This window comes from Papaver somniferum, chromosome 10, assembly GCF_003573695.1.
Source record: "Papaver somniferum cultivar HN1 chromosome 10, ASM357369v1, whole genome shotgun sequence".
NCBI classification, from domain to species: Eukaryota; Viridiplantae; Streptophyta; class Magnoliopsida; order Ranunculales; family Papaveraceae; genus Papaver; species Papaver somniferum.
The window spans coordinates 114,190,381-114,262,469 of record NC_039367.1 but is presented as its reverse complement, the minus strand read 5'-3'; the positions used below and the strand labels follow the sequence as shown (position 1 = coordinate 114,262,469).

At 36.0% G+C, this 72,089-nt stretch overlaps 3 protein-coding genes across 6 annotated transcripts; 2 read left to right on the top strand and 1 right to left on the bottom strand.

The window, feature by feature from the left end:
• The first annotated feature begins 45,105 nt into the window (after nt 1-45,105).
• LOC113317894 (AP-5 complex subunit mu-like) lies at nt 45,106-49,377 on the top strand. Of its 3 annotated transcripts, XM_026566012.1 has the most exons (9): nt 45,129-45,200; nt 45,361-45,470; nt 45,601-45,741; nt 46,103-46,417; nt 46,525-46,814; nt 46,910-47,808; nt 48,482-48,538; nt 48,843-48,890; nt 49,038-49,377. In XM_026566012.1, exons 2-9 carry the CDS (start codon nt 45,406-45,408, stop codon nt 49,131-49,133), a joined length of 1,911 nt encoding a protein of 636 aa, XP_026421797.1. In that variant the 5' UTR covers nt 45,129-45,200; nt 45,361-45,405; the 3' UTR covers nt 49,134-49,377. The 3 variants fall into 3 exon arrangements, with proteins under 3 accessions (XP_026421798.1, XP_026421797.1, XP_026421796.1); XM_026566013.1 differs by lacking the exon at nt 45,361-45,470 and having other exon boundaries at nt 45,106-45,310; XM_026566011.1 differs by having other exon boundaries at nt 45,154-45,470.
• Nucleotides 49,378-49,680: 303 nt separating this feature from the next.
• LOC113315065 (glutathione synthetase, chloroplastic-like) lies at nt 49,681-55,142 on the top strand. Of its 2 annotated transcripts, XM_026563378.1 has the most exons (12): nt 49,681-50,063; nt 50,172-50,341; nt 50,704-50,779; nt 50,900-51,030; nt 51,250-51,369; nt 51,461-51,541; nt 51,819-51,899; nt 52,003-52,072; nt 52,187-52,308; nt 52,606-52,745; nt 52,832-53,024; nt 54,769-55,142. In XM_026563378.1, the coding sequence occupies exons 1-12, from the start codon at nt 49,698-49,700 to the stop codon at nt 54,890-54,892; spliced, it is 1,674 nt and encodes a 557-aa protein (XP_026419163.1). In that variant the 5' UTR covers nt 49,681-49,697; the 3' UTR covers nt 54,893-55,142. The 2 variants fall into 2 exon arrangements, with proteins under 2 accessions (XP_026419163.1, XP_026419164.1); XM_026563379.1 differs by lacking the exons at nt 50,704-50,779; nt 50,900-51,030.
• Nucleotides 55,143-55,275: 133 nt separating this feature from the next.
• On the bottom strand, nt 55,276-57,206 carry LOC113315066 (probable galacturonosyltransferase-like 4). Its single transcript, XM_026563380.1, has one exon. The coding sequence runs from the start codon at nt 56,968-56,970 to the stop codon at nt 55,915-55,917; it is 1,056 nt and encodes a 351-aa protein (XP_026419165.1). The 5' UTR covers nt 56,971-57,206; the 3' UTR covers nt 55,276-55,914.
• Between the last annotated feature and the right edge of the window lie 14,883 nt (nt 57,207-72,089).

Genomic DNA, 72,089 nt, shown 5'->3' with positions numbered 1-72,089 from the left:
TAAAGGACCCATTCAAGGAGGACCATCTCAACCCACTCAAAGCTATCCAAACAATCAAGGCTATCAATACCCTAAAAATCCTCAACAGCAGTCGTACCCTCAATACACTGCTGACAAGAAATTGTCTAGCATTGAAGAGAGTATCAATCAATTGACCCAACATCTGATGAAGAATGAGAAAGCAACTGATCAACGAGTCTCCGCTCTAGAACTCCAGATGGGTCAAATTTGCGATGCACTGAATACAAGAGAAAAGGGTAAACTTCCTAGCCAGCCCCAACAAAATCCAAAGAGGATATTTCAAGCAGGAACATCATCTTGCAATGAAACCTCACCCGATCAAGCCCATTCCATCACCACTCTCCGAAGTGGTAAGATTGTTGAGAACAATGTAGGCATACCACAATCAAATGAGTCTGAGCCAAGCATATCATTGCCACCACCAAAGAACACCTCCAACTTAGAAAAGGAACCTGAGTACATTAGCAAAGCCGACAATCCCAATGTTGTGAATACCCCTCTAACTCCTAATGTTGATGTTGCTCCATATCCTCAGAGGTTAGTTCGCCAACAGATAAGCACCCACTACAATGAGATGTTAGAACTGTTCAAAAGAGTCAACATCAACATTCCTTTTCTTGAGGCAATTAAGCAAATCCCTGCATATGCCAAATTCCTCAAAGACTTGTGCACTCAAAAGCGCAAGATTAATGTGCACAAACGTGCTTTCTTAGCTGAACAGGTGAGTTCCATCATTCTGAACAAAACTCCACCTAAGTTTAGGGACCCAGGTTGTCCAACAATTTCTTGCACTATAGGAAACCACATGGTCAATAAAGCTTTATTAGATCTAGGTGCAAGTGTGAACCTCCTGCCATATTCTGTTTATGCGCAGTTAGGTCTTGGAGAATTGAAGCCAACACCCATAACTCTCCAATTGGCGGACCGATCCGTCAAAGTCCCTCGAGGTGTAATTGAGGATGTTTTAATTAAGGTTGATAAGTTCTACTTTCCTGTAGACTTTATTGTCTTAGACACTCAACCTGTACAAAACCCGGATAGTCACATTCCTGTCATTTTAGGACGTCCTTTCTTGGCGACGTCTAATGCGATCATCAATTGTCGTAATGGAGTGTTGAAGCTGTCTTTTGGAAACATGACTGTAGAGCTGAATGTGTTTAATGTTAGTCAACATCATGTGAATCTTGATGATGAGGATGTACATGAGGTCAATATGATTGAGAGTTTGATACAAGATTCATTGACTGGTATTATGTCAAAAGATCCCTTGCAAGCATGTTTGGAAGATGTTAACTTGGAGTTGTATGATGATGAATACATTGGTGAAGTCCAATCTTTGCTCGAATCTGTACCTCAAATGGACATCACTAAATGGCAGACTACAGTGGAACAACTCCCACTTTCTGAGAAGTCTGTTATATCTTCGGATGAGTCTCCTAAGGCCAAACAGGAATTGAAACCATTACCTGATACTTTGAAGTATGCATTTCTAGGTCCTTCTGATACTTTACCTGTTATCATTTCTTCACGATTAAACATAGAACAGGAAAACAAGCTTTTAGGAGTACTTGAGGAGCAGAAAGAAGCCTTAGGATGGACCATCTCAGATCTCAAAGGGATAAGTCCCACCATTTGCATGCATCACATTAATCTTGAAGAGAATGCCAAACCATCTAGGGAAATGCAAAGAAGACTTAATCCTAACATGAGAGACGTTGTTAAGAGTGAGATCTTGAAGCTACTTGATGCGGGTATCATATATCCGATTTCAGATAGTAAATGGGTTAGTCCCATTCAAGTTGTGCCTAAGAAGTCAGGCATTACTGTAGTTCGGAACGAAAGAATGAGTTAGTCCCTTCACGTACAACCACAGGATGGCGAGTATGTATCGACTACAGGAAGTTGAACACAGTAACAAGAAGATCACTTCCCCCTTCCCTTCATAGACCAAATGCTAGAACGTGTGTCTGGACACAGTCACTACTGTTTTCTAGATGGCTTTTCCGGTTATAACCAAATTCACATTGCCGGAAGATCAGGAAAAAACTACATTCACGTGTCCATTTGGGACATTTGCTTTTAGACGTATGCCCTTCGGGCTGTGTAATGCCTGCTACTTTCCAGCGTTGCATGATGAGCATTTTTTCAGACATGATAGATAGTTTTCTCGAGATCTTTATGGATGATTTCTCTGTGTTTGGTTCCTCTTTTTGAATGTTTGGACCATCTGGTCCTTGTGTTGTCTAGATGTAAGCAAAAGAATCTGATTTTAAACTGGGAAAAATCACTTCATGGTAAACTCCGGCATAGTTCTAGGACACATCGTTTCGGAAAAAGGAATTGAAGTAGATAAAGCTAAAGTCGACCTCATTCAACATTTACCACAACCCCACTCTGTGAAGGGTATTCGATCATTTTTAGGTCACGCTGGGTTCTACCGGCGATTCATCAAAAACTTTAGCCAAATCTCAAGACCTTTGTGTAATCTACTTGTCAAAGATGTTGTCTTTAACTTCGATACTGCTTGTGTGAAGGCATGGGAAGAACTCAAGACTCTCCTCACCTCAGCTCCTATTGTCCAACCACCCAACTGGGAACTACCGTTCGAACTCATGTGTGATGCCTCTGATTATGCCGTTGGCGCTGTTTTAGGACAGCGTGTTGATAGACTACCATATGTGATATACTATGCTAGTAAAACTCTTAATGATGCTCAACTCAACTATTCGACTACCGAGAAGGAGTTACTTGCCGTGGTATTTGCATTAGACAAGTTTAGATCTTATTTGATAGGATCTAAGATCATCATATACACTGACCATGCGGCTTTGAAGTATCTTCTTTCTAAGAAGGATGCTAAAGCTCGCCTTATTCGATGGATACTCTTATTACAGGAATTCGACATCGAAATCCGTGATAAGAAAGGTTGTGAGAATGTGGTTGCTGATCACTTGTCCCGATTAACTAGTGAGTCTATTGATGAATCTGAGCTGATTAGAGAATCATTCCCTGATGAACAATTGATGTCTGTGTCAAACCTTCCTTGGTTTGCCGACATTGTTAACTACCTTGCTACAGGTAGAATGCCCTCACATTGGTCGAGACAAGACCTCCAAGTTCTTGGCTGAAGTTAAACATTTCCTTTGGGATGACCCATATTTGTTTAAGTACTGCCGAGACCAAATCATTAGGAGATGTGTGCCCGACATGGAACAGAAAGATGTGATATCTTTCTGTCATGACCAAGCATGGGGGGCATTTCAGTGCCAAGAAGACCGCTGCAAAGATCCTGCAGTGTGGGTTTTACTGGCCATCGCTGTTTAGAGACTGCCATGAGTATTGTATTGCTTGTGAGCGCTGTCAGAAACTAGGAAGTATCTCGAGGAGAAACATGATGCCGTTGAATCCGATTTTGATCGTTGAGCTATTTGATGTGTGGGGGATTGACTTTATGGGTCCATTTCCTATTTCTGAAGGCAAATTATACATCCTAGTTGTTGTTGATTACGTTTCGAAGTGGGTTGAAGCTGTTGCAACCAAGACAAATGACCACAAGGTGGTACTCTCATTTCTGAAGGAGAACATATTTTCACGTTTTGGTACCCCTAGAGCTATAATCAGTGACGGTGGTTCACATTTCTGTAACAAGTACTTTGAGTCTTTAGTACGCAAGTATGGCATAACCCACAAGGTTGCAACTCCGTACCACCCTCAGACAAGCGGACAAGTAGAAGTTTCTAATAGGGAAATTAAGCACATTCTGGAGAAAGACGGTCAACCCGTCAAGGAAAGATTGGTCATTGAGATTGAATGATGCTTTGTGGGCCTATAGAACAGCTTATAAGACACCAATTGGCATGTCCCCTTATCGTCTAGTGTATGGAAAGCCATGTCATCTTCCTGTGGAATTAGAACATCGAGCTTACTGGGCTATCAAGAAACTTAACTTTTCTCTCGACAAGGCGGGTGCACAACGAAAACTTCAACTCAATGAGTTAGAAGAATTGAGGAACGAGGCTTATGACAGTGCCAAGCTATATAAGCAAAAGATGAAGTTGTTTCATGATAAGCGTATTCTGCGCAAGTCATTCACACCGGGTCAGAAAGTTTTGTTATACGACTCTCGGCTGCATCTTTTTCCAGGAAAATTGCGGTCCCGATGGACCGGCCCATTCCTAGTACGCACGGTATTCCCTCATGGAGCTGTGGAACTTGAAGATGTCTCCAACAAGAACATGTTCAAAGTGAATGGGCAGCGATTGAAACCGTTCCTTGAACCACTTCCGCCTGACATTGAGGCAACCGATCTGGAGGATCCCGTCTATGCGGCGCCTGATTGGTCCACCCTTGTACATAAACCAGGTTGAACGTTCCATTTTATTTTATGTTTTTCCTTTTCTGTACAGTTCTTTCTTTTGCACTTTTTAAACATTGAGGACACTGTTTAATTTAGGTTTAGGGGTGTAATCAGTATATACCCTTATAACATGCTATAATTGAAAACAAAACTCCTCCCTCTTTTTGAAAAAAAAAAAAATCAAAAATAATAAAAAAAAAAAAAAAAAAAAAATAAACATAAAAATGGAGCTCATTTACCTTGAAATGTTGACTCTTGTGCAAATATGTAATTATTAGGAGTCTTAGTCTAGATATTTAGGCACCCTGATTCTAGCACAATTCACATAGTGATAAGAAATTTGCACGCGCACGATCTACCAATACATGTAGCCTCGATCTTCAAGGTGTTTGATAGGAAGTTACGATTGCCAATCACTTTAGAATACTGAACGAAACTTGACTAGCTTGTTCTTTGGTTGGTTGGGATAGAAGGTGGAGGTTACATTAAGAAAGACAACCATCGAATTTAACTGGGTGCATCAAAAAGGGCTACCTCTTGCAAAGTGTCATGTAATTTTTGTTTCCTTTTGTATTGTATCAAAAGTGTTTCCTTCTTCAAAAAAAAAAAAAAAAAAAAAAAAAAAAAAAAAAAACGATGTATATTCAAAAAAAAAAAAAGAAAAAAATATCAGAAAAATACAAAAAATCAAGTATTTATCAATTCCATCATCTCTTGTTCCAAAAAAAAAGAGAATAGTCAATGTAAATAAGAGTCATGTAAATAGTCATCTTTTGTTGTTTCGTTGTAATAAGCAAGGAGGGTGTATGCCATTGATGTACAACGCGAGAAATTGTGAAATACCTCCAACTCATTCACAATTCTCGTAAAGTCCGGACAGCTAGCTAGATTTCGACCTCAGTTCTTAGCCTGAGAAACTATCTCTTGGTGATTAGTAGTCATGACTTCAGATCTTTCTTTACACATGTGTAGATACACTTTACACTCTTATCACATGTCCTTATTTGTTATCAGTGCTAGGATTGTGCCTTCGATAGCTAGATTGACATCTCCATTTTGCTGTGAGCTTAACTGTTTTGCACATGTCACGTTTGATGGAATCTGAGCTTATATTTTGTCCTTAGGTTTTGTAGGCACACCTCTGGTAAACCTTCACGAGACTTCAACTCGTCCACTAGGGACACTTAGTGGTTTAAAAGGCTTAGTGCATACGCTAAATGCATTCGAGAGACCAGCGACAGTGGTATAGGTAGGATTTCCTTAGTTTCTGTTTTACTTGAGGACAAGTAAAATTCAGGTTTAGGGGTATTTGATAGGCGCCAAATATTGCATTATTTATCATCGTTTTATTGGCACTTATCCCATTTTGCATACCATAATTCCCCCTTTTGTAATGAATTTTGTATTTTACTCTCCTCAAGGATAATTACTTAATGTTGTTTAATTTTGTATTTTTAGGTACCAAATAAAGACTAGATGAGTTGCGGAGCCAAAAGAGCAAAGACACGGGAGAAAGCCGGTGGAATCTCTAACGGAAAAGAAGTGAAGAATGTGTTATGGAAGACTCAAGGATAAAAATGGGCTTAAAAAGGAAGAAATTGTTCTTAAAGAAGAAGTGGGCTCAAGATTACCTAATCCCAAATCCAATTCCTAAGCCCAAATCCAATTCCTAAACCCAAATCCATATCCTAAACCCAAAATTCAATACCCAAACCCGTTTTCCTTCTTAACCGTAAGATTGGATCCATTCCATCATCCAACGGTCGCTGCGTCATCATGCATCAGATTTCGATGCACCTTACCAACACTACAGCACCTAACTCCATCTTGAGCCGTTAGTTTCGTTGTATTTTTGCATCCAACGGTCGCTCCTCGCTCCCTTCCATCTCGCCATTAGATCGATCTATCATTTCCGCATCATACGGCTCAGCTTCGCGAAACATCGAGATTTGATGAGCCCGCTCAACACCCAAACAACCAAATACCTATACCCGCAAAACAAACACGCCCTTCATCCCAAACCCATCGATTCCATCTTCTCCAGTCCTCTACAGCAACCATCACCACCACCATGTCCGCTCAACCACCTCCATCACTGTACCCCATCAATCAGCCTCCCCCTCCATCACTAAAGGACACCACCATGATACTCTCTAGCTCCTTCTCTCTCAACCCTTTTTTCTTTTCAAAAACAGTGAACCTAGAAACTAGGTTTGAGAGAAACAGAGTTAGTGAAATCAAACCACCAATTACGGAAGAGGAGAAGCGATAGAAGAATGGGTCGAGACCATTGATTGATTTCAGAGATTAGGTAAAGGTCAATTTTAGATTTTTTTTGTAAACCCTAATTTTACTGATTTGGGGATTTTGGATTTTTTTTATGTTGTAACTATAAAAGGGTGTTAGGGGTTGAAAAATTGGACATCTCTGGGCTAGCCAGTGAAGAAATGTTTTAGTTTTCATTTTATTTCATATAGCAGTTACATTTTCAGTTCATGTGGAATGTGTGTTATACATAAAAATTGACTGTGAAGTGTGCTGTTATCATGTGGAGCATGTGTGTATGTGTTAATATCATGATTATAAGCATGTTCATGTTCTAATTCTTTTGCTAGGGCTTAGAGGAAGCTCCTGATCATATGCTAGGATAGTAAATGTATATGTATTGTCTTGAAATGCTTTAACTGCCTTAGGATTAATGAAATGCCATTTGAGTTACTTCACTTGTGATCAGCTGTGCTGTTAGAAGACAGCTGATGCTAGGAGTGCAGCTAGGTCAGTTGTAAGAATTTAGTCCATTAGAGAGATTGCCTTAAGTTCAGTTAGCTAGTTGAGCTAAATACTTGTGATCAGTTGTGCTGTTGAAAGACAGCTGATGCTAGGGGTCATTTAGCTAGGTTAGTTACTCTATTCTTCATTGTAATCTTTCATGAAAAAAACAAGACATACATTGCATCACAATTTCCTTAGCCTAGGGTCAGGTAGTGGAATCAAAAGCCTTAGTACCCTCCCTTGAACTCAGAAAACCTTAGAAACTCCCCAAAGAGAACTTTAGCAAATCCTCCAAGTCCCTGTGGACAAACCCCTATTTACTCTTTCTTGCTTCAACTTCCCTGTATACTTGCAGGCTAGTTTGTAGGTTACTTTTCCCTTCACACCACTCGTACAAAATTTACATGTTATGAGTGCTACTTAATCTTTAAGGCTAACATGGCTAACATGGATGTTTACAATCCGGAAATGAATGTCAGTGATCCTCCAGAAGATGGACCTGGCGAATAGTATATGCGGTTGTTGTTTAAGATTTTGTAGGTACATCTTCTGTAAACCCTCACGAGACTATAACTCGTCCACTAGGGTCACCTAGGGGTTTAAAGGCTTGTTGCACATGCTAAGTGCAACCATGATTACTTGATAAGCACGAAAGTGCTACATTTTATACCCATATTTATATTAGCTAGGACTCAATATTTTGACTAATGACACTATTTTAGTGCTTTTGCAGAAAGTACAAGTGAATTCGATCATCCAGCGAATAAACATCAAAATGTGAGACTTAATGGTGAAGCGAGTCGATGTCAGCACACTAATGCCACCTAAGATTGGTCAAGAGTGACTTTATTATTGTTAGCATAAGAATGGAAGAATATCACCTCCATGACCACGTGCAAATGAAGAAAAAGGAAAGATTAATATATCTTGTCCTTACATAAGTTCTCTTGCTATATTTATATAAAGAATCTGAAGGAATATTTGAAGCCAACTGACGTCATTTTGCAAATACAGTTAAGGTGGGACCCAACACATGCAAGAAAATATCATGCATTCTAAATGAAATTCATATACTATGGAAAGTGGAGATTCGGTGATACTTTACAATGTCTCGTCATATTATGACACGCGGCACAACATCATTGGGTGAATTTATATTTTCATGACATGTGGCAGACTTATATTGGGAGGTGATGTGGCGACGAAGAGGAAAAACGTGAATTCATTTGTGAGCTATATTTATGTGTTGTTTCAAAATATACTAGGGGGCGCCCGGCCACAGAGCTGGAAGAGAAACAAGAGAGGGATTTTGGAGTTTTGTTTTCGATTCTTCGTTTATCTTTAGCTAAAGTTTGATTTTAATATGTTTATGGTTTTTGAGAAAGCCATGGCTAGCTAGAGTTATGTTAAGGTTTCGGTAGAAACCAACTTAATTGTGTAAACTCTACATTTATATGCTCAATAATGATTTAAATGACTAGTAGTTTTTCTTCAAAAAAAAAAATAATAATAATAAAAAAAAAAAAATATATCATTATGATTTTAAGGGTTATGACCAGCTGTGTAGCGGGTCTAACTCTCTCTTATGATATGACCAGCTGTGTAGCGGGTCAATTCTTTGATTATCTTTTTTTTTTATTTTTTAAGACCCGCTACACAGCTGATCATCTTTTTTTTTTTAGACCCGCTACACAGCTGGTCCTAATATGCAATTTTTTTTTTTTAAAAGCCTAACGAAAATGCCATTACTACAACAAGTAACTTAGGTTCTTATTCAATAATTGTAATGTACTTTATAACAGCTACTTTACAACGACTATATCCCAACGGCTACTTTATAACGACTATTTTAGATGGATATTAAAAATTGTGTTATCTTTCTCCAAACAACAAACACCTATTTTCATACACTTTGCAAAACTTCTCACCTCTTTCAATACCTCTCATACCTCTTTATACGAACACAACCATGGGATCATTTGATCCAATTGAAGATTTGGCAATCATCAAAGCATGGTACACCGAAAGTCGGGTAGTAGATCTCTCCCATGTAATGGCAGAGCCCGAAACCTTTTGGGCGAAGATATATAACCAATATAGACAAGATTATGAGAATCCAAAGAGAAGAAGTCTTCAACAAATTCATGATAGGTACCAAATTATCCAAAAAGGCATTTACGATTTTATAGCTATTCAACAACGGATCTTGAACGCCCGCCATAATAACCTTTCCCCTCAACAATTTGTAAGTACTTTAGAGTTGTTTTCGTAGAAAGCTAAATTGATTGATTTTAAATTATAGCAATAAGTATTTTGCGTTGTGTTATTGTAGCACGGAGTCGTTAAAGTGCGTTATTTAGAGGAAAAGGGGGAAGCATTCACATTTGATGAAAGCTACAATTCCATGGTATCCAAAATCCCAGAGTATCAATCGTCGGACAATTCATCTGGTTCATCCAGTGAAGATTGAAAGTTTAATAAATGTTTGTGTAGATTTTGTTGGTAAATATCTGTGTAAGCCTTCACGAGACTATAACTCGTCCACTAGGGTCACCTAGGGGTTTAAAGGCTTGTTGCACGTGCTAAGTGCAACCATGATTACTACGACAAATGATTTGGATTTTTATTCAATAGTTCTAATCTTATTTTATATTTTGTGGAATTTCAGTTTTATTTATGTTAAACTTTAATTAAATAAAAGATAAAACATCAGATCATATTTAGAGTGCAAGAACACTTAAAGATAAAAGATTACATTAATATAAGATAAAACATTCAAATATAATCATTCTTCAGGATTGTTATTCCGAAGACTTGATTAACATCTGATGCAGAAACACATAAAGACAGAAGATTACATAAATATAGGATAAAACATTTAAATATAATCATTCTGCATGATTGTTATTCGGAAGACTTGATTAACCTCTGATGCAGAAACACATAAAGACAAAAGATTACATAAATATAAAATAAAACATTCAAATATAATCATTCTTCAGGATTATTATTCCGAATACTTAATTAACATCTGATGAAGAAACACATAAAGACAGAAAATTACATAAATATAAGATAAAACATTCACATTTAATCATTCTTCAGGATTGTTATTCCGAAGACTTGATCAACATATGATACAGGAACATCTCTGCGATAAAGCTATATTTCGTCGGGATTGTAGGTATTATAACTTGCTTTCAATAGCTGATAACATTCATCATGAGGAAAATTGTCGCATGCCTGGTTAAGATAGTCCAAACGAGCAGCACTTTTCTGAAATTTTAAAAAAGAAACTTAATTTAAAATAGTTATAATTTTAGGAATAAAATTTTTTTTTTATAAAATTCTTACCCTTTGTTCATATGACATTCCAGGATTACATATGTTAACTTCATCCTGAATCGTGACAAAAGTGATGACCTCCTTGTTGATCTTGCTCCACCTAGTTCTAAGACCTCCTTTATCTCTCGCATTTGGATTTCCGGATATGTTATCAAAAAATTCAAATAAATTCTTCCAGAATCGGTTGCTAGTGTTCTGAGCCGTGTTCAGAATATTGTTTTTTGATTCAATCCATGCTTGTGTAAGAGCAACATCTCCTTATTTGATGAATCTCATTTTTATAAACCAAAATAGAAATGAATGTTTGGATAGCTTCATTTGGAAAGTGATTTTCTATATATAGAGATATGATGAGAGCATATATAATTCAAAAAAAAAAACTTACCGTTATACAGTAGAAATTACCAATACATATAAAATATAAAGATAGTCATTAAAAAGTAAAAAAAAACTAGCCGTTTTCATTTAAAAAAGTCGCTAAAAGGATTTGAAAAATTCTTCGTTCAATTATTTCGGTTATACGTCTCCGGCATTTGCAACCATGGATCTTGTTCAATACCCTAATCATGGAACGTCGTTGTACTTTGATTGATTTGTTCAGACGCATTATAAGGATGGTAGGCAGCATCTTCTTGACTGTTTGGCACAAAAGAAGAAGACGACGGTCCCGAATCATGAGACTGCCCAGGGGTGGATGACTCACATGTATATGGTGCTAGATAGTCTCTGACATACCTCTCCCGGAAACCAGAACCGTAAAGGATTTTGGATTCTAGTTCCTTTTTATTGTCGAAATGGAAATGTTGTAGAGCCATATTTTGTTGTTGCGATACGGCTACTTTATAACGGTTGTTTTAGACGGATATTATGAACTGTGTTATCTTTCTCCAAACAACAAACACCTATTTTCATACACTTTGCAAAACTTTTCACCTCTTTCAATACCTATCATACCTCTTTATACGAACACAAATATGGGATCATTTGATCCAATTGAAGATTTGGCAATCATCAAAGCATGGTACACCGAAAGTCGGGTAGTAGATCTCTCCCATGTAATGGCAGAGCCCGAAACCTTTTGGGAGAAGATATATAACCAATATAGACAAGATTATGAGAATCCAAAGAGAAGAAGTCTTCAACAAATTCATGATAGGTACCAAATTATCCAAAAAGGCATTTGCGATTTTATAGCTATTCAACAACGGATCTTGAACGCCCGCCATAATAACCTTTCCCATCAACAATTTGTATGTACTTTAGAGTTGTTTTCGTAGAAGGCTAAATTGGTTGATTTTAAATTATAGCAATAAGTATTTTGTGTTGTGTTATTGTAGCACGAAGTCGTTAAAGCGCGTTATTTTGAGGAAAAGGGGGAAGCATTCACATTTGATGAAAGCTACAGTTTCATGGTATCGAAACTCCCAGAGTATCAATCGCCGGACAATTCCTCTGGTTCATCTAGTGAAGATTGAAAGTTTAATAAATGTTTGTGTAGATTTTGTGGGTAAATCTCTTTTGAAGCCTTCACGAGACTATAACTCGTCCACTAGGGTCACCTAGGGGTTTAAAGGCTTGTTGCACGTGCTAAGTGCAACCATGATTAATACGACAAGTGATTTAGATTTTTATTCAATAGTTCTAATCTTATTGTATATTTTGTGGAATTTCAATTTTATTTATGTTAAACTTTAATTAAATAAAAGATAGAACATCAGATCATATTTATATTGCAAGAACACTTAAAGATAAAAGATTACATTAATATAAAATAAAACATTCAAATATAATAATTCTTCAGGATTGTTATTCCGAAGACTTGATTAACATCTGATGCAGAAACACATAAAGACAGAAGATTACATAAATATAAGATAAAACATTCGAATATAATCTTTCTGCATGATTGTTATTCCGAAGACTTGATTAACATCTGATGTAGAAACACAGAAAGACAGAAGCTTACATAAATATAAGATAAAACATTCAAATATAATCATTCTTCAGGATTGTTATTCCGAAGACTTGATTAACATCTGATGCAGAAACACGCAAAGACAGAAAATTACATAAATATAAGATAAAACATTCACATTTAATCATTCTTCAGGATTGTTATTCCGAAGACTTGATCAACATATGATGCAGGAACATCTCGGCGATAAAGTTATATTTCGTCGGGATTGTAGGTATTATAACTTGCTTTCAATAGCTGATAACATTCATCATGAGGAAAATTGTCGCATGTCTGGCTAAGATAGTCTAAACGAGCAACACTTTCTGAAATTTTAAAAAAGAAACTTAATTTAAAATAGCTATAATTTTAGGAATAAAAAAAAAATCTTATAAAATTCTTACCCTTTGTTCATATGACATTCTAGGATTACGTATGTTAACTTCATTCTGAATCGTGACAAAAGGGATGACCTCCTTGTTGATCTTGCTCCACCTAGTTCTAAGACCTCCTTTATCTCTCGCATTTGGATTTCCGGATATGTTATCAAAAAATTCAAATACATTCTTCCAGAATTGGTTGCTAGTGTTCTGAACTGTGTTCAGAATATTGTTTTTTTCTTCATTCCATGCTTGCGTAAGAGAAACATCTCCTTCTTTGATGAATCTCATTTTTATAAACCAAAATAGAAATGAATGTTTGGATAGCTTCATTTGGAAAGTGATTTGCTATATATAGAGATATGATGAGAGCATATATAATTCAAAAAAAAACTTACCGTTATACAGTAAAAATTACCAGTACATATAAAATATAATGATAGTCGTTAAAAAGTAAAAAAAAACTAGCCGTTTTCATTTAAAAAAGTCGCTAAAAGGATTGGAACATTGTTGTACTTTGATTGATTGTTCAGACGCATTATAAGGATGGTTGGCAGCATCTTCTTGACTGTTTGGCACAAAAGAAGAAGACGACGGTCCCGAATCATGAGACTGCCCAGGGGTGGATGACTCACATGTATATGGTGCTAGATAGTCTCTGACATACCTCTCCCAGAAACCAGAACCGTAAAGGATTTTGGATTGTAGTTCCTTTTTATTGTCGAAATGGAAATGTTGTAGAGCCATATTTTGTTGTTGCGATACGGCTACTTTATAACGGTTGTTTTAGACGGATATTATAAACTGTGTTATCTTTCTCCAAACAACAAACACCTATTTTCATACACTTTGCAAAACTTTTCACCTCTTTCAATACCTCTCATACCTCTTTATACGAACACAAACATGGGATCATTTGATCCAATTGAAGATTTGGTAATCATCAAAGCATGGTACACCGAAAGTCGGGTAGTAGATCTCTCCCATGTAATGGCAGAGCCCGAAACCTTTTGAGCGAAGATATATAACCAATATAGACAAGATTATGAGAATCCAGAGAGAAGAAGTCTTCAACAAATTCATGATAAGTACCAAATTATCCAAAAAGGAGTTTGCAATTTTATAGCTATTCAACCACGGATCTTGAACGCCCGCCATATTAGCCTTTCCCCTCAACAATTTGTAAGTATTTTAGAGTTGTTTTCATAGAAAGCTAAATTGATTGACTTTAAATTATAGCAATAAGTATTTTGTGTTGTGTTATTATAGCACAAAGTCGTTAAAGCGCGTTATTTGGAGGAAAAGGGGGAAGCATTCACATTTGATGAAAGCTACAATTTCATGGTATACAAAATCCTAGAGTATCAATCGTCGGACAATTCCTCTGGTTCATCCAGTGAAGATTGAAAGTTTAATAAATGTTTGTGTAGATTTTGTGTGTAAATCTCTGTGTAAACCTTCACGAGACTATAACTCGTCCACTAGGGTCACCTAGGGGTTTAAAGGATTGTTGCATGTGCTAAGTGCAACCGTGATTACTACGACAAGTGATTTGGATTTTTATTCAATAATTTTAATCTTATTGTCTATTTTGTGGAATTTCAGTTTTATTTATGTTAAAGTTTAATTAAATAAAAGATAAAACATCAGATCATATCTAGATTGCAAGAACACTTAAAGATAAAAGATTACATTAATATAAGATAAAACATTCAATTATAATCATTCTTCAGGATTGTTATTCCGAGACTTGATTAACATCTTATGCCGAAAAACATAAAGACAAAAGATTACATAAATATAAGATAAAACATTCAAATATAATCATTCTTCATGATTGTTATTCCGAAGACTTGATTAACATCTGATGTAGAAACACATAAAGACAGAAGATTACATAAATATAAGATAAATATTTAAATATAACCATTCTTCAGGATTGTTATTCCGAAGACTTGATTAACATATGATGCAGAAACACATAAAGACAAAAAATTACATAAATATAAGATAAAACATTCACATTTAATCATTCTTCAGGATTGTTATTCCGAAGACTTGATCAACATATGATTCAGGAACATCTCGGCGATAAAGCTATATTTCGTCGGGATTATAGGTATCATAACTTGCTTTCAATAGTTGATAACATTCGTCATGAGGAAAATTGTCGCCTGTCTGGTTAAGATAGTCCAAACGAGCAGCACTTTTCTGAAATTTTAAAAAAGAAACTTAATTTAAAATAGTTATAATTTTAGGAATAAAAGAAATTTCTTATAAAATTATTACCCTTTGTCCATATGACATTCCAGGATTACGTATGTTAACTTCATCCTGAATCGTGACAAAAGTGATGACCTTCTTGTTGATCTTGCTCCACCTAGTTCTAAGACCTCCTTTATCTCTCGCATTTGGATTTCCGGATATGTTATCAAAAAATTCAAATACATTCTTCCAAAATTGGTTGCTAGTGTTTCTAACTGTGTTCAGAATATTTTTTTTTTGCTTCAATCCATGCTTGCGTAAGAGCAACATCTCCTTCTTTGATGAATCTTATTTTTATAAAACAAAATAGAAATGAATGTTTGGATAGCTTCATTTGGAAAGTGATTTGCTATATATAGAGATATGATGAGAGCATATATAATTCAAAAAAAAAACTTACAGTTATACAGTAAAAATTACCAGTACATATAAAATATAAAGATAGTCGTTAAAAAGTAAAAAAAAAAACTAGCTGTTTTCATTTAAAAAAGTCGCTAAAAGGATTTGAAAAATTCTCCGTTTAATTATTTCGATTATACGTCTCCGGCATTTGCAACCATGGATCTTGTTAAATACCCTGATCATGGAACGTCATTGTACTTTGATTGATTTGTTCAGACGCGTTATGAGGATGGTAGGAAGCATCTTCTTGACTGTTTGGCACAAAAGAAGAAGACGACGGTCCCGAATCATGAGACTGCCTAGGGGTGGATGACTCACATGTATATGGTGCTAGATAGTCTCTGACATACCTCTCACGGAAACCAGAACCGTAAAGGATTTTGGATTGTAGTTCTTTTGTATTGTCGAAATGGAAATGTTGTAGAGCCATATTATGTTGTTGCGAGACCATATATGCTTTGAACCACATATCATGTAAAACACCAAAATAAGTTTAACTCTTAAATTTTGGTGACAATACCAAAATAAATAAATCAAAAATATTAGAATACATGATACTCACAGTTGTACCCTGATTGACATTATAATCAGGTCTAGGATATTGATCCAAATACTCCCTTTCAATAGGTACATCTGAAAAAGCGGGGGTCTAACAACCACACCCAATATTTCGCTTAGCAATCTGTATGAACTAACTCCTATATACTTTTAAGAGAAACAACTAGACAGTCAGACTCAATCTTAATAAAAATGTATATCAAAGAGTTATATCTCTATTTTTCGATTCAATACTTACTCAAGCAAATAGAAATCTGCAAGTCTAATTGAATATAAGAGAAATCACTTGAACGGTACCAAAGACCAATGTTCAAGTATCAATCAATTTCAATCAGCAACCGAAGGTTGGATTTATCAATTGATCGATTCAACGCACAACCTGTGATATTTCAATTATATAACAAATATAATGCGGAAAAGAAATAACACAGACACCAGAAGTTTTGTTAACGAGGAAACCGAAAATGCAGAAAAACCCCGAGACCTAGTCCAGATTGAATACACACTGTATTAAGCCGCTGCAAACATTAGCCTAGTACAAACTAACTTCGGTCTGGACTGTAGTTGAACCCAAATCAATCTCACACTGATCCAAGGTACAGTTGTGCTTCTTACGTCTCTGATCCTAGCAGGATACTACGCACTTGATTCCCTTAGCTAATCTCATCCACAACTAAGAGTTGCAACGACCCAAATTCGAAGACTTTAATAAACAAATCTGTATCACACATAAAAGTCTACAGGAATAGATAAATCTATATCCCACAGAAATACCTATGAGTTTTGTTCCGTCTTTTGATAAATCAAGGTGAACATGAACCAATTGATAACCCGGACTTATATTCCCGAAGAATAGCCTAGAATTATCAATCACCTCACAATAATCTAAATCGTATGATGGCGAAACTAGATATTGTGGAATCGCAAACGATGAGACGAAGATGGTTGTGACTACTTTTTATCTTGCCTATCAGAGAAATCAATCTCAAGCCAATCTTACGATTGTACTCAAATACGATAGAAACAACAAGATCAGATCACGCATCTTCAAAGAAAATAGTTGGGCCTGGCTTCACAATCCCAATGAAGTCTTCAAGTCGTTAACCTACAGGGTCTCGATAGAAACCTAAGGTTAAAGGAGAATCGACTCTAGCTTATACAACTAGTATCACACAGGAGGTGTGGGGATTAGGTTTCCCAGTTGCTAGAGTTCTTATTTATATAGTCTTCAAATCAGGGTTTGCAATCAATGTTATCTTGGTAACAAATCATTCAATATTCACCGTTAGATGAAAACCTGATTAGATTCAAGCTAATATCTTTCAACCATTAGATCGAATCTTAGCTTGTTATACACACGAATGTAACTTCATTTAGGTTTGAGTAACCGTACCTAAACGTGTACAAGTCGTTGGTTCAACAATAGTTAACCATATGAGCACTTTCATATATATCAACCTTATTCTTCTTTACCACAACTAGTTCAAATGACTCAAATGAACTAGTTAGAGAGTTGTTCAATTGCTTAGATCTCATAGAAGTATAGAAGTCACAATCGAAACAAAAACAGTTTTGATTCACTCGAATCAATTCATGAACATTATAGCCACGGTTTGCAAAGATTGCATTCCTTAAAGTATAAATGTCTTAGTTCACGAATTAAACTGTTTTTAGAAAATAACCTACTTAAGTACGCATACTGGTACGCGGACTTAAGTACCTGGAATAAGTTTGTTTTCAGTTCACAAACTCCAGCAGAAATTCACGGGATGTGAACTTCCGACAGTACGCGGACTTTAGTTCTGGTTATCCTGAGCAGCAAAGTACCAATACTTTGGTTCAAGGATATTGGACTTACACACATATGAGTTGTCTCACAATGTTTATATCCAACCATGGTTATGTATTCTAAACTCTCATTTCAATCATTGAAACATTCTTAGAGATCGTTATATAGTTGTTCACAAACTATTTTTCGTCAAAGCGATTTTCAAGTGATTGAAACTAATATGACTTTCGTCACTAGTAAAGATGAACTTGGCCAAAGCGAAATCTTACCAACACATATTTCGATAAATAGATAAGCGAGATAAACTCAGCTCGAAATAGTACATGTGTATAATCATAGTCTATATATCAATACGACTTTTGTCTCAAGATAGGAGATAAAGTAGACTTTTGATTGATAGATAAGTTCAAGTCTCCATATACCTTTTTGTCGATGAAGTTCCACCAGTTCCTTGAGTAGTTCTTCGTCTTTGCATGATGAACACCGTGGAGGCTTAGAGCTTAACTACACTTTCTATCCTAGTCCGAGACTTAGCCATTAGTAGACTAGAAATCAAGACTTATAGTTTTGGCAACTAAACTTGACAAACAAGCTTGAGATAGCAACGCTTGCGAGTTCGACCGAGCAGTTCTCTAACAACATCTACCGCCTGAGGATCCGGGCCGCATATTCGAGCTTTAAGGTCCGTTGGTGGACAAGGGAAGAGATGACGTTCGACTGGCTCCAACTCTTGAGTGTATATGGATTGCCTAGGCGGCGCAGGTCGACGCACAAAAGCATCAGGATCTTGCGTACCATACACATCTCTATTTACTTCGTGTTCAATTATACCTATGTACTTCCCAATTGACATCTTGATACACCACATCTTGTACTCATAATCTTGGACTTCCTCATAATGCAAGGTGTTACGTGCTTTGTCGGCGTACAAGTAGTGGGTGTCGATGTCTACTGTTGAATCAGGAGAATTGCACGGTATTAATGTGATTCCAATAACTTGCTTGAGACACCGTTCCCCCAGGTACAAGGCGTTGTGACCAAAAGGATCGTAAAAGACCCTCCGTATTTCAGAGTTCTGTTTTGCTTCTACCACCCCGGGGTTTATTTTCATTGACTGTCCTCGCACGGAGACCATACTACAGAATTGTACGAGAAGTTGTCTATTTGGTTGCGCATAACAATCAATGAATGAGATACGGTATCACTTTTCTTGCCTCTATCCAAGTCTCTCTGGTCTTCATCATATAACCTACCTGCCGGCCACGGATCTTGAACCAACTTATTTTCCGGCTTTAAAAAGGGAAATAGACATCGAAAATATGACCAAAACTAAGGCTGCAACATTATTACATATTATTAACGACTAATGGCATCATACGGTAAGCAATAATAAACAAGTAAAGAAAGTAAATTTGCAAGTGGGTATGAATTTTTACCACCAGTAGATACGAAATAAAACACAACTCAGGCGAGTTGCTCGTTACTCCGGTACTCAAGCCCCATAATATACTGCCGTACAACGCCGAACCCCAATCATATTCACTGAGCACTTCCATATCCCTCGTTATACGTAACCATTGAATATCAACAACATCATTCTTGTTTGGGAAAAGGACAATCCCAAAACACCACATCAAAAACCACCTTGCAATTTTTTCCTCAAATATAACATCGTTGGCTTGGCCGAGTCTACGGTCAAGAAACAGTTTAATCAAACTAACCTTGATCATATTTATACTCACAACGTTTTTGCTCAAGTCGACTATGTCTTCTTGTATAACTTCTTGTACTCCTATTATATCTCTAAAATTTTTTCCTCTCCTTCTTCTTGTTGTAGATTTCGCGTCTATATATGGGAGCAAACAATCTATGGTTTCGGGTGCAATCTGATACAATTGGTCGGTACTCATTTTTTGCAATGAAATAGGAGTTCCTTGGACAATACGAATTTCGGTAAGTTGTGTGAAGTCTAATGGGGTAAACCCTATTTCAAAACTAGGGAAGTGAAATGTATTGGTGGTGTGCCACCACCTTTTAAATATACCACTAGTTAGGCAGTTGTCTTGTAGTTCTGGATGATGAATTTTGAAAATGGAACCAAACCCACACTCGTTTAAAATTTGTCTAGCACGTGGGAATCTACTAACTTCGGTATACAATTCGTGAAGACTACTTATGCTACTTCGATGTCTCCTTGATTTAGTCCTATCGTCTTCTAGCTTCGTTCGATTATAATTTTATAATCACTATTGTCTTTTGAAGAAACCGGTACTCTCTCATCCATAATACGTTGAAAATTTTCGGAATACGTCTACAAACACATATACACAAAATGATCACAAAAAATTATTTCAATGTATTTAAAATAAAATTCTTAGCCACATTATCATCCTAACTTAGCCACATTATCTATCACATTACAACAAAATCATCAATCAATCCAAAATTATCCATTCCAATATAATTTCTCAATCAACAATCTATCCTAGACAACATACATATTGATTTTAATCATTCATCAATGCAAAATTATCAATAACAATACAATATCTCAATCAAAAATCATTCCTAAACAACATAAACTTTCATTCAATCAAAAAACTATGATAAATTAGATCAAAAACGTCTCAAAGTTTCATACAACATACCTAACACACATCATAATCAACCTAATATATACAAATTAATCAAAATCAAAATCAAACTATGTATAAACCCTAATTCTAAAATCATTGACCTTAAAATATTTGGTTGATGAAAGTCGAAATTTATTAAGTGAAAAGCTTCACCACGTAGTAAGGAGCAAACCCATTAAATTTCAGACCCTGAATCGCACCAGAGACTCATCAAATTGAATGGGGAAAAGAGGGTTTTAGGGAGAAAGAAAATAGAGAAGAAGAAGAAATTGGAGGAAATATCGAGTTCTGTAACTTCATTCCTCTGTGAAGGAAATTGAGTTTCCTTATGGCACTATCCATACAAAAATTGAGTTTATGTATGACACTATTCATACGAAAACTGAGTTTTCGTATCATGTAGGGAAGGGATAAAAGGACACCATAGTGGAGCTGCCTTCCTTGTGATATCCCTTCCCTTTATTTGAGGGATAGGGAAGGGAATCCCTGCACCATAGTGCTTGGACTTATAGATTAACAACTTAAAGACTTCATTGGGATTGTGGATCTGGAAAAAACCTATGAAGAAGCTCCATCGATAGATTTAGTTTCTGAAACTGAAGATCGTTGTGTTGCTTGGTAATTTTCTCTTATAGGTCGATTGGATCTTTCTCGTCTTAAATTTTCAGATGTTGTTCTAAATCTTATAAATCAGTGGAAATTGAAAGGGTAATGTAAAATGATTCCTTTGGGGAAAGGTTTTTTTACAAATAAACTTGATAATGAAAATGATCAGAATATGATTAAAGCTGGAAAATGGGAAGTGTTTGATCAGGTTTTATGGATTAGAAAATGGATTCCAAACTTTAGACCAGAATACTTTAGAACATCATCTGCTATGGTTTGGGTTCATCTTCCAGGCTTGAGCTTGGAATATTAGGATGAGAAGACATTGTTTACTATTGGAAGAGCTCTGGGTGTACCTATTAAGATTGATGAAGCTACTCTTAATTATGAAAATGGATTTTATGCTAGAATGTTAATCAACATTGATTTTGCAAAGAAAATTCCTAGCAAGTTATGGATTAAAAACAAATTTGGTGGGTTCATGCAGAATGTAATACTTATTAAACCTCCAAAGTTTTGTGATAATTGCAAGATAGTGGGTCATCTCCAACTTGAATGTAGAGCTAGAAAAGATGGTGAAACAAAGCAGCAAACTCCACCAATTGATCCTAAAATGACTCCTATTGGAAATGCAACAAAGAGCAATGCAACAAATGGGAATAACTCTCAATCTGCATCATACAGGGTTGGTGGTTTTGATATAGCTCCACAAAGCACAATGCAATAAATGGAAGTACCTCTCAATCTGTATTACAAAGAGATGGAGGTTTTGATAATTGCAGCACACCTGTTACTCATATACTTCAACCTGCTCATTCAGTTACCAAATTACAAGACTCCATTAAAGTAACTTCAAGTATGTTTGGTTCACTGCACAATGAAGGTAAAAATAGCACAGAAAGAAATGACTCAATAGATGATATTCATTCAACTAGGATTATGGAAATGGTTGAAGAAAATTTGGTGGAGAAGAGTGTCATAAAATATATAAATGGAAAATATGGAACAGTTTCAGAAGAGAAAGTTCTTGCCACTACATGGTCTAAAATTATTACAAAGCATGCCTCAATTGCTTCAAACTCTTCTGTGCAGGAAAAAAATCTGAGTAGCAATCCTTCTCAAGCAAGTATTCAAGCTCCAGTAATTACATAGAATCCAATCAAATATAACTTCAGAAAAATCCAGGGAAAGGAGGAACCAAGGGCCTCCAATCCAAGCAATGAAGGTGCTTTATTGGAACCTAAGAGGCCTAAGGAGAGCTAGGTCTCAGGAAAAATTAAGGTCTCTCATAAATCAGTTTAATCCATCTGTAGTTTGGGTTGCTGAACCAAAGGTAACTTGTAATCCTTATTTATGTAATAAGTTAAATTTACCAGGTATGAAGAGTATGGTTATTCACAATTCAGTTTCAAATAAAAAAGGAAATATTTGGCTTTTTTGGAATCAAAACTTATCAACTCCTTCAGTTATTTCAATGTCCAGTCAAATGATTACAATAAATGTTGGTAGAGTACTTATTTCTGGAGTGCATGCTCATGTTGGCATTACTCAAAGAAGATATTTATGGTCTGAAATGGAGCAAGTTAGTCAGCTTAATTTACCATGGCTTGTTATTGGTGATTTTAATGTGATAATATCAGCTGAAGAAAAAATTGGAGGGAAATGTCCTAACAAGAGGGAAATGATGGATTTTATTTCATGTTTGGATATTTGTGAACTTATGTAAGCACCAAAATCAGGATTATCTTATTCTTGGTCAAATTGTCAGCGTGGAAGCAAAAGGATTCTTTGCAATTTGGACAGAGCTGTGTATAATCAATTGTGGTTAAATAAATTTGAAACTTGGGGATACAAAGTTGGATTAAGAATTGTATCTGATCATGCTCCACTACTAGGGGGTTGTGCACAAATTCCTAAGCCCAAAAATGCTCCATTCAGGTTCCAAAAAATGTGGTTATCACATCCAAATTTTCTGGAGGTTGTAAGTGAAGTTTGGTCATAGAGTGTTCAGGGTGATCCTGCTTTGTTTTTCAAAATAAAATGAAGAAATTGAAGATTATTCTTAAAGATTGGAATTGGAGGGTTTTTGGAAATATTAAAACTCAAATTAAGGATGCTGAAGACAAAGTAAAAGAAGCAATGATTAAATCAGATGCTAATCCTTTGGATGAAGAATGTCTTAATGATCTGGTCACTGCTCAAAATGAGTTTAATTCCAAGGAAGTGCAATATAATACTTTTTTGAAGCAGAAAAACAGAAATAAATGGATCAAAGATGGTGCTTCCAATACTAGTTTTCTTCATGCAAAGCTCAAAATCAGACAAGCAAGAAACAATATTAATGAATTGGAGAATAGTAATGGTGATATTATCTCAGACCAAGAAGGAATTGCCAATATTTTGGTCAATCATTTTGAAAATAAATTTAAATTTCAAGAAGTTAATATTGAAATTTCAATGCAGGATGTTATTCCTGAGATCATCACATCTGAAGAACAAGAAATATTGGAGAAAATTCCTGATGAAGAGGAAATTAAAACAACCATTTTCTGCATGGATCCTGATAGTGCACCTGGACCAGATGGGGTATCTTGCTGGTTTTACAGATCTTGCTGGCATATTATACATAAAGAAGTTTTTCAAACTATCCAATTCTGCTGGAGAAGAAAATTTATCCCTAAAGGATTAATCTCAAATTTTTTGGTGCTGCTGCCAAAAGTGGAAGGTGCAAGAAGTCCAAATCAATTTAGACCAATTGGTCTAAGTAATGTTTGCTTTAAAATTTTCACAAAGATTATTGTTACAAGGATGGGTACCTTAATGCATAAGTTAATCTCTCCTCAACAAGTTGCATATGTTAAAGGAAGATGTATGCAAGAGCAAATTCTCTTAGCCTCTTAAATGATAAATGAGATGAAGAAAAAGAGGAGATGTGTAAATGTTGGATTGAAGATTGACATATCACAAGTATATGATTCTGTAAGTTGGAAGTTTCTTTTCCAAATTCTTAAAAAATTTGGTTTTTCTGATAATTGGTGTGAATGGCTGCACATATTATTCAAATATGCAAAATTGTCAGTTATGGTGAATGGTGGTCCTTGTGGCTTCTTTTCTGTTGGAAGGGGTTTAAGGCAAGGAGATCCTTTGTCTCCTATTTTTTTTGTGCTAATGGAGTAAGCTTTGAGTAGAAGTATTTCTAAAGCAGTCAATGATGGTCACATTAAACCAATGGTGGTAAGAAGAGGTATACATCCATCCCATTTATTGTTTGTTGATGATGTGTTTATCTTTTGCAATGGAGAAAATAGAAGCTTACTTTTCCTTCTTAAGTTATTAGAAAACTACCAAAACAGCTCAGGTCAATGCATCAACAAAGGTAAAAGTAAGTTGTTTATTGGTGGCACTTCAGATCAGAGGAAAATGTTAATCAAAAATATAATGCAAATGGAGCTGAGTGCTTTCCCTGACACATACTTGGGAGTTATTTTAACAGAAGGAAGAGTTAAAGTAAATACTGTTTGGCCAATGGTTGAGATGATGCAGAAGAAGTTAGATGGATGGAAAAGGAAATTGTTATCTTTTTAAGAAAGACTAGTTCTTGTTAAATCAGTTTTATGCAGCATCCCCATGTACAATATGGCAATTTATAAATGACCATCTTCAGTTATTAAGATTTGTGAAAAGATTATAAGAAACTTCATTTGGTCAGGGGACAATGATACAAGGAAATATACTTTTTACTCCTGGAAAAAGCTTTGTACTCCTTTCATTGAAGGTGGTTTGGGAATTCAGAGATTGGTGAATATTAACAGAGCATTTCTCATGAAAATGATGTGGAAGATTATGAAGTCAGAGGATGACTGGGCAAAAAATTTCAGAGCAAAATATCAAAACAAGTATGGATAATGGACTAATAATTGGAAGTTTTCTTATGTGTGGCCTGGGCTCAAATGGGCATTTAATGCTCTTAAAGAAGATGTGAGGTGGCACATTGGTGATGGCCAAAACATATCTGTATGGTTTGATATTTGGATAGGTGAAAGACAACTAATATACATTTTTGGTTTTACTTCTTACATAACCGACAACATTTCCCTGAAATTTTCAAATATTTTTAAAAATGGTGTTTGGTTTTTATCTACTGAAATTCAAGACATGCTCCAGAATTTCACACTTCCAACTGCAGATGAAGGGGAAGATGATCTGATATGGATTGGTGATTTACAAGGTGTCTTCAATATTCAAGCAGCAATTAACAAAATAAGGTTAAAGGAAAGAACTCTACATTGGCCAAAGTACTTATGGAATTCATTTATTCATCCTAGTGTTGCTAGTAATGTCTGGAAACTAGTTCAAGGTGTGTATGTTGATGATGATATTATGATAAGTAAAGGATATGAAATAGTTTCAAGATGTTGTATATGTGAAGAAGCCCCAGACAACATGAAGCATTTGCTATGGGAGTGTAGTTTTAGCACAAAAATTTGGAGTTGGATATCTGCTATCTTCCATTTTACTCAACCTCATAGTTTTGATGAAGTATGGAAAAGTGCAAAGAATAAAAGTCCCTTAATCAAGCAACTTTGGCTTACTGCAGCTTGTATCATACTTAAAGAATTATGGTTCCAGAAGAATAAAAGATACTTTGAAGAGACTAAGCCAAACTTAAGGCAAGAGTTCTTAAGTTGATTAATGAGAATGGTTTAAGAATTACTGGAAATCAGTGGAATCAAAACTATGACTTGGAAATCATTAAAATCTTCAATATGGGTGTCAGGAATTGTAAGTTTCAAGAAATGAAAAGTTGTCAATGGTTTCCTCCAAGTCCTGAATTTATAATGTTTTGTTGTGATGGTTCTTCTATAGGAAATCCTGGTGTTGCAGGTTTTGGTGTTGTAATCAGAAACCATCTATGTGAAGTCCTAGGTGTTTTAGTTGGGGGTATTGGATTAGCTTCAAACTATTTGGCAGAAATTTATGTTGTGATTAATGCTCTGGAACTTGCAGTGGTTTGGGAAATGAAGAAAATAATCATTTTCTCTGATTCAAAGACGGTGGTAAACCAGTTTATGAATGGAAATGTTCCTTGGTTTGTCAGAAGAAGATAGAGAATTGCAATGAGAAAATTATCTGAGGTTAGATACAGTCATTGCTATAGGGAAGTAAATTTGTCTGCAGACTGTGTGGAAAAAAGAGGGGCAACATTAGTATCTGGAGAGAGGCAAATTTGCAGAGGAAGATCTTCTTTCCTTTGTAGAGTAGAAATGCCAAATGTGGTATATTATAGGTTGTGTTAAGTTCAGTTATTAAGTTGTATTTGGGCTTACCCCATTGGGTTGACTTTGTTTGTTTCCTTTTCAATTATTTTCTTTGATGTAACTCAATTTTGAAAACTATTAATAAAATTCTTGTGATTCAAAAAAAAAAAAAAAAAAAAAAAAAACTTTAGACTTCACGGCGTTCATCGAATGAAGACGAAGAACTACTCAAGGGAACTTGTGGAACTTCACAACAAAAGATATGTGGAGACTTGAACTCATCTATCACTCAAAAGTTTATCTACTCTATCTCCTATTTGAGACAAAAAGTCGTATTGCTATATAGAATTCAATTATATACATTTGGTATTTCGAGCCGAGTTTATCCCGCTTATCTATTTCTCGAAATATGTGTTGGTAAGATTTCGCTTTAACCAAGTTCATCTTTTATTCTTGACGAAAGTCAAAAGATGATCATGTGAAAATCGCCTTGTAACATCTTACATGATTTGTGTGAGACACTCATTTGACGTAGACTCAGAATGTTTCGTATTGATCATTCGATCACTTGAAAATTGCTTTGAAGCTAATAGTTTGTGTCAGACAACTATTGTTGTCTTTTAAGAATATTTCAATGATTGAAATGAGGATTTAGAACATGTAACCATGACTGGATATAAACACAGCGTGTATCCGTACGGGTACTGGTTGGTTATTGGAAGTCCGGAAACTAAGTATGCGTACCCGTATGCGTACTGGCGTAAGTTCAAGTTCCGTGAATTTCTGTTGGAGTTTGGAAGTGTAAATGGCATGCGTCCTCGTACGCGTACTGGCGTAACCAAACTCAGTCCGGTTACTTAGGTATACATACCCGTTTGCATACTTAAGTAGGTTATAATCTAAAATCGGTTTGTTTATGAACTAATACATTTATAGGTATATCTGTGGGAGACAGATTTATCTATTCAAAGACTTTTCTGTGTGGTACAGATTTGTTTATCAAGTCTTCGACTTTGGGTCGTAGCAACTCTTAGTTGTGGGTGAGATCAGCTAAGGGAACCAAGTGTGCAGAATCCGACGTGGTTCAAGAGGCGTAGGGAACGCAACTGTACCTTGATCAGTGTGAGATTGGTTAGGGCTCAACTAAATTATAGTACGAAGTTAACTTGGAGTAGGCTAGTGTCTGTAGCGGCTTAATAGAGTGTGGTTTTCAAATCTGGACTAGGTTACGGGGTTTTTCTGCATTTGCGGTTTCCTCGTTAACAAAACTTCTGGTGTCTGTGTTATTTCTTTTCCGTATTATATTTTGTTATATAATTGAAATATCACAGGTTATGCGTTGAATCGATCGATTGGTAAATCCAGCCTTTGGTTGTTGATTGAAATTGATTGATCCTTGATCAATGGTCTTTGGTACCGTTCAAGTTATTTCTCTTATATTCAACTGGGCTCGCAAATTCCTATTTATTTGATTGCAGATTGAATTGAGAAATTGAGATACAACTATTGGATATACTTTTCTTGAGATGGATTCTGACTGTCTAGTTGATTTTATCGAAAGTATATTGGAGTTTGTCCATACAGATTGCTAAGCGAAATATTGGGTGTGTTTGTTAGACCCCTGGTTTTTCAAGACAGATTATTGTTCACCCCAACACAGCTTAATTGTGTTGAAGGTGCATCTTGTCTCATGTGCGTGGTTTCAAAGAGATAAGAGATGAGCAGAGATCAGGCTTTAGAAAAAAAGAAAATTCTTGTTTTTTTCTTTCTTTTTTTCCTTTCTTTTTTTCCTTCCTTTCTTCTTTGTCTTTTTTTTGGAATTCTGTTGATCTTTTCATATCATAAATTGGTATTGAAAAGGATTTCCCTTTTAATCATTGAAAGAGGGTTAAAACTGACAATTCTGCCTTTTTTAGGGATGTGAATTAGTCGTACGTGGATCCTTTTTACTTGTATAAAGGTTCCGTAACCCTACATTCCCTTTTCCTTCCCTGAAAACTCTTTTTATCACAAGACTGCTTGTAGAGCTTGATTTGTATATTTCTCTCACAATCCCATATTTGAATGGAGACTCCAAGCATCATGTCTTCTGATGGAAAAGATGTTAATATGATTGTTAAGCCATAAATCATGAAGGAAAAAGATAAGTCTCCTTCCTCTACAACTTTAAAGACAAAAAGGAAAAATATGAAGAAACCAAGGGTTATCACCTCTAATCTTCAGAAATTTTCTGGTGTTCTTGAAGAGTTGAAGGAAACAAGGAAAGAGATTCAGAAAATAAAGGATATTGTTTTAAGAACTCTTGAAATTCAGAAGGCCCAGGTTCGGCATCACTCTAGAAGGTTCGTTGGAATTGACTCCTTTCTTCATGAACCTTATGTTCCAATCTCTGTTGACGACAAGGAGTTCGGGGACGATAAAGAATTTTTCAAGAATCTTAATGTCTAGGAAACTTCTTATGAGAATTTATTCTTGTGTTTTAAGAAGGATAACTAAGGTTTGGAATAGCAAATATTGTGATTACACATAGCTATTGCCTATGATTTTCATCTTGCAATGTTTTAGATTTATTTATTTAAATTCTAAGTTATTTTGAAGATGATTTTTGCAGTATTAATCTTTTTTGGTTTCCTATATTGGAAATAGTGTTATGGGATATGTGTGTTTACGTCCGCGAACTATGATTGTCCCATATATGTCAAAAGTTAAGTCTATTATGTCATTATGCAAATATTGTTAAAAGATAGAATGAACTTTTGAATATTCCACAGTATTGATCTTTCCCTGATCCACTTCTATGTGAAAGTACTGTATGGATCCGTAAGTTTTCTTATGTTGAGCATTTCCGATTAAATTAATCATTAAGGTTCCTTTGTAGTTAATTTAATTGTGTTTTCTGGATACAAATTCATGTCTCATGTGATTTGTTAATGTCCAAAGAAATCCTTCTTTTCTTGTAAAAGTAAGGTCGCTCTTGTTGTTCTTTCGGGAATGACATTTTATGGGGAAGAGTTCTTAATTGAACTTATGCTTAATTGCCAAATCTTTGTGGGGAATGCGACTGTGGAATATTGTAGGATTTATCTTGTATCTTTATAAACTCCTTGATGAATACACTAAGTTTCGACTATGTGAAATCATCGAAAAAAAGTTGATATGTTCTCTTTTAGTCATGAATAATCTCTTTGAGAATTTCATTATGATCCCGCTAGTTTTCGTACCTTTGCCAATTTATATTGACAAAAAGAGGGAGAATTATTTGGTAGTTCAAACTACATACATATGGTTTACGGATCATTATGTAAGGGGGAGTGGTTTTCATTGTGAGATGAAGTATTGACTAAGGGGGAGTGATATATATCTTCGTAGTATTATTGTCAAAGTTGTGATACAATTGAACTTTGATGCTGTGTAATAATACTATGACACTGTTTAACATTAATCGAGAACATCTGTTTTCTTATTGTTATGGCTACGGATCTTCAACAACTATGATGCTGAGTTGAACACGTTCAAAATCACTAGAGTACTTGGAGCGACGAAGAATTCAAGGAATGTTGAAGAACCAAGGAAATCAAGCATTTGGATGAGAATCTACAAAGTTTATTTATTTTGTAATCCATATGTATTGATAGTTTTATCACTAAAATTAACAAAGGGGGAGATTGTTAGTGCACTGCTCGGTCGAACTCGCAAGCGTTGCTACCTCAAGCTTGTTTGACAAGTTTAGTTGTCAAAACTATAAGTCTTGATTTCTAGTCTACTTATATATATATATGTCTCAGATTAGGATAAAATGTGTGGTTGATCAGCTTTAGACTTCGCGGCGTTTATCGATTGAAGACGAAGAACTACTAAGGGGAGATTGTGGAACTTCATCAACAAAAGGTATGTGGAGACTTGAACTCATATGTCACTCAGAATTCTATTTTATTCTATCTCCTATTGAGACAAAGTCGTATAGCTATATAGACTTTACATTATACACATTTGAATTTCGAGCTGAGTTTAACTCGCTTATATCTTTCTCAAAATATGTGTTGGAAAGATTTTTGCTTTAACTACGTTCATCATTATTCTTGATGAAAGTCAAAAGATGGTCATGTGAAAATCACCTGGTAACATCTTATATGATTTGCGTGAGACAGTCATTTGATGTAGACTCGGAATGTTTCGTATTGATCATTCAATCACTTGAAAATTTCTTATAAGCTAATAGTTTGTGTGAGACAGCTATTGTCGTGTTCTAAGAATGTTTCAACGATTGAAATGAGAGTTTAGAACAATTAACCATTGTTTGGATATAACACAGTATGCATACCCGTATGTATACTGTTGTAAGAATGATTCAGGTCCGGGAACCAAGTATGCATACCCGTATGTGAACGGTTGTAACTGTCAAAGTCCGGGAACTAAGTTTGTGTACCCGTTTGAAAACTTATTCACCTGAGCTCAGTCCGGAACGACAGTATGCGCACCCGTTTGCGAACTGTCAGACATGACCAAAGTCCGGAACTGAAGTTTGCGTACCCGTTTGCAAACTTATGAGGTTAATTTCTAAAATCCGCTAAGTATGATTTCATACTCATGAACAAATACATTTATAAATTAAGGAATGCAATCTTAGCAAACCATGGCTCAAATGTTCATGAACTGATTCTTTTGAATCAATCCGATTTTGCTTCGGTTGTGTCTTGTATACTTCAATGAGAGTATAAACAATTGAACAACTCTATGAGTAACACAATTAGATTCATTTGATTATCATTTGATCTGGAAGTGATAAGATGAACATGGTTAACATAAAAGTGTTCATATGGCTAACTTCGGTTAACTATTATTGATCCAACTCAATATACACGTTTAGGTACGGTTACCCACATTTAAATGAAAGTATATTTCATTTGTGTGTAACAATCTAAGACCATCTAGTGGAGGAAAGATTCTATCTTGAATCTTAAATCTTAAATCAGGTTTCATCTACCGGTGAATATTGATTGCTTTGTTACAAAGTTATCAAACCCCGATTTGAAGACTATATAAGGGAGAACTCTAGCAACTGTGAAACTTAATCCGCACACCTCCTGTGTGATACTAGTTGTGACTAGAGTCGATTCTCCTTTAACCTAGGTTTTTCCTAAAGCCATTATAGGTTAACGACTTAAAGACTTCATTGGGATTCTGAATCCAAACCCAACTATTTTCTCTGTAGTTGCGTGTTCTGATCTTACTTGTTCTATCGTTGAGTACTATCTTCTCTAAGATTTGTTCGAGATTTATCTCCAATAGGTAAGATATAAAAAGTAATCACAAAGCTATTCGTCTCATTCTTTGTGATTCCACAATAACTTGTTCTACTACCATATAGTTAAGTTATTGTGAGGTGATTGATATTATTAGGATGTTCTTCGGGAATATAAGACAAGATTATCAATTCGTTCCTGTTCACCTTGATTTATCAAAAGACGGAACAAAAACTTCGTAGGTATTTCTGTGGGAGACATATTTATCTATCAGAATAGACTTTTCTGTGGGAGACATATTTGTTTATCAAGTCTTCGACTTTGGGTCGTAGCAACTCTTAGGTGTGGATGAGATCAGCTAAGGGAATCAAGTGCGTAGAGTTCTGCTGGGATTCAGAGGCGTAAGGAACACGACTGTACCTTAATTAGTGTGAGATTTCTTAGGGCTCAACTACATTCCAATCTGAAGTTAACTTGTAGTAGACTAGAGTCTGTAGTGGCTTAATACAGTGTGGTGTTCAAATCTATACTAGGTCCCGGGGTTTTTCTGCAATTGCGGTTTCCTCTTTAACAAAACTTTTGGTGTCTGTGTTATTTCTTTTCCGCATTATATTTTCTATATAATTGAAATATCACAGGTTGTGCATAATTCAATCAATTGGTAAATCCAACCTTTGGTTGCTGATTGAAATTGATTGACACTTGAACATTGGTCTTTGGTACCGTTCAAGTTGTTTCTCATAATAATCAGGCTCGTGGATTTCTATCTGTTTGATTTGCTGATTACATTGAGAAACATAGATATAACTCTTGGATATATTTTACTTGATTGAGTCTGACTGTCTAATTGATTCTCTTGGAATTATATTAGAGTTAGTCCATACAGATTGCCTAAACGAAATATTGAGTGTGATTTTTAGACCCCCGCTTTTTCACAATCTTAGATACAGTTTCGTATTCGAACGTATAAAATGTACAAGGATTGTGTATACTGGTTTCCCAATGAAATAGTTGGTGGTGTACTAGGTACCCCCGCGCTTTCAGTCTTTACCACACTTACCTCGAACACCCACTAATAAGAATATTTTCTTTATTACTACTTATGAAGATAAGGCCATCTCTATCAATCATATGCTCCACTACACCTTTATAATTATTTTCAGGAAGAATAACCTCATTCTTGTCAGTAATTTCTCTAGACCTATTAGTAGTCTTCACTACCCAATTGTCCTTTGAAGTATTACTTTTATCAACAGAGTTAGTAGAGACCACAATTTCTTTCCTTGCCACTTTCTTGCAAGACATCATAGAATGTCCAAAAAACATACAATGCACACATTTAGGATGTTTCCAAGAATATTTCAACTCGAGCCTCAAAAGCTTCTTTATCATTTATAGCCACCGGGAGAACAGAAGGAAAATCACAAGTGACGTCAACCTACGCACATACACGAGCATAACTCATTCTGGTTCTTTGCATAATATACCTATCTCGCATAATAGGACTACCTACAAAACTAGAAATCATCCATAATCTCTAATAATTCCATAAATAGAGAGGAACTTTCCTAAAATTAATCCAAATGAATAGGGATGATCTTAAACTCCTACGGCTCTTTCTCAATATCTTCATGCTATGGACGAACTACAAACAACTTACCAGAAATACAAAAAAAACATGTTTTAAAACAAAAACCCTATGTTCGGAATAAAAATCAAACAAAAACATTAGATCTCCTTTAAGAGTCATCACAAAATTACCCTTGATTTTCCACTCCTTTCTAACAGCATTTCTAACCATCACATAAGTTAGACGTTTGCTCACAAAAAGACCAAAAACCAATTGCCTACAATTAAGGATGTCAGAATCAAAAGTACTAGAAGGAACATAAACCATTTTATTATCGTTTACAAAAGCAGGAGGATGATAATAAATATGAATATCAGACATACATTCTTCTTTTAAAGGAAATAGTTCATTCCAGTTCAACCCACAAGATCTAGGATTAGATTCAAAATCCTCCAAAAATCATAATCAACACCACCAAAAAGATCAGAATTAACATTCCTAAAAGAACCCATAATAGATCCTCCTAAAAAATAACCTCAAGGTAGGAAGTAGGTAGAGTCTTATTTATATATATATATATAAGCAAACAAGATACAAAACACAACTACAAGTTATCAGCCCTTCCCTCCTTGTAATCATTGTACAGAGTAGTAAGGAGACATACTAGTGGAACAACTCAAGCCATATGGTTATCATTTTCCTTGACTCATTGAGCTAGTTCGTGGGCGGTCCCATTACATATGTGATTAACAACTTTAAAAGTTAATGACTGAAAACTGGAGATTAAGACTTTAATATCTTGGAACATACAATGAGTTCATAAGTCCCCTATAAGAGCTTCTTGTTAATCCTCTCAATAACAACTGCGATATCGACTTCAATTATGATATGGTCCAACTTTCTTCCCTTTGCAACTCTTAACGCGTCTCTGATTCCACGAACTTCTGCTTCTTCCACTGAAAGAAAAATCAGATTGGTCGATTCTGCGTAGATAAAGATGTGGGTTATGTCTTTTTGTAAGAAACCGGAACCCCCAATTTCTGAATTCGGGTTCCAAGAGCCATCGACGTTAATTTTTAACCAGTTCCTAGGTGGAGCCACCCAAGAAGATAAAACTGACTGATTTTGTGTGATTACAGAGAACAACGGTTATTGAGAAGAAAACAACGACATACCACCATAGGAGGCGGAGAAAACGTCCAAACAAATAAAAAATCCAAAAAATCGCACCACCTCAAACATTCTCTCCTCACGTGGTAAGGGCTCTCCATCTTCTTGTTTTATAAAAATTTGTTTCATTTGAGTCATACAGACGCACCCCCGCGTTAAATTAGCTCTCTCCAATTCGAAAGTGCTTTGCACAAATCTATGATCTACTCGGCCAAACCACCTCTTTTATCCGGCAAATGATATAAAGAGATATAGAGCGCAACACCTTAAGAACCTACTTACACGTGCACATCATGTTGGATATGTTCAATAATATCAATAAGTTACCCAGCCGTTTGTTTTATAAAATGACAAGACCTTCTTACCCGATAGTTTCTGTTATAAAACTGCTGGACTTCTTACACGACAGTTTCCTTTATAAAACGACTGTACTTGATTTGAATTCAAAACAGTTCAGATTCTAACTGAAGTGTTCTTTCCTGAAGTCCACCATTTATGATTACAAGTATCTATTGGTGATAAACATGCATCTTGAAAAGATGCAAATACTCTTTAAATAGTGATTATTGTTTTCCTTTGAAATCATCTGACACAACATCAAATTCTCTTTCTCTCTAAGCATCTTCATAACCAATTATAACGTGTTCTTGGTTGGGTCAAAGGAGTACAACCTTTGAATCCAACAATGTTTTTAGGGCTTCATTATATCCTGAAAGCAATATTTCGCTGACCGATTGTACTCGCCAATTATTTGGGAAAGGTTGAAATAATTGCTGAAAAGAATCGCAAGGCCTTGAAGCTCCATTCATACAACATTGTTTTTTGTTCTCTGAATTCGTCCTCTGAGTACCCATTTTCCAACAGTTTTCAACAATTATTTTTCAATAATGGAGGGTGAATCTTCAAATTCCACCGCTCAATCCTTGAAAGTAATGAACCAGACTCTAAATCGCTTGGAACGTTTTGATGGTGGAAATTTTACCCGCTGGCAAGAGACCGTGAAAATTTTCCTGATCACCATCAAGTTGTGGTATATCCTTGAAGATGGATTGGAGGAAATTCCTGCCTCAAAAGACGATGACACTGCTGAATTAAGGGCCAGACATAAGAAACGTCAAGAAGATGATTTTGTGTGCCGTGAGTCATATTTTGAATGCCCTGGAGACTAGTGTTTATAATTCCCATCGAAGTATTGCATCTGAAAGGAATTATGGACTACACTTGACAACAAATACAAGATTTCTGAAGCAAGTAACAAGAAATTCCTGATTTGCAACTTCATGGATTTTAAAATGGTTGACAGTAAAGTCAATTATTTCCCAGGTCAGTGAACTTTTACTCATTGTTAATCATCCTTAGGATGTTGGAATTGAAATTGCTTCTGCCTTTGTTTTTGGAGTTGTTATTTCTCGTCTCCCCCCTTCTTGGAATGGTTATAAGAAAAACTTAAGCATGCTGAGACTGACTATGACTTAAAAGGTTTGCAACGTCATCTTCGTATTGAAGAGGACTCTCGCGAACGAGAAATTAAGGATAGTCAACAAACTGAAAACCATTTTAAGGTTAATAGTGTAAAAGAATCTAAGACACAAAATTCCTTGAAACCTAAGAATGATACTCAGTTTAAGAAGCAACATCCCAACAAGAAGAAGAAGGGCGATTGCTACTTCTGTAAGAAACCTGACCATTTTACTCGTGAATGTCGTGCACGAAAGAAACAAAAGAAAAATGAGGCAAATATGGTGGACGAAAAACTTGTCATACTAGTACAATCCGTCAATGATGTTGCTGAAAATAGTGGTGGATAGTGGTACGACAGTGATTCAACCATCCATATCTGTAAGGATAGAAACCTTTACAAGACATATGAACCGGTTACTGGCGAAGGAAATAAAGTTGTCTCCACAAACAACCTACACAGAAAGGTGATTGGCAAAGGCACTGTTGAACTCTCGTTTACTTCGAGAAAGACTGTTACTCTTACTAATGTATTACATGTCCCCGACATTGTGAAAAATCTTGTTTCCGGAGACCTTGTTATGAAGGACGGATTCAAGACGACCTATGAGCCTAGTAAGTTTGTATTGTCCAAAATGGTGTGTTTGTTGGACAAGGATATACTTGTAACGGGATGATTAAGCTTAATTTAATAAATAATGGTTCTGCTTATATTGTTGACTCTGTTGATATATGGCATGGGAAATTAGGACATGTGAATTATGGTTCTCTCTTAGAAACATGAAAAGATTATGATTAATTTCTGATTACAATTTGACAATGTTTCTAAATGTGAAATCTCTGTACTTGCAAAAATACATAGAATATCCTTTAAATTTGTAGTAAAAAATTCTACCTTGCTTGAATTAGTACACAGTGATGTTGGTGATCTTAAAAATCAAATGACTCGTGGTGGAAACAAATACTATGTCACTTTTATTGATGATTATACCAAGTATGCTTATACTTACTTGATGAAATCTAAGGATGATGTCGTTGACATGTTTAAAATCTACAAAGCAGAAGTAGAGACACAATTAGGACAGCAAATTAAGATTTTACGTTCTGATCGTGGTGGCGAGTATTTTCCTAATGATTTAAATTCTTTTGTCAATAACATGGTTTAATTCATCAACTTACTGCACCTTATACACCTCAAAAAAATGGTGTTGCTGAAAGGACAAATAAAACTTTGGTATAGATGGTTAATGCTATGCATATTAGTTCTTATTTTCCTAATTCTTTGTGGGGTGAAGCAATGTTATCTGCACGTTATATTTTAAATAGAATTCCTTTGAAAAAGAAGAATGTTTCTCCTTATGAATTGTGGTTTAATAAAAAACCAAAGTTGAGAAGACTTAAAGTTTGGGGTTGTCTAGCATATGTTAGGAAGCCTGATCCTAAAAGACCTAAGTTAGGAAATAGGGCGTATAAATGTGCTTTTGTAGGTTATTCACTTAACAGTATCACTTACATGTTTTTAATCCTCGACACTTTTGAGATTATAGAATCTGTAGATGTGGAATTCTTTGAGAACTTAAATATAAATAGTTCCAAAATACAACCTATAGAAAACCAATTGTTACCTAGTCTAGAATCTGTAGAGACTAATGACAATGATGAATATTCTGCTCCTACTCGAGATATAGAAGATATTTCTGAAACTATTGTAGATATCGAACCTAGAAGGAGTAAAAGAGCAAGAAAAAAAGAGAAAATTTTTGGCCCAGATTTTATAACATATCTTGTATAAGGTAGTAAGAATGAAATTCTTAGTGTTACTAAATATGTTATGCATGTTGATGATGACCCTAAAAATATGTTATGCATGTTGATGATGACCCTATGAGTTCCAGATATGCTAGTTTCTGGAAAGAGTCTATCAATGATAAAAAGAATTCACTTTTGACTAACAGTACTTGGATATATTGTGATTTACCTCCAGACATAAAGCCCATTGGATGTAAATGGATATTCAAGATGTTAGAGCATAGCTCGATTGAACCCACCAAGCGTTGGTATTTCAAGTTTGGTTGTCGTATTTTAGTGAATCAAAGCTCATTTTAAGAGTCGCTTGATTATGTACTAGAGTCAACTTCGTATAGGTTAGCTTGAAAGTATTAGGATATGAGACATTACAAGTATTGCGAAGACTTGAAAAATTGAAGAAGTGAAGAAGCTACAACGACAACATCATCCTTCCACTTGATGTTAGTGATATTTGACTTGAACTGTTTCGTTCCCTAACGTATCTTCAAGTCGTGCATATTGAAAACGAAACTGCGAAGCATGAACACTCTAGATAGACACAGTATTAAGGAATACAATATGAAGTTTATTGCTTAACCATTAAACTTTTTAGATAAGACATCGACATAATCGTTTAAATGCTATCGTGATTATTTATGTGTATGAGATGAGGATTTCATCCTAGGAAACAATGTTTTACATGTTTTTTAAGGAAGTAAGTCCATAAACTTGTTTATGAATCGAAAAGGAAATCACCAGGCGTTATTTGGATTGTTATTCATTGCATATCTTGTGAACATCCAATATGTGTGATTTAGTATAACCGCTCACGACTCGTTTTTGTTCTTGGTAAAACTATTCACAAAGACCTGACTTATGTATTGGTATGACTTTATTAGTGAAACCGATCTTAAGTAATCACCCGAGATGGTATGCTCGAGTTTGTGATTTGTTGAACCGAATCTGGGTAAAGGGGAACCGATCCTATGAAGAGGTGCAACACATCACAGGGGAATCGATTCTTGTATGAGGTGCAACAAGTTTGTAGCAGAAAGGGGAATTGATCCTATGGACATGTGCAACACGTTTTTAGGCAAAGGGGAACAGATCCTATGGACATGTGCAACACATATAAGTTAGATACCATATATATATGGGGAACCGATCCTAGTACCTAGTCAACCGAATTTTGGAAAGCTAGTGTGACTATGCACAATACTCACATGGAGGTAGAAACGAAACTTGTTCTGGTAGAACCGTTAAACCCATGATTTGTGATTGGGTGTTTCTTAATCAATCGCATAGTTCGTGAAAGTCAGATGAACCAATTCTAAACTTGTTTGGAAGTGTAGCAAATCGGTTTCAAGGTTGTAAGTATGAAATAGGACTTACAAAGTTAAGGATGTCGGCATACTTTGAACACGTACAATAATATTTATCTTTTATTGTTCAAAGTTATTCCTTAATAGCTACAGGAAGAAAATCCCAGGATCGAAATATAAATAAGTTAGGAATCTTTTAATTAAGGTTGTTAATTTTATTTTAGGAAAATGAGAATTAGTAATGTGCATTTACTAGTTGAGATTTTCCAAAGAGATTTTCGGTCATTATTTTGGACAGAGCATTTCCAGGAATTATGAAAACCGAATTTGGAATATATTGAATATCTTTGAGAATATTTTTGGTTTTGGAAATTCCTTGGTGTCCAAATTTCCTTGTCTATAAATACTTGAAGTTTGCATTTCTAGCAAACTAATCCTTCGTGACAACAAACTTCCTCGGTTGTGTTGTTACTGGTGTAGCCGCCTATTCGGAGAGGAGAGTAACCTAATTAGGAGAAATCTCTTACGGCCGCTCAGTTTAAAGTCTTCTTTGGGATTTAGAATCTCTATTAGTACCGCTGGTGGGAAACTAGATATTTGCTGTTTATCTTGTGTTTTCGATTGATTTGATTGACTAACGGTGGTTGAACTTTGATTGCACCTAGTTTGTTTATGCTTGAGAATCTTCTCTTGTTATATAAGATTCACTCAAACTAGATCGAAGTTTCGACATGGATCTTTAGAATGTTTTTAGTTCTAAAGACGATCTTGTGATAATCCATTGTTAACAGACTCCGTTCTGTGCGTGATTGATCACAAGAGATTCAAGTTGTTGTGTGTAGGTGTTTATTGAAGATCTAAGAAGATTTGAAGACAAAGAAGATATTGAAGATTTATGATTTGGGGTTCATAATCTTTGGTGTGCACAATACTTGTTTCGATATAAGAGGATCCAACTATAATCGGTTTATCCTTGTGGTAGATTGGATTGATTAGTTGAGTAGATTGGCATCAATACGATTCTTTGTGATTAAAAGTATTGATTGCAAAATCTAAACAATTACCTTTGGTAATTGAACATAAGATAGATCTAAAAACCTGACGAAGGAGTTTATTTGAGATAAACAGAAGAGCCTTTGTCGAACTCACATCACTTGGTTGAAGAGAGTTGATACCAAACAGATTTGTTGTTCCTTTACTGTTTGGAATACGAACCAAAGGAATTGTTCCAAGTACGTGACTTATTCATAAGTTGGAGGCGTGGGAATACAGACGGAACTAGGTGAACTATAGGTTTAGTTGCTTGGTCTCAACTATACGAAGTTGGTTTAATTTTGTGTAGCGGCTTAATCCTGAGAGTATTCATTTCTGGACAAGGTCCCGGGTTTTTTATGCATTTGCGGTTTCCTCGTTAACAAAATCTTGTTGTGTCATTTACTTTTATTTTCCGCATTATAATTGTTTTATTATAATTAAAGTAAATTACACAAATGTTAACTCCTATTTACTTGATAAGCAATCCTATTGTGTTTGGTTAAGTCCGAACCTTTTTATCAAGTAAACATACTTCGTTGTTGTATTGTCTCGATCTCGTATCCATAGACGGTCACACTAAGTGTGAACTGATTAGTTGTATTGTCTCGACTCAGTCCATAGACAATTACTTTCGGAGAAAGGACTTATAGGTAGGAAAAGTTTTAGTTTGAGGTATATTTGGGCACCCTCGCCTTTTCACAAGAGAAAGTTGAATGACAATGGTTCCATTGATAAGTTCAAAGGCAAATTAGTTTCTAAGGGTTATTAGAAAAAACATGGAATTGATTACTTTGATACATATGCTCCTGTTGCTCGCATCTCATCTATTCGTTGTTTAATTGCACTTCCATATGTTCACAAGTTAATTATTCATCAAATGGATGTCAAAACTGTTTTTCTAAATGGTTATTTGGAAGAAGAGATATATATGGAACAACCTGAAGGTTTGATATTACCAGGCCAATAAAAGAAGGTTTGCAAGTTGGTTAAATCTCTCTATGGCTTGAAGCAAGCTCCCATGCAATGTCATGAGAAGTTTGACATAGTAGCTTTGTCATATGGTTTTGTTGTTAACAATGCGGATAAATGTATCTATAGTAAGCATGATAGTTCTGTATGTGTAATTCTTTGCTTGTATGTTAATGATATGCTTATTTTTGGATATGATATATCTCATGTAGAAGAAACAAAGAAGTTTCTTAGTTCTAACTTTGACATGAAGGATTTAGGAGAGACTGATGTGATATTAGGAATTAAAATTCTAAGAAAGGGGAATGAGTTGGCTTTAACCCAATCTCATTACATTGAGAAATTCCTCAAGAAGTATGGTCATTTTGATGACATCCCAGCCATCACTCCTTTGGATCCTACTGTAAAGTTAATGAAGAATATTGGACGCACTCATAAGCAACTTGAGTATTCTAGTGTTATTGGAAGTCTTATGTATGCTATGCATTGCACAAGATCGGACATAGCCCAAGACGTGGAAGTATTATGTCATTTTTCAAGTAATCCAGGACTTAAATACTGAAGAGCAGTTTCAAGAGTGTTGGCTTACTTGAAGGAAACTATTGGTTATGGCTTGCATTATCAAGGCTATCCCGTTGTATTAGAATAATGTAGAATCCAAATCCAAGTCGACTAGTGGATGAATATTTACGTTAGGAGGTTCTGTTGTGTCTTGGAGTTCCAAGAAGCAAACCTGTATTCTGATTCAACAATGTTGTCAGAATTGATAGCACTTACGGATGCATGTAAGGAAGCAGAATAACTTAGAAACTTACTCGAGGAGATCCCATTTTGGAAGAAGCCAACTCCAGTAGTCTTGATTAATTGTGATAATCAAGCTACAATTTCTAGTGTCACTAATAAGACATATAATGGGAAGTCAAGACATGCAAGTCTTAGACATCAAATTGTGAGACAACTACTCAAGAGAGAAGTAGTTTCGGTTAACTTTATTGAATCAAAAAAGAACTTGGCAGACCCACTTACAAAGAGTCTACCAAATGCAGTGTTTTTAATAAAATGTGGGGAAATGTGACTAAGGTCTGTGAAAGAAAGTTGATCGCCCATAGCAGAAACCCAAACTATGTTATGAAAAAGATAAACAAGGTTCAATGTGGTACCAACAAGTTATGGATGTGGTTACGGTGCACTAATTATAAACTTCGCATCTCAAATTAGTGCAGTGGTTCTGCAAGAAAAAATGATGAAATGAAAATCCGTAATGAGTCTATTAGTTGTTTACAAGTGTACCGTAGAAGCACCTTAGAGACTTACCTATATGAGTATGGAAATCATGTCGTTTCCTAAGAGAAAAAGACCGCTCTTTGAGAGACTCATGAATACATGATAAGCACAGGGCCATTAATGTGCTGGCTACATAATACATTATCTCAGAAATCAGAATGTGTGGAGATTCAGATTTTATCACATGGGGTACTTGGTTCAAGATTGGTTTCACCACTGAACCCCGATAAGGCTTTGAATTTCTTACACTAAGGGAAGGTTCAAATCCAAAAGATACCTATCATTTATGTATTGATTTCTACGAAGATGCTTATTTCCCAACTGAGCGTGAACTACGTTGGCTTGATCCCACTCGGGTACGTAGGAAGTCACTTTGGTGATGCATCCACTCTGGTTTAATTTTTTTTTTACTTTATTTTTCGTGTTTTTTTTTTTTCATTTTTGAAAATAGGGGGAGAATGTTAGATATTTTCAATAATATCAATAAGTTACCCAGCCGTTTGTTTTATAAAATGGCTGGACCTTCTTATCCGGTAGGTTCTGTTATAAAACGGCTGGACTTAATTTGAATTCAAAACGGTATGGATTCTAACTGAAGTGTTCTTTCTCAAGGGTCACCATTGATAATTGGAAGTGTCTATTGGTAAGGAACAAACATCTTTGAAAAGACGCAAATACTCTTTAAATAGTGGTGATTGTTTTCCTTTGAAATCATCTGAAACAACATCAAATTTTCTTTCTCTCTAAACATCTTCAGAATCAATCACAGTGTGTTCTTGGTTGGGTCAAAGGAGTACAACCTTTGAATCCAACAACGTTTTTAGGACTTCATTATATCCTGAAAGCAATATTTTGCAGACCTATTATACTCGCCAATTATTTGGGAGAAGTTGAAATAATTGCTAAAAAGAATCACAAGACCTAAATCTCCAGATACAACATTCTTTTTTGTTCTTTGAATCCATCCTCTGAGTACCCATCCTCCAACATATCATCCATCAACAATTCTCAACTTTCGTTCAATAATAACTGGATTTGACATCCACTTTGTTCAGAGTTTCACACCTTAGTTCAATTGATACTTCTTGTTTCTCTCTTTGACAGCTATATATCGAAGAGAATAACATCTTTGTAATTATACTTACTAGTACTACCATGTGATTCGAAAAGGGATTCTTTTATCACAAAATTTCAAAGGATTCACTAAAAATATATTCATTTTTCTAATTTTATCTTATCTTTTGAATTTATTTTTCAATCATAATCATACTTTCCGAAATGCATATGAAGTTGATTCAAGAAATCACCAGCTGATTTCCAACAAACAACACAATTTATTCCTTCCAAAATTCTAGAGCTTTTAAACTTTTGTTGATACCATGAGACAAATTTTTCTTAGATATTCAGATTCCAAAATTCACTAGACTTATGCATAGAATATGTTTTGCCTCTAGTAGTGCAAAAAGCACAAGCATATATGGTTTCCCCATGTCCCTGCCTTCAATGATTATTTTCAAAACGTTTCTCTAGCTATCTACACAAAAGTTGGTAAAGGTAAAACCATTGCTAGTCAATAAAGAAAGCAAGGTATCCAAATCTTGCAAATTGCATTATATAAATGCATGTTACTTCCAAGCCACCCCATCTTATAAGAAAGGAATCAATTTCATTTCATTAAGCTACCATTTTTCATCCCTCCAACATAAAAAGCCTGCAACAGGTTAACTCTCTTAAGTTGGTATCTCTTTTCTCCTTGTTCCAACTCAATAATCTAAAATGGAGAGAAGAGAAAACCAACTCCAAACTGTTGGAATCTGTCGCCGAGTCTTCACCTTTGTTATGAATACCATTGCTCTTCGAGGCATCAAGCGTGTCACTTTAGGCCATCCACAGCTCCGGAATTCCACCCAAGAACCCCTTGTAGTCACTTCTCCCCACAAAGATGCCAGTCATACTGAACAAAATTCGATTGATAGCGAGCCAGTAATGGTGCAAATTCCTCGTGACTACGATGGCACTCCAAAAATTGGCATGAATTTGTCACTAATCCATATCGATTCTGGTTTGAGTAGTGATGCGGCAAAGAGTTCAAAGCCTGTCCAGGTTCGGTCTAGGTCGCCTAGGACAGTTCCAATAGAGGGAAACGGGCTGAATAACAGGAAGGATTACTATGTCCGTGAGAAAGATAACAACTCCTCAGCGCTACCTAGCGTTGTTGCACAGCCACTGAAACCTTCAAAGAAGAATGATGCCGTCAAGATGCAAGAACCGGTTTCAAAGAAGAATGATGCAGGCAAGGTGATGACACCTGCTGGTCCGAAGAAGAACAATGATGCAGCCATTGCCCAGGTGTTCGAACCTGCTCCAAAGAAGCCCGCTGGTATCAAATTTGGAACCATTGAAGAGAGAGACTTGACAGCCAAGAGAAAAGAGAAGACCATGCCAAGAGAACAATTGACTCTGGCCATTGATGTTGAGCCAGAAAATGATGTAAACACGAGCATAAACGCTCCTAGAACGTATAGACCTATGTTTAGGAGTGCTGCATCAAATGTAAATGAAAAGGCCGAAGCGTTTATTCGACGTCGGAGAGAAGCTTTGTCGAAAAGTATGACAAATAATGAACCAAGAGGTTATGATTAACCAAACTATGATCAGACTTTTATGTTGATTATCATTGGTTTTTAAATTCTTAGAATAAGAGTTGATGTAAATTCAATCACGCGATCACTGAACTCGGAGGACTTGCCAGCTTTATATACTATATATGAAAACTCATTTTAATTATACCATTTCGTGTACTTTTTAACTGTTCTTCTCTTGGCCATGGGCCGTGACCGTGTTAACACAGAAAAACTCGGTCGTTTTAAAACCTTGGTTCCGGTTATAACGGAAGAGTAGCCCTTAGTAACATTATTTGACTCCTCTAAAGTTCTCTACTTCACGTTGTCTCAAATGAGAATTCTGTAAATTCTGGATTAAAAAATAAAAATTCTTACATTCAAAGAAATTTTTCAGATCATAAGTGGAGTTTCTAGAGAGACAGAGAGAGGGAAGAAATCTATGGCTAATTGTAGCATCAGAGCTATATGGATCCTTAATAATCAAGATACAGTCGTCTTCAATAGGTATTTTTAAAACCCTTTCTCCCTCTCCCTCTCTATCTCTTTCTATTCAGATCATAAGTGGAGTTTCTAGAGAGACAGAGAGAGGGAAGAAATCTATGGCTAATTGTAGCATCAGAGCTATATGGATCCTTAATAATCAAGATACAGTCGTCTTCAATAGGTATTTTTAAAACCCTTTCTCCCTCTCCCTCTCTATCTCTTTCTATTCTTTTTAAAGATGTGAATTGTTAATTCACATCTCGTTGATATTTGTTTTGAAAATTTGTACTATTTGTTTTCTAAATTAATAGGAGATTTTCTGTGGTGGAGAGACGATGGAGATTAGCTTGTAAAAGAGAAAATGAAAATTCTAATGGTGATAATAAACAAATATCACCATCACTTCCTGATGATTCCGAGTTTACTACTGCATTCATCGAGAGAAAGAAGAGGTTAGTTCTCGGTCTACAAATCCTACCTATTGTTTGTGTTTATTTTTTAGAATTTGGTTAATGCAAATCCTGTTTGACTGGCAGTTGGTTATGAAATTAGGGTTAGTCTGAGAATTAAAACGTAAGAGATAGTACTGGTCGGGGAATAAAAGATGTATTTTGTACACGGCGGACTTGCTTTCAGACACTTTCTTGTATGTTTAGGATCTTGTTTGTGGTTTTGTGAATGTGTTATGAGTATAATTGGAGGTCATAAACTAGTGCACACTGTAAACTAGTGGTGGAGTTTTTTTTTTTTTTTTTGTTTTTTGGATATGCAAGTTTGAACTTAATGATGACTGCTAAATTGTTTGGGTTGCAGAGAGGGTTCATCCCGTGGTTTTGGCTTTCGCGTTGTTCAGTCCAGCGAAGGATCAGACTCATGGGTAGATGATCCGATTACACACCATATAATTAGCCTTCATATTAATAAAGAAGAAGAGGAAGGAGAAAAATACTTCCTATGGCCATTGGTTTTGCACATAAGGAACCCTTATTGCATTCTTATATTACCTTTAGTTGAGCCCAGACATTTGAAATCTTATGAAAGGATGTGTAACAGATCCGATTGTGGGAGTTGTATTAGAGAAGAGGAAAGTCTACCTTCACTGCTGCTTGATCTTCCATGCATCACAGGGTATGGTAAGTTTCTTTCAGTACATCAATATTTGCTTCGGAGACGATGTTAAGGTAGCATATGTGTTATCATCAACAATGGGACAAACATCTTTGATCCTATTTCAGGTCATTTATGGTGGCACATACAATTGGAGATGTAATAACTGGTGATTCTGTGGAACCTGAGGTACTTGCAAGTGTAGCTCCCTCAGTTGGTGGGTTACTAGATTCATTAACTGGTAGTATAGGAATTCCGAGCATGACCGCAAGGGCAAAGCCGGTAGCTGCCCCAGTTGCAGTTCCAAACTCGTCAGGTGGTATATCTGGAGGTGCTACATCAGACGCTTCAAAAATTAGCTCGAGGCTTGCTGACCGAGATGCACTTTGTACATTCATTAGTAGCGCAATGCCATTTGGTTCGTACTTTCTTTTGTGGTATTTCTCATCTCAGAAATCTTAACTTGTATACTAAATTCCCGTGACTTCCTTACCGATCGTTCTTTAAATGTAGGGACACCCTTGGACCTCAACTATTCAAATATTTCTGCTGTTAAAGTGAATGGCTTTTCTTCTACGGATACACCTCTCGTAGACATGAAGCAACCAGCTTGGAAGCCGTACCTTTACAGAGGGAAGCAGAGAATACTGTTCACAATTCATGAAACAGTTTATGCTTCGATGTATGATCGGGATGACATCCCAGATTCCATATCAGTTTCAGGTCAGGTGAACTGCCGGGCAGAGTTGGAAGGACTACCTGATGTTTCTTTACCTTTGAATGGGTTGAGTACATCCCACCTAGAGGTTTTATCGTTTCACCCATGTGCACAAATTTCGGAGCACGGTGTAGATAAACAAGCAATGATGTTTTCTCCACCAGTTGGAAATTTCATTTTGATACGCTATCAAGGTTTTTGTGGTCTTGGACCTCCGGTTAAAGGGTTTTACCAGCTTTCCATGGTGTCAGAAGATGAAGGTGCATTTTTGTTTAAGTTGCGCCTGATGGAAGGTTACAAGTCTCCCATAACAATGGAATATTGTACTCTTACAATGCCCTTCCCTAGAAGAAAAATTATATCTTTTGATGGAAATCCTTCTATTGGGACCATATCAACAACAGAGAATTCAGTTGAATGGAAGATCGTAACAATTGGACGTGGTATCAGTGGGAAAAGTATTGAAGCAACCTTTCCTGGAACAATCAAGTTTGCTCCAAAGACAATTCAAAAGCTTTCAGCCTTGTCTAGACCAGCTCATGGACTTATTACTGAAGATGACAGTGACGAAGAGTCAGAAAATATTAACAATATTGCAAACATAGAAGACTTCTTATTGGAGAAAATGAACAAGGACCTCCCTCCAGTTGATTTAGAGGAGCCGTTTTGTTGGCAGTCATATAATTATGCAAGGGTACGCTTCCAGTTCTATTTTGAGTTCTAACTATTTGAATATCCTGTCTGCTGGAAGGTAGTTATTAGTAGTATTTCTGTTCTATTCTTCTTCTTGTTAGCTAGTTAAATTTACCTTGAAAGGCTAAGAGACCTCTTCTTTTCATAGTTGGGTGGTAGACAAATATCCTCAGTTTCATGTAAGGGGATCTGGATCTGCACTTTCTGCATCATATATAAACAGTTTCGTTAATCTTCTCTTCCTACACACCTGCATTAGAACCCACCCATCTTGTATGCATGTGAGGACGTCATTTTAGGTAGCGCTACTGCTGTACTTTTTTTGATGGAACTGATAGAAACACATGTCTAGCTATTTCTGAGTACCAATTGTTTCTGTACTTTGCATTTGTTTTCGTGACAATTATATTTTGATTTAGTGTGCAATTAGTGAAAGTTTATAATCATGTCTATAATTTAGACCAAGTAATCAAACTCAGGTCAGGAGTCGATAGGTTACTTTTTGTGAGATGGACATATACCTTGGGATTGTTTGGTTTACTTTTATACATACTTCTCAGCTATGCGATATAGATGGAATTGATCTTTGGGGTACGGGATTCACTCCCACTGGAAAGAGTACCTTCTATGTTTAGATTCATTGGTGTAGGCTGTTGCTAATTCAATATTTACAGGTGTCTTTCAAGATCTCGGGGGCAACAATGTCAGGAATGTCGATTGATCCAAAATCTGTAAGTTGTCTTTCATCAGTCTCCATCAGTTCATGATCAATAAAAGTTGTGCATGCATAGGTTTTCTTATGTCAGAAACTTCTGTCATTGATGCAATCTGAGATTTTAAAGAAAACATTCAAACGAAATTCGAGGACTTGTTTGAATTGGAATGGGTGGGGGAATAAGGTAGTACAGAGCTAGGGTCTGATGGCACTACTCTTGCTAAGCCTAGATTATCATTGTTTTGGATTTACCTTATTGTATTCACTTAATTGTGAATAGTATATGCTATTAATTTGCTGTAAAATTTACCCATTTGCAGGTAACTGTGTATCCAACTGTGAAGGCACCAGTGGAGTTCACAACTCAGGTATAGGACCACATGGCACTTTCTTTTTCTTTTGGGGCTTACATCTGTATCTTAGCTGCTAAATAAATGTGTTCTAAGGATTTGGTTTTTTGTTAGGATTCTAATTTCTCCATTAAATTGACATACAATTTTGATAATTATTTGCAGGTTTCATCTGGAGATTACATCTTGTGGAACACTTTAGGTAAATGCCCATTTGTTGCTACTGCTCCAAGGGAACAACTACAGCAACAGCAAAAATAGGAAAATTCATTATGTTTGTAATGTAATTTATTAGCATAAGAGATATCCTATTATGTTTTACCTTCTGTACTATGGAATCGACCTTGTTGGCTGTGTTTTAAAGAGTGGTAGTACTAAAATAAGATGCCGTTATTTTCTGTATTGAGATGAAATATTACAAAGGGTTGATCCCCGAGTTTTATGTAAAATGCCTTCATTGCAAACAATAGTATTGCCTTATCAAGGAACGACAATCTTTTATCTTATCCTTAGAAGTCCTCACTGATTATGTTTTTAGCACATTGGGCAACTCGGTGTCACACACCTGAACGAACTCTACTTGGAGCAGGGTAATTTCGGCTGATGAAACCATAGACTCGTAAATCGAGTTATAGAAAATGTGAGAATGGCTAGCATTTGCCCCAATGGATGGTGAATAGGGCATCCACAATCCTCTGGTGACTGAATCCTCCAGTGTTGGCAAGGTGTTTAGATCGGTGGTTGCCACACACGTGCTGACGTCACAGCTGTGAAAATCCGATAATTTAATTTGATTTTGATTGGTAAAGTCAAGTTTAAAGCAGGATGGGAAATGGTTCTTCTTCATGTCTCACTGTCTCGGTTCCCAATCCTTACATAACAACCATTTCACCCTGTAAATCAAAGTCACTTTCATCATCGATTTTCATTCCCACCGTCTCCACTAATATTATACCTCAAAATTTCTTACTCAAAATACCCATAACCATGAGCAATCACTCCTCACCCTCGAATTTAACTGTAAAGTGTGGTGGTGGAGTTGAAATTAAAGAAACCCAAGATGAAAATACATCAAATAAACCCATCTTTGAAACACTTAATTCAAGTCCTGATTTGCTACAGAAGTTGATTTATGATGCTCTTGTTTGGACTTCTCTTCACGGTCTCGTTGTTGGTCACAAATCGGTACAGGTATAACCCTTCTTCCTTCCCTCCCTCCTGCTTAATTGGTTTTGATCTATGATTAAATTATTTGTTTGTTGTTTGAATGATTGAGTTGATGTTGTTGTTGAATTGCAGAAATCAGGAACTGTTCCTGGAGTGGGCATGGTACATGCCCCGTTTGCATTGTTGCCCATGTCTTTCCCTAAGAGTCATTGGGAACAAGCGTGTGAGTTAGCTCCAGTTTTTAATGAGCTCGTTGATCGTGTTAGCCTTGACGGCAAGTTTCTACAAGATTCATTGTCCAGGTTCTCATTCAGTTTCTTGTCTACATTATCTTCATTGTTAAGATAGAAATATGGTCATAATGTGAAGGTTTCTGTCTCCTCAGATCGTTCGTCTTTAACAAGAATTGAGCCTCAGAGATTGGTTGATCATAGTTCAAGCTAAATGCTTTTGAGTATTCTTAATTTTACATTTCATAAAGTAGGCTTACATTGTCGTGTTGCCTGACTAGAAGGAGCAGGACTCTGCCATAGAGTAGGGTATTTGGAATTTAGTAATTAGTCTGCTAGTTCAGCTTGCGGGAAACACCCAAACGTTCTGATGTTATCAGTACTCTGGTTCTTTCTTTATAATATTTGTATTTGCCAATATTCAAATGTTGCAGAACGAAAAAAGTGGATGCTTTCACCAGTAGACTCTTGGACATTCATTCGAAGATGTTAGAACTTAATAAGAAAGAGGTGGGGTTTTCTATGTTCCTGATTTACTCATTTAGGCAGTATTTGGTGTAAGAAAGTAATAAATCTGGAGATTGCTGATAAAATTTGAAATGATAGCAATTCCTTTTTACTTGAAAACAGGAAATTCGGTTGGGTTTGCACCGTTCTGATTATATGCTTGATGCTCAAACTAAAGAACTTCTACAAGTAGAGCTCAATACCATTTCTTCTTCGTTTGCTGGGCTTAGCTGTCTTGTAGGCGACCTTCATAGGTTAAGTAGTTCTTTGCTGACTTAGCCAAATAGAATCTCTAATATTATTGTCATTGATGCATCAATATCAAGAAAAAATACTGCAATTTATTCCATGAGTGGACAATTATCTGAAGCTTATTGGTATTATACCTCAGAGTTTCTTTCTCCTTGACATTTTACATCAGTCCTCGTACAAAAAGAAACTAGTGTCTGAATATGAGTTGGCTGTTTTTGTAGGAACTTGCTTAACCACTACGAAGGACTCGGATTAGATTCCAAAAGGGTTCCGGCAAATGGTTCTGTCAATCAATTTGCAGAGGCTCTTGCTTTAGCATGGAAGGAATACAATAACCCCAGGTTGAAGTTCTTGAACGTTTTACCCTCGTTTGAATATGTGAGCAAACTCGCTCTCTCTTTGTTGTACTTAACTTTACTATCAAATCTACAGGGCTGTAGTTGTGATTGTTGCTCAACCCGAAGAAACTAACATGTATGACCAGCATTGGCTCTCTTTCGTACTAAAGGAGAAATATCCTTTTACAGTACTGATGATCTTTTATGTATTGAATGCAATGATAATCATAATAATAAAAAAACGAGCTGTCAAAATTTGATCCATGAGGGAGCACCTACTGTGCTAATAGTCATATTTAACTAATCTCAAAAAGATAGATATATCCAACAGAACTATTTGCAGGATGACATATTTTACATGAGTTGTTGATGAATATATACCAATTGCGAAAAACAGCAAGCCTTCAAGTTTATTGTGCCAACCTTTTGTATCATTCTTAATGTTGTAACACACATGGCGTGACAATGATTCGGAAAACTTTACGAGAGGTGGATGAACAGGGGGAGCTTCAACCAGATGGAACACTTATCATGTATGTAAAGTATTTGCATTTATTTTGTTGTTACATTCGCTGCTCTTCTATCTTCTGGGTTTGGGCTTCACAACTATGAAATTTAATAGGTTTCTAAACGCAGAGGTGGCCAAGCTGTTGCAGTTATATATTTCAGAGCTGGGTATACACCAAATGATTATCCATCAGAATCTGTAAGCTTTTCATTTTGATATTTTGTCTCTCAGGATATGGTGTCAACTAGGGGTCTGCCTCATCCACTCATTGTCGTATTTATGGTTCGTCTGCTAATTCTGATCTATGGATAGGAATGGAGAGCTAGGCTATTAATGGAGCAGTCTTTGGCTGTCAAATGTCCATCTATTTCTTACCATTTGACCGGCACGAAGAAGATTCAGCAAGAGTTGGCAAAACCAGGTGTACTTGAGAGGTAGCAGATTTAACACTTTGTAAACCTATCTGTCGGCAGTCCAAGGCTTAAGTTCTATAATGGTCAGCCTGAGACTTTAAGCTTAAGTTCAGTTAAATTTTTTTATTTAACTGCACCCTCAAAATTGGAGCGTGAAACAGGAAAAGAAAAAGATGAGAAATACGTATCTAAATATTTTTCGACCCATGCAAAAGTTCTTCAAGATGCTGCTTACTGGAATCAATAGCGGCAACATAGCAATTATCCCTGCACATTTCAAAGTTCTCTTAGTGACTCTTTCGGTTATTTTTTGAGCAGGTTCATGGAGGACAAGGATGACATTGCAAAACTAAGGAAGTGCTTTGCTGGATTGTGGAGTTTGGACGATACAAATGTCGTGAAGGACGCCATTGAAAGACCCGAATCGTTTGTTCTCAAACCCCAACGAGAAGGAGGAGGTCTAACTCACCTTTTTTTGTCCACTCAAGAGTCATTTACTGTTTAGGTATAAGTTTCCATTTCTAATCCATGTTATTCTCTCCAGGAAACAACATCTATGGCAAAGATCTCAGTGAAACCCTATTAAAATTGCAGAAGGAAAATAGTGAGGAACTTTCTGCATACATCCTCATGCAAAGAATTTTCCCAACATCTTCTCAAACATTCCTCATTAGAGATGGCATTTGTCATCAAGACCAAGCTATATCTGAACTTGGGATATATGGTGCTTATCTCAGGTAAATCTCTTTCTTAGGCTTGTTAGATTTTCAGCTCTTAAATTATCATCACTTAGACCTCAACATGATATATAGTTTAACCATACACAGGATGCAGATTTAACCTTACTAATTAACATGTTCTGCAGCTCACGTAAACTCCATATACCATAATCAGTTCATAAACAATTTACATGTTCGTAGCTTCAACACAAATTGGTGGATTCGACACAATTAGCATGAACTTAGAAGAAGAAAAAAATGGATTATAGGACTTCTACTTCTATTTCCTCGTGCTTGGATGATGATGAATAAAGCTGATTTTCTTTTTATTGCAATAGGCTAGAAGAGAGTCTTTATCATAATTGCTGCATGTCTCTAACCTTCCCATCATGATTTATGAGACACACCTCATGGCTACATGCAACAGCTCACTAATTAGATTCTTAACCTATCTAGCATTAAGCTTATTCTAGTCTTTAGTGCATGATTAAACCATAAACACACCTTAATATGGATAACTTTTGACCCCGGCTTACTTAATCTTATAAACGATTAGCTTAGACTAATTTTCATTTGTTGTGCAAACCATAAAAAGGCAACATTTTCCCCATTGGTTAAGCAACAAATTTTTCGTTGTTAACCGCATAGTCAAGTCAAAAAAGTACGCTAGCCTTTGCAAATTGAGCATTGAGCATTATTCTCAATACTTGACCACACTAAATACTTGAAGGTGAAGATTATGATCGATCCTTAAACTCAACTTATATACAAGACTAAGTACTGCTGGGTGTCACCTAACGATATCTTGACATAGACATAAAAATCTTCCACTATGATTTATTTCTTACACCACTATCCTATGCTGTTTCACCATATGTTGGGAGTAATAGATTACCATATTATGAAAACCTTTATCAAGTTACCAAAACAACAACCCAAAATACTAAATCATACTAACCCTAGTTTTAGATCATGTAATAACTAGGGAAAATATAAGTATTAGAATGTTGAATTTCAGCTTTTTAATTATTGTTACTTAGACTTAAACATGATATATACTTGACCATATGCAGGAAACAGATTTGACCATAGTCCATAGCATCAACATGTTCTACAACTCATATAAACTCCTTACATAGAAATCATAAACAACTTACATGGCACCAAACATGTTTTGTAGCTTTGACACAATTAGCTTGAACTGATTTGGAAGAATAGATAGATAAGCTCTCTACTTATAAGTTAATAACTTGAATTATACTTCTATTTCCTCACGCTTGGATAAGGGCAGAACTAAAAAAAAAATTATTGCAAGAGGCTACAAGAGAGCCTTTGTCAATGTTGGCACATGTCTCTCTTTAACCTTCTCGTTCATGAGTTAGAGAGACACCTCATGGCTACATGGGATAGCTAACTAGTTACCTCAACTTATGTAGCATAACCATAAGCTAGTCTTTAATGCAGGTTTAACCATAAACACACCTTAATACGGATTACTATTGATCCGGCTCAACTTAGCCTAATAAAAAATCAGCTTAGACTAATTTTTATTTGTTGTGCAGATCATAAAATGCCAACTAGACGAATTTATTCTTCTTCTTTTTTTCTTTCGAGTGTGCGAACATGAGTGTGGATAGAGAATATGGAAGGGGGAACTGCATGCTAAGAACTTTTAATTTAGATGTTGATTGAACTTCATCAAATTATAGTTCATTTTTTGAAGTTCAGAAACTTCATTAATTGTGTGACTTCAATTTTACAGGAGCAAAGGGAAGGTCATCCTTAATGAGCAAAGCGGTTACCTGATGCGGACGAAGGTTTCATCGTCCGATGAAGGTGGGGTTGCGGCTGGGTTTGCAGTCCTGGATAGCGTGTACCTAACCTGACCAAACTTACGTTTATTGAGGTACCTACTGATGGTTTTATAATAAAACCACTTTACCCATTCACTGGTAAGCAAAAGTTACATTCACATACTTATTGTGGTGAACACTTGATTATTTGACTGTAAAACTCTTGCTTCGTCAATTTCCCTGTAAGTTGAAAAGGTTCCGTTTTGGTGTTCAAATAGGTACCATGTGCATTGTTTTGATTATTTTATTATATTATATGCAGTAGTAGAATATGAAACTGAAATTTAGGAGTCCATGATTCAAAATATCCACAGTTTTGATTCAACAAGATATGAAATATTTACAAACTCAAGTGGCATCCCCCAATGCCATGGTATTCATTTTATAGTGAAAAAAAAAGGCTAAAAAGGAACGAGGAAACAAACAAAACCTGCTGAAATAAAAATACATAATAGCTATAAGAGTAGTAGGGTTTGGATGATTAGTATATAATCATAGATTACAAGGGGGAAATTTAGGGTTGACACATAAAAAGACCAACAAACATGGTTTCGGATACAGAAGTTCAAATGAAAACCCTGAAACTAAATTTGAAGTTTAATTACGTACTAAACATGAGTTTTACGATGTGTCGTTTGCTGTAGTCTCCCTCCTTGCCACAACAGATAATGGGAAAAAAAAAAAGTAAAATAAATTTAGGGTCATTTTTCTATGGCTTACAAAATCAGAGCAAAACTCTCAGTACATGGTAGTTCAAATTTTATGCCTCCATTTTCTGTACGACTCCATCATGTAAGCACTAGAGTTCAAAACCCTTAAACCTTTGCTTGTTCCTCCTCTGTTTAACATAAATACCTTATCAAATTTCTGTTCTTCTCTTTTACAGTTTCAAGTCTCTGAAATGAAATTGCTTCCCTAACTTAAAAAAAAATCTCTTCACATCTTAGTTTTACATTTTCTTTTCCTGTTTTTTTTGTTTTGAACATTCTTTTCCTTCCTTCTTTTTACCATCCCCAACTTGTTTCCCAAACTATCTCTATGTTTCTTAATTTCATTCATTCTTCTAGCGAAAGACTAGACGAACGGTAGAGATCGTATGGTGCCCATAAATGATCAACATTACATGGTTTTCTAGAATCCAATCTCAACCATGGCTTACCTTTCCCACTCCAATGCAACAAACTTATAGGTCCAGGATGAAGACTCCTACATTTTCCTTCAAGGTTATCACCACCAAGTCCATGTTGGTTCCATCTATGGTCAACAGCTTTGATATTACCAGCTAGAACAAGCAAAAATGGCGGTAATGAACCCAAGTGATAAATCCTTTTTTGTTTTTGAACACCCATCCAATCTTCAACCTTTTGTGTGTACCCTCCTTCTCTCCATTTCTCAACATCAACCACCATCACCCCTGTGTTAAAATAACAAGGTTTCCTACCCTTGAAGGTTTCGGCTAAATCCGAGTCGGACCAGAATGTGTCCGTGAAATATTTTGTAAAATTCGCGTGACAGTATTCTGGTGCAGCCACAACTTTACCTTCTAAATCAACTTTCCATAACTTTGCAATATCATCAACCATAACGATATCCGAATCGAGATAGATAATTCGATTAACATCAACCGGTATTATATCTGACAGGTATATTCTTGCGTAGTTTAACGGTTGGTCTAGTGCTTGTCGAATCGACTTGGATATTTTACCACGAACGCGGTTAGAATCGAAACGGTAAACCTTGAAGTTAAGGTAAGGGAAAGTTGATCTAAGACTAGAGAATAGTTCAGGTTCAAACCTTGCACAAAGGAAATGAAATGAAATATTTTCAGGACATGTTGAATGTTGTAAGATTGATAATATAGCTGCCATTGTACCTCGAAGATAATTTGCGTCTAAGGTCATTGAGACATGGATAGGATCAGTCTCAATCGATCCACATGATTCACCATTTCGAAATGCTGGAGCTTCACGGAAGATGGGTACTTCTGGTGTTGGCTTACGAACGACATTGAGTCGTATACCGGTTGTGGTGGTGGCAATAGGATGGAAGAGAAGTAGAAATGACAGGATGCCAAAGAATGGAAGAAGAGATGGCTGCTTCCCAAAGGCCATCCTGCCTTGGTTTTTTTCAAATTTGGTAAGGGTTAGGGGAAAATAGGAAGAGCAGCCATTAGAGACTGGTTAAGAGAGGGTTTAGGAAAGACAAGTTGGAACAAAAAATAATTAGTTTGATTAAATGGAAGAATGAAGAATGTAAGTCAATTTTGTGAGGAAGAGAAGAAACCTCGGAATTTTCTTTTTCTTGTTTTTCATATATTTTTCGAAACAATCATCCCATTTTTTTTTGTTTAAGGGGTAAATTTTTTGATGTAGTTGTTTTCTTGTTTGTTTAAATAGTTGTTTAGTTAAATTTAGGGAGTGCAAAATTTGTGCGTTAGAAAAGTGTTGAGGATTTCCTACTTGTACGGACCATCTAATAACGGTTAACCAGAATTTCCCGTGAACCTTTGTTTTCCCGGCAAAAATCTACAGTAAGGAGTTATGTCAAGCTCGGGCGCAGATGTGTTACCCATTATTTGCCGTACACTTAGTGTTTACAGCGGCGGCAACAAGATTGAAGTTTGTTTAGCCAATGATTTCTTATTTTTTCATCCTAAAAAAGTGGGCGCGGTTTCTCTTGCCCTAGAGTGAACTAGAACTTGCAGCCTTTAGAGCATCTCCAACAGAAGGTGTAAAAAATCCTACGTGGATTTTTCATTTAATCCTTTTATTTATGGGGCCTATACATAAAGTAAATATAGGACCTCATATCTAAAAAACCATCTCCAACAGTGAGAAATTTAACCCTTAGAATTAAAAGAAAATTGGTTAAAACCATGACGTGGAGGTGCAACCGGAGGTGTAGATAACACTTTCTTTAACACCTTCATATTTAGTAATTGGTCCCTCCTAACTTCTAGGACACTACTGTTGGAGATGGATTTATGCCAAACGGGAATCTAAAATTCTACGTGTCAATAAAAATAAATAGATCCACCCTCTTTTGGAGATGCTCTTATGGGGCGTGGCTATTTCAGCGGCACAAAAATAGCAGCCGTAAGAATTGCATTTGGTAACAGCTATTTTCTTAGTAAAAAGAAATTTATAAAAGCAAGAGATAATCACAAAAGTTTACCGAAACTAGACTACAAGAAAAGAGAAGTCATCCAAAACTTATATGATGGGTTTGTTTGCATAATTCACGATTTCGAGGATTTATAATCTCATGGGATTACAAATACCGGGATTTATGTAAAATTGGAAATACCAATTAGTCCTAAGAATAATATATTAGAGTTTATTTGGTCCAGTTGAGTCAACTGTCTGTTTGGTCCTAGGATTTTGTCCACCGACACGAAATATACTTTTTCCGTTACCAAAATACCCTTTCACTATTGTACATAATCAGTTTTAGTTTTTATTTCTCTCTCCTAGTCCGACTGCTATCGATTTTTTCTGCTGCTGCTGATCAATTTTTCTAGGGTTACAAAGATTGAATTGTTTTTTGTACGAAGATTGATTCGATTTATAAGACTTATTTGATTTACAGAGCTATTGTTCATTTTTTACGGAGTTGATTTGGTTTTAGAAGACTGATATGGAATTACAGAGCTGATTTACGAAGATTTGTTATTCGAAGATTGATTGAGATCATATGAAGATTCGATCCTGATTAGGAAGACTGATTCGATTTTTACAGAGACGAATTGATTTTTGTTACGAAGATTTCCATTAGCTTTCGATTTGCAGAGTTTAATTTGAAGTAATTTTCGGATTCTTCTTGTTTCTGGTGAGTTTTCATACTAATTATTTTTCTAATTGTATTTTTATTTGAAGTAATTTTGTAGATCTGCTGTATTTACCTTCTGACCAGGAGTTCATCAGGTTTAGTGAACTAATGAAACCTAATGTGTTTTTGCGAATCAAGTTTAAGTTTATGCATTGTAGATAAGTTTTTGTTGGTTAGTTTGTTTTTTTATTTTAAGAGCAATGTGAATGAATGAAGTTTTTCTGTTAAGGTTAAGGCTTCATTTGTTAGAATGAACTCTTTTTTAGTTAGAGAAGAAGTATTCCTCCTGCTTGTTTATCTGTTAGAATGATGTTATTTTGTTAAGAAGAAGGTCTTCATTTTAAGAATGAACCTTTTTTTTTGTTAAGTTTTTTTGGTGTTCATATGTTGGAATGAACTCCTTTTTTTATTAAGAATTTTAGGAGTTCATTTATTAGAATGAAGTTCATCTTGTTGTGTGTGTTCATTTATTAGAATAATAAGGTTTTCATATTTAAAAATGAACTATTCGGTGTGTGTTCATTTGCTTATGTGAACCTTCATTTTTCAGGTTCAGTATGTCCCTCTCAAGTTGTTATTTAGTTATGTACTACAAAGGACATGGCATTTCATTGGAAGTTTCTTTAGAGTCGTTGCTTCGTGACTTGAATATATATATATATATATATATATATATATATATTTGAGATTATTGGAGATTGTTGACTCCTCAGAGCATAAGATTTAGTCATGGTGAAGGTTGTGAGAAAGTGTTTCGCTCTTCAAGGTCTAATTTTTGTTTCTTGTTCAAAGCATTTGTCACATTTTGACTTGTTAGTTGAGGAGGTTTCTAATGGTGATGCTTCTAGCTCTTCATATGGTATTTCCAAGCAGTCGTTCAGCGACGATGAATCATCTAGCGAGTTTACTGAAACATCAAAGATTAAATACCTGACGGAAGGTCATGAGGTATTAAAACCTCTTCTATCCAAAGGTTGGGAAGATATTTTAAAAGGTGTTGGTCAAGTTTTTCATGGTGGTGTCGAAGAGGTGCGAGTAGCTGTCAATAAATATTGCACTAAGTCTCGTCATAAAGTTGCAAAGGTTAAGAATGACTTACTTAGGTATATAGTTAAGTGTGCTAAGGATATAGATTGTCCTTGGTATCTCCACACTGTTCCAATTGATACTGCTAAAAGTGTCTTTGCTATCAAGGAATTCAATAGGAATCATACATGTGGTGGTGGTTTTAAGCTGTAGAATCCCCCTGTGACGAAGAAATTGATGAAACATCTAATGAAGGATTAGATACAATCAAATTCGTCGATAAAGCCTTTTGATATTGTTGCTCAAGTGGAGAATTGTTACGATATTAACATAAAATACCATCATGCTTATAAAGGGAAGGAAGAATCTCAGGCAAACATATATAGCCATGATGTAAAAGTTATACAGATCTTGTTTGGTATGTCGAAGCAATAAAGGATACCAATCCTGACAATTATGTCAAGCTTGAAGTTAATCATGAGACTAAACGGTTTGAGAGGCTTTTCATTTGTTTTGCTGCTTGTATCGAAGGATATAAGTACCTTCGTCATATGCTTTATTATGATGCAACATTTCTGAAAACGCATGGGTATAACAACCACACCCAATATTTCGTTCGGAAAAATCTGTATGGACTAAACTCCTATATAATTCTGAGAGCACCAACTTAAAAGTGAGACTCAATCAAGAAGGATATCAAAGATCTTTATGTCTTTCTCAATACAATCAGTAAATCAACTAGATAAAAATCCGTGAGACTGATTGATATGAGAATAATTCAGATGGTACCAAAGACCAATGTCCGAGTGTCAATCAACTCTTATCCAACAAACAAGGTTAGATTTATCAATTATGATTAAACTACGCACAACATGTGATATTTCAATTATATAAACAAATATAATGCGGAAAAGAAATAATACATACACCAGAAATTTTGTTAACGAGAAAACCGAAAATGCAGAAAAACCCCGGGACCCAATCCAGATTTGAACACCACACTGTATTAAGCCGCTACAGACTCTAGCCTACTACAAGTTAACTTCGAACTGGAATGTAGTTGATCCATAACCAAGTCTCACGCCGATTAAGGTACAGTCGCGTTCCTTACGCCTCTTGAATCCCAGCAGGACTCTGCGCACGTGATTCCCTTAGCTGATCTCACCCACAACTAAGAGTTGCTACGACCCAAAGTCGAATACTTATAAACAAATCTGTCTCACACAAATAAGTCTATTCTGGTTGTTGTTTCCGTCTTTAGATAAACCAAGGTGAACAAGAAACTTAAGTAATAATCCGGTCTTATACTCCCGAAGAGCATCCTAGAAATATTAGTCACCCCACAATAACCTAACTGATTAACATAAAAAGTTATTGCGGAATCACAAGAGTCTGAGACGAAGAATTGTTGTGACTACTTTTTATATCTTACCTATTGGAGATAAATCTCGAGAAAATCTTAGAGAAGATTAAACTCAATACGATAGAAAAAGTAAGATCAGAATATGCAACTACAAAGAAAATAGTTGGATCTGGCTTCACGAATCCCAAATGGAGTCTTCAAGTCGTTAACCTAATAATAGTTTTGGAAACTCAGGTTAATGGAAAATCGACTCTAGTTTGCAGCTAGGACACACAAGAATGTCGGGATTAGGTTTCCCAGATGCTAGAGTTCTCCCTTATATAGTCTTTCAAATTAGGGTTGCTAAGATAGCTTAGTAACAAAGCATATATTCATCATTAGATGAACTCCTGATTTAAGATTCAAACTAAGTCTACTTAGAAACTAAGCAATCAATATCCACCATTAGATGGTATTAACTTGATACAGACAAATGAAATATAACTATAATTATATGTGGATGAACCGTACCTAAACGTGTATAACATGTTGACTGAATAACAGTTAACCGAAGTTAGCCACACGAACACTTATAGTTTAGCCACATTCATCTAACACTTCTAAACCACATATGATGATCAATCAATCATAATAGATAATCAAATGAATCGAAATGTGGTTTAAGAGAGTTGTTCAAATGTTCATTATCTCATAGAAATATATATAAACCATTTGAAACATAATCGGGTTGGTTTGTAGTTGTACAAAGTACTTACATAAGAACCAATTCATGAACATAATTCCATTCTTTGCAAAACAAGTTCGCATACCATGTCGCATTAAATTTCCAGGGACTTTAGTTCGCAAACTGAGTTCTCAAACGAACCTGAGTTCATGAGTATGAATTTCATACTTACCGATTTTAGAACCTAGTATTGTTGTTCGCAAACAGAGTACGCGAACCACAGTTCGGGACTTGGTCCTAGTCTTGTCGTTCGCAAACAGAGTACGCGAACCACAATTCCTGACTTAGACTTGTCTAGACGTTTGCAAACAGAGTACGCGAACCAAGTTCCGGACCTTTCACAGGTAAACCCGTTCGCAAACAATAGTTCTGAACCTGAACTAGAACTTCACAGTTCGCATACAAAGTATACATATTGTGTTATATCCAGGCATTGGCAGTCATTCTAAAACTCGCATTTAATCGTTGAAACATCCTTAGAAGACAACAATAATAATTTTACACATACCACTAGCTTCAAGTAATTTTCAAGTGATTAATTGATCAATACGAAATTTCCCAAGTTAACACCAAATGATTGTCTCACACAAATCATGTAAGATGTTCAAGGTAATTTTCACATGATCATCTTGACTTAATATTTAGTTTCCAACAAATAAATTGTCTCCAACTAAACTCGTCAAGTAGATGATGAATTTTAAGCTAAAGCGAAAAGCTTCAAACACGTATTTTGAGAAATATATAAACAAGATAAACTCGGCTCGAAATTTCAATTGTGTATAATGTAAAAATTTATATATCTGTACAACTTAGTCTCATTAGAAGATAGAATAAAATAGACTTCTTAGTGACAAATAAATTTTAGTCTCCGCATACCTTTTGTTGATAAAGTTCCTCCAAGCTCTTTCAGTAGATCTTTTTCTTCAATTGGTGAACGCCGTGAGTTCTAAAGCTCAACTACACATTTCTATCCTAATCCGAGACATAGCTATAAGTAGACTAGAAATCAAGTATATAGTTTTGATCAACTAAACTTGACAACAAGCTTGAGATAGCAACGCTTGCGAGTTCGACCGAGCAGTGCTCTAACAATTTCTAACCAGGAGATTTAAGGGAACGTTGATGGCTGCCACTGGCATAAATGGGAACCAAGGTAATTTTCTAAACTGAAACGATTGTTTTCTTTTGATTTAGTTCACATTTGTTAATGAACTTACTGTTTTCTTTTGGTTCTTTATGAACTAGTTCATAGTTCTTAATAAACTGAGTTTTTCATGTCATATTTCTAAATGAACTGATATTTTTTCACTCTTTTTAATTAGTTCATATTGCTAGTTCATAGATCTCAATGAACTTACAACTTTAATACTTTTCTTTTCTTTAGATTTTTTCCCTATGGTGTTCGCTTTAGTTCCTTCAGAAGACATTGAAGGTTGGGAATGGTTTATGGAAAATTTACAGTATTGTATCGATGATCGTCCTATCACGTTCATTACTGACTGTCATGAAGGACTGAAGCAAGGTACTCCCAAGGTTTTTCTTAATTCCCATCATAGTTACTGCTTTTGTCACTTGAAGAATAACCACCCTATTAAGAAAGTACATGAGAAGTTTAAACAAGTTCAGGATTTGTTTCATAACTAAAGTTGCATACTGTTACAGTGTTGCTAAGTATGAGTCTGCCCTGAATCTGAATGAGATGTGTATTATTGTATGTGGGTGGGTTGCCAAGTATATTAAAGACATTGATCGCAAGCACTGGGCAAATGCTTTCTTTCTAGAATGCAAGTATGGGACACATTCTTCAAGTATTGTAGATCTTTTAATAGTTGGATTCATCGTGAAAGGAATTTTCCTCCAGCTGCTCTTGTTGATGAGCTCAGGATAAAGATTATAAGGTTCAATTCAGAAAGGCGCAATCTTGGTAGAACTTTTCCAGATGATTTGACCCCTGTCTTACAAGCTATACTCAAGGCACATATCGATATAGGTCGTCCATGGAATGTTACTGAGTCAGGTGACGATATCTATGAGGTGCACTCTCTAACTCTTCACGTTTTAGATCTGATGCAGATTTTCTATACTTGGCAAAGATGGAAAGTGTTCGGGTTTCCTTGTGCTCACGCCACTGCTACTATCACTGCCAAAGGTGCCGAGATCTTGATGTATATACATCCTTCCTTTGGTTCAAACCATTTTGGTTCACCCACAACTAAGAGTTGCTACGACCCAAAATCACAGGCTTTAACAATAAACAAATTTGTCTCACACAGACAAGTCTATCAAAGGATCAATCTGTCTCCACCCTAAAAGTTTTTGTTCCGTATTTTGATCATAACCAAGGTGAACAGGAACCAATTGATAATCCGGTCTTATATTCCCGAAGAACAGCCTAGATTAATCAATCACCTCATAACAATCTTAATCGTATGGTAGCGAAACAAGATGTCGTGGAATCACAAACGATGAGACGAAGGTGTTTGTGATTACTTTTTATATCTTGCCTATCGGAGAACTCTCACGGTCTCAAGCCAATCAATATGATTGTACTGTTACGATAGAAGATGCAAGATCAGATCACACAACTACGATAAAAGTAGTATCGGTCCGGCTTCACAATCCCAATGAAGTCTTTAAGTCGTTAACATGGTTTTAGAAGAAGAAAACCAAAGGTTAAAGGAGAAACGACTCTAGCATGCAAACTAGTATCACACGTAAGGTGTGGGGATTAGTTTTGCACAATACTAGATGTCTCCTTTATATAGCCTTTCAAATCAGGGTTTTGCCTTAGTTACAAAGCAATCAATATTCACCGTTAGATGAAAACCTGATTTAGATTCAAGCTAATATTTCTCAACCGTTAGATCGAAAACTTAGCTTGTCATACACAAATGAATGTACGCTTCTAGGTTTGTTAACCACACCCAAACGTGTACATTGTTGGTTTAACAATAGTCTACCCAAAGAGGTTAACCATATGAGCGTTTCATACCAACCATGTTCTTCTTCACCATAACTAGTTCAATTGACTCAAATGAACTAGTTAAGAGAGTTATTCAATTGCAAGGAATCTTATGTAACTACACAAGACACAATTGAAGCAAAGATGATTTGATTCACTCGAATCGGTTCATGAACTTTAATAGCCACGGTTTTCAAATGCATTCCTTAGTCTTTTAAAATTAAGTTCAGAAATCATCTTTAGATATATAACCTTCTCAAGTTCGCAGACTAGATTCGCAGACTTAAGACACCGAATAGAGTTTACAAACTCCAGCAGAAATTCTCGGGTTCGAGAACTACGCCGGTTCGCGGACTGGGTTCGCGGACTTAGCTCACGCAAGTAGTTTGTCAACTCCAACAGAAATTCTCGAGTTTGAGAACTTCGGCAGTTCGCGGACTTGGCACTTGCCATACTTCCGGTTCTCTTGATCAACAAAGCTTCGGTTCAAGGAATCCATTGGTTATGTAATCTAAACTCTCATTCCAATCATTGAAACATTCTTAGAGGACGTTATATAGTTGTTACACTATTTCTCGTCAAAGAAATTTTCAAAGTGATTGAAACATTCATGACTTTCGTCACTAGGTAAAGATAAACTTGGTCGAAGCGAAAATCTTACCAACACATATTTCGAGATATAGATAGGCGAGGTATACTCGGATCGAAATACCAAATGTGTATGATCTAGTCTATATATATAACATACGACTTTTGTCTCAAAGAGTAGGAGATAGAATATATAGACTTTTGAGTGACAGATAAGTTCAAGTCTCCACATACCTTTTTGTCGAGAAGTTCCACCGGTTCCTTGAGTATATATTCTACTTGTATGATGAATCTCCATGAAGTCCTTGATCTCAACTACACATACTATCCTAGTCCGAGACTTAGCTGTAAGAGACTAGAAATCAAGACTTATATTTTTGATCACTAACATTGACAAACATGCTTGAGATAGCAACGCATGCGAGTTTGACCGAGCAGTGCTCTAACAATCTCTCCCTTTGTCAATTTTAATGACAAAACTATCAATACATATGGAATACAAAAAAGATAATGAAACTTTAGTAGCTCCTATTCCACATGTATAATCTTCAACATTCCTCAAAATCTTCGTCACTTCCAAGTACTCCACTGATCCCAAAGGTTGTAAGTTTAGCATCACTGTTGTTGAAGATCCGTATCTATAACAATGATAAAGCATCGGTCTCGATCATTGTTATACAGTGTCATAGTATTATTATATAGTGTCAAAGTCCAATTGTATGACAACTTCAACAATAATACTATGGTGATATGTATCACTCCCCCTTAGTCAATACTCCATCTTACATGAAAACCACTCCCCCTTACACAATGATCCGAAAACCATATGTATTTGTAGTGTGAACTACATATTAATTCTCCTCCTTTTTGTCAATAAAATTGGCAAAGGTACAAGAACGGGATCATAATGAAATTTCCGTAAGAGACATTTCATGACTGAGAGAAAGAAACACACATCATCTTATTTAGATGCAATCATATAGCCGAAGCTAACAACATTCATCAAGGAGTTTAAAGATACAAGATAACCCCTCTAAAATTCCACAGCCGCACACCCCTCAAGATATGACCATTAAGCACAAGTTCAAAAGAACTCTCCCGCATTTGATGTCATTCCCAAGGGAACAACAAGAGCGACCTTAAATTCCAAAGAAAAGAAGGATTTTGACACACACAAAAGATGACACTAACAAGACAGAAAACAACCCTATAGGAACTGAACTGAAGTAACCTACTGGAGTTTCAAACTCAATTGCCCAAAAGATAGAGATAAGCACATGGGAAATAGTTATAGAAACGCTTAATGAACCAAAACAACACCAATAGACTTCCGCAAGTGTTGGAATGTAGCGATGTCTAATAGTTTGGTAGGAATATCAGCCGATTGTTGTTCGGAAGGCACAAATTCCACACTTATGATACCGTTTTTATAAAGATCACGAATAAAATGGTACCTTATATCAATGTGCTTTGTTCTTGAGTGCTCAATGGGATTTTAAGTGATTCGAATCACACTAGAGTTATCACAGAAGATCTTCATTATTCCAGTATCGACTCCATAATCAGCTAGCATTTGTTTCATCCATAGGATTTGAGTACAGCATGAACCAACAACAATATATTCTGCTTCACATGTAGACAAGGACTGAGAATTTTTTTTTTTGCTATGCCAAGCAACAAGATTTAGTCCTACGTAGTAGAAACCCCCTGATGTACTTTTTCTGTCCTCGACACATCCTGCCCAATCAGCATCTGAATATGCAGATAAATCAGTGTTAGTATCGAAAGTGTAAGATAAACCATACCCGACAGTGTGATTAATATATCGAATGATCCTTTTTGCAGTTGCAAGATGAGATTCCTTTGGATTTGCCTGAAACCTGGCACAACAACCAACACTAAAAGAAATATCAGGTCTAGTAGCTGTAAGATACAAAAGGCTACCAATAATAGATCGATACAACTTTTGATCCACTTTTGCTCCTTTCTCATCTCTATGTAGTTTACCAGTGGTGGGCATAGGTGTTAATTTTGGAGAACACTTATCCAGGATGAATCTTGTCACAAGACCACGAGCATACTTCTCTTGGGATAAGTAAATTCCATCCTTATGTTGTTGAATTTGTAATCCTAAGAAGAATTTTAATTCACTAACATTGCTCATTTCAAGTTCCTTAGCAAGAGAGACTTGGAAGTCATTTGCAAAAAAAATCAGAAGTTGATCCATAGATGATATCATCTACACAGATTTGAGAAATAACAACATCTTTCCCACTCCATTTGGTAAACAACGTTTTGTCAGCTCCGCCTCTTGAAAAACCTTTTCTAATGAGAGAAGTAGTAAGTTTTTCAAACCAGGCTCTAGGTGCTTGTTTCAACCCATACAGTGCCTTTTTGAGCTTTAGCACATGATCTGGGAAATCAGGGTTTTCAAACCCCTTTGGTTGAGCAACATATACTTCTTCCTTTAAGATTCCGTTAAGGAACGCGGATTTTATATCCATTTGAAACAGCTTAACCTTAAGAAAACAAGCATGAGCTAACAAGAGACGAATGGACTCAAGGCGTGCCACATGAGCAAAGGTCTCGTCAAAGTCAGTCCCTTCAATCTGCGAATATCCTTGAGCGACAAGTCTAGCTTTGTTTCCGACAATCATGCCAAATTCGTCAGACTTATTCTTGAATATCCATTTGGTACCAACAATATTGATATTGGGGGACAAGGTACAAGTTCTCACACATATTGCCTTTGAAATTGATTTAACTCTTCATGCATAGCATTCACCCAAAAGGGATCGTTCAGAGCTTCATCAATATTTCTTGGTTCTACTTGCGAAAGATAACAACCAAAATTGCAAGTATTTTGAAGTTGTCCTCTAGTTTTAGCTGTAGAATCTCTTCCTCCAATAATACTGTTTGGATCATGATTCCTTTGAACCCAAAGATGTCTTGGAGGGACACGTTCTTGTTCATCAGGGCTGCCTTGATCAGTGCTCTTCTCCTCGTCACTAGAAATGTCAGGATCAGTAACAGTTGGGATAACTTCAACTGATTCTGGAATTTCTTTGACTTTCTCAATTGTCTCGGTTGGAGGCAATTCAGCAGGAGGATTATCCTGATGAAAGTTACTAATGTCTTCGATGATAACATTAGCAGATTCCATCATGACTTGAGTTCTGAGATTAAATACTCGAAAACCACGACTATCAGAAGCATAGCCAAGAAAGATACCTTCATCACTTTCGGTGTCGAATTTCCCTTTCTGTTCTCGATCTTTCAGAATATAGAACTTACTTCCAAACACCGTGAGATAGTGTAGGTTGGGTTTCCTTCCATACCACAACTCATAAGGAGTGTTAAGGTTTCAGACCATAAATACACACGGTTGATCAAATAGCATGCTGTGAAAACAGCTTCTCCCCAAAATCTTGAAGGTAAGTTTTTGTTATGGAGCATTACCCTGGCCATTTCCTGAATATTTCTATTCTTTCTTTCAGCAACTCCATTAGCTTGAGGAGTGATAGGTGGTGATTATTATTGAATGATCCCCAGTTCGTCACAGAATTCAAATACCTTTGTGTCTTTGAATTCCGTACCACGATCGCTTCTATTTTTCTTTAATTTGCGACCTTGTTCGTTCTGGATCCCTTTAACAATAATCTTGAATTCACCAAGAGTTTCATTCTTATGACATAAGAATGCAACCCAAGTGAATCTGGTGTAATCATCTACCATAACTAAAGCATACTTCTTACCAGCAACAGTGGGTTGTTGAATTGGTCCGAAGAGATCCATATGAATTAAATCAAGTGGGGTTTAGTGAGAATATCTCGAGATGATTTATGGTGAACTTTAGTTTGCCTGCCCTTTTGACAGGCACCACATACACCTTCAATCTTTGCATTGATTTTGGGAATGCCTCTAACAAGTTCTTTGTTAATGGTTTCAGTTAGAAGGAGATAATTGATATGACCAAAACGCTCATGCCAAAGATGTGTAGATTCCACCTTAGTCAAATTGCAACGATTGATAAACTGAGTATTAAGTAGATAACAATTGTTTTTACCACGAGTTCCTTGAAAAATTACTTTCCCAATTTTTTCAACAATGTCACATCCATTTGTATTGAAGACAATTCGATGGCCTTTGTCACAAATTTGACTAACAGAAAGAAGATTAGCAGTCATACCTTTTACATACACTACATCATGGATTTCTGGAACACCGTGTAGTTTGATCGTTCCCTTCTTGCTGATGTAGCAGCAACTCCCATCTCCAAACGTTACAGGACCTCCTTCATAGTCAATAGACAAAACGAACCATGTGAGATCACCTATCATGTGTCTTCCACTATCAAGAAACCATTGAAAAGGAGACGTAGATCTTAAAGCAAAGGCACCCATACTATTAGTACTTCTCTGTTTAGAGTTTCCTGATAGTTTTGTATGTCCTTTTAGAGTTTCAACATGTTGTTTAGTTTTCTTACAAAGATTACATGAAACATTCATACTCTTTTGGAATGACATACAAACTTGTTGAAAACGATTGGAAGAATCACAACAACAATACGGGCCGCTGCTTTGAAGTTTGTCTGAGTGGTTCCTAGTCACATCAGTTTTTTTATCAAACGATCGTTGATTACTATCTGATTTACGACTATTCTTTAAAGGAGAACAACTTGAGTTACTCAGATTCACCAAGGGACAATTACCAGATATCAAATCCTTAATAATTGCAATTTCTGCAAAAAGACCAGAGTTGATCCGGATTTCTTCAGCCAACCCCTTTTGAAGAGTAACAAGTTTATCAGACCTTTTCTACGGTTGTTTTTAAAACCTAGTGAAGCGTCAATTGAGACTTTATGGTCCATATAGTCAGATCGCTACAAACACAGACTTGTAAGGTCTTGAACGTGTTTGCCTGCTCTGATACCAATTGAAAAAGCGGGTGTCTAACAACACCACCCAATATTTCGCTTAGCAATCTGTATGGACTAACTCCGAAACACTTTCTAGAGAATCAACTAGACAGTCAGACTCAATCTAGGTAAAAGTATCTCAAGGAGTTAATATCTCTCTCTTGTTTTGATTCACTCAAGCTAATAGAAATCAACGAGTCTATAATCAAACACAAGGAATAACTTGGACGGTACCAAAGACCAATGTCCAAGGATCAATCAATATCAATCAACAACCAAAGGTCGGATTTCCAATTGATTGATCCAAACGCACAACCTGTATTATTTCAATTATATAAAAAAATATAATGCGGAAATAGAAATAACACAGACACCAGAATTTTGTTAACGAGGAAACCGCCAATGCAGAAAAACCCCGGGACCTAGTCCAGATTGAATACACATTGTATTAAACCACTACAGACACTAGCATACTCCAACCTAACTTCGGACTGGACTATAGTTGAACCCCAATCAGTCTCCCACTGATCCCAGTTGTACTCCCTACGCCTTTGATCCCAGCAGGATACTACGCACTTGATTCCCTTAGCTAATCTCACCCACAACTAAGAGTTGCTACGACCCAAAATCACAGGCTTTAAAAATAAACAAATCTGTCTCACACAGACAAGTCTATCAAAGGATCAATATGTCTCCCACAGAAAAACCCTAAAAGTTTTTGTTCCGTCTTTTGATAATAACCAAGGTGAACAAGAACCAATTGATAATGCGATCTTATATTCCCGAAGAACAACCTAGATTAATCAATCACCTCACAAAAATCTTAATCGTATGGTAGCGAAACAAGATGTCGTGGAATCACAAACGATGAGACGAAGGTGTTTGTGATTACCTTTTATATCTTGCCTATCGTAGAACTCTCACGATCTCAAGCCAATCAATATGATTGTACTGTTACGATAGAAGATGCAAGATCAGATCACACAACTACGATAAAAGTAGTATCGGTATGGCTTCACAATCCCAATGAAGTCTTTAAGTCATTAACCTGGTTTTAGAAGAAGAAAACCAAAGGTTAAAGGAGAAACGACTCTAGCATGCAAACTAGTATCACACGTAAAGTGTGGGGATTAGTTTTGCACAATACTAGATGTCTCCTTTATATAGCCTTTCAAATCAGGGTTTTGCCTTAGTTACAAAGCAATCAATATTCATCATTAGATGAAAACCTGATTTAGATTCAAGCTAATATTTCTCAACCGTTAGATCGAAAACTTAGCTTGTCATAAACAAATGACTGTACGCTTCTAGGTTTGTTATCCGCACCCAAACGTGTACATTGTTGGTTCAACAATAGTCTACCCAAAGAGGTTAACCATATGAGCGTTTCATACCAACCATGTTCTTCTTCACCATAACTAGTTCAATTGACTCAAATGAACTAGTTAAGAGAGTTGTTCAATTGAAAGGAAATCTTATGTAACTACACAAGACACAATTGAAGCAAAGATGATTTGATTCACTCGAATCGATTCATAAACTTTAATAGCCACGGTTTGCAAATGCATTCCTTAGTCTTTTAAGATTAAGTTCAGAAATCATCTTTAGATATATAACCTTCTCAAGTTCGCAGACTAGGTTCGCGGACTTAAGACACCGGATAGAGTTTACAAACTCCAGCATAAATTCTCGGGTTCGAGAACTACGCCGGTTCGCGGACTGGGTTCGCGGACTTAGCTCACGCAAGTAGTTTGTCAACTCCAGCAGAAATTCTAGGGTTTGAGAATTTCGGCAGTTCGCGGACTGAGTTCGCGGACTAGG

Bases quoted from the DNA above. Each gene is read 5' to 3' on its own strand.
- LOC113315066 (XM_026563380.1), bottom strand. From the start codon at position 56,970: ATGGCCTTTGGGAAGCAGCCATCTCTTCTTCCATTCTTTGGCATCCTG.
- LOC113317894 (XM_026566013.1), top strand. From the start codon at position 45,246: ATGGCTAATTGTAGCATCAGAGCTATATGGATCCTTAATAATCAAGAT. The intron at 46,418-46,524 runs GTATGGTAAGTT...ATCCTATTTCAG, and splicing joins GATCTTCCATGCATCACAGG to GTCATTTATGGTGGCACATA. The intron at 48,539-48,842 runs GTAAGTTGTCTT...ACCCATTTGCAG, and splicing joins TGTCGATTGATCCAAAATCT to GTAACTGTGTATCCAACTGT.
- LOC113315065 (XM_026563378.1), top strand. From the start codon at position 49,698: ATGGGAAATGGTTCTTCTTCATGTCTCACTGTCTCGGTTCCCAATCCT. The intron at 50,342-50,703 runs GTTCTCATTCAG...CAAATGTTGCAG, and splicing joins CTACAAGATTCATTGTCCAG to AACGAAAAAAGTGGATGCTT. The intron at 51,370-51,460 runs GTTGAAGTTCTT...TCAAATCTACAG, and splicing joins AAGGAATACAATAACCCCAG to GGCTGTAGTTGTGATTGTTG.